We start from the raw sequence: 72089 nt of genomic DNA on the forward strand, positions 1-72089 counted from the left end.
CCGAACTAATACATCCACAATACAACTGCTACAACTAAACCTCAGGGAATAGCATGGAAGAGGCAGCAGAGAAATTTCAAGAGCCAGAGGACCCAGATGTCTGCTGAGAGATTGAGTTTTAAAAAGGTCTGGGACACTAAGGCCATAAAAACTTGGAATGGTAGCCTAGACAAGAATTTAACAAGACATCACTATTATGTTATGCCAATGCAGACAGGGGAAAACTCATTAATCTCTAGGTGAAGAACTACAGGCAATCAATGACTACCAAGAGAAGGACATTCAGCATTCCTGGGGAAGAAGCCTTTGAATGCCTATCCAAGTGCCTTTCCCCCCTAAAATCATAAACATATGAGCAACACTAACGGGTGTCAGCAGGTTCCATGCATATATATATGTAACATGCATGCACATATACACGTAACAATAATACTTAAATAAAAATAAAACAATAGAGATAATGCATGGGAGTAGGAGGAGGGATTGAAGGCAGAAGAAATAGAACAGTGGAAGGATGGTGAAGGATATGCTAATTAGGGATTTAAGATAATCAAAGTATATAAGAAACATGTTTGGAATGTCAGAGTAAATTCTATTAGTTTGTACAATTAATAATTGCTACTAAAATGAAAATAAGTGAGGTTTACTTCTGAGTTGAATACACACACACACTACATCTATGTAAAACTCTCACATATACACACACATGTAAAGACTGTCTATAAATGTATTTGATAAAGAATACGTAGAATAGGAACACCGGGATTCAACCATGGAACAAGAAAGCCATAAAACTTGAACAATGAGTACAATGTCATTGTGTTGCTAAATGGAATTAAATGGAGGTCCTAGGAACTGCTACACTGACTTTTCCATCCTCTGTCAGGTAGGATTATACATTCCTGGAAGACTTCTTCAGAAGCTACTTCACAGACCCTTGCTGATTACTGCTGGAAAAACAGTGAATTTGAACTCAAAATTCTTAATGAGTAGGAAAGGAATTGAGAGAAAGAATTCCCTTGCAGTGTTATATGAGTAGGTATTGAAATTGTTCAAATATGCAACCCACAGAACTACAAAAATCCAAGACAACACGTACGAAAGCAAAACAGGAAAGTGAACCCTAAAAAATACCATAAAATCTAAATCTACCTCAGCCATGCTAAAAGGAAAACACAAACAGGAGATAACTTACAAAGGCATCCATTCCACAAAAGTTCCCATAAACAAAGGTGGGGCGACACTTACAAAATTACATGAAAACTCCTGGTGATAAAATATTCAGACAATAAAATACTGAGCAAGGCTGTATTTTTAAGAATGTAAATGAGACAATAATACAAGGAAATAAAAAGTTATTTATCACCTGCAATAAAACATACTCAAATTAAAATAAAATGATTGTTTTGTCCTTTACGTTGAAGAAAATTATGGACTGTCGCAATACCAAATGCTGGTCAGGTTGCATGTTAGCCCAATTCTAACATAGATATTGGGGGGGGGGGGAGGACAGCGGAAATCAGGATTACCACTTTGAAATATAATCAGATATTATTTTGAAAAATTAGACATATGTTTACTCTAAGACTCAGAAACTCCATCTTTGAATCATACCGAAGCAGTCTTCTCTTCAGCTAATAAGTAACTCTTTTTCCTAGCGTTATTTCTTCTTTCCTTAAAAGAAAAAAAATTCTCTCACAATTATCTCTTCTCTGCCTCTGCTTTTCTTAGTCCCTTAATCTTTTCTTCGCTCTTACTCGTCCATTGTTTTCTTTGATTTTTCTCCGTGCACTGAGCGTGTCTATTCAAGCAGCTTAGTCATACCAGAAGCATGCATTCATCATTCAACAAATGCTTATTAAGTAGTCAAATTTTAAGAGCACAGCGGTGAACCAGATAAGTCTGTCTCCTACCATGAGCTTTTGTTTTTTTGTTTTTTTGTTTTTTAAAGAGAAACTAACCCATTGTTGTTCAGACTGACAACAGAAAAGCAGGTGCTGATTTTTCTGAAGAAGGGAATTGGACTGGCAAACCACTCATCTGAGGAAAATGAGAAATGGTGGAAGTGAGTGCAGCTATTAAATACTTGAAACAGTATAATTGAACATTTCCTCCTCTAGGATATGGGATTTATATAACATTATATTATATATTATGTAATATATAAATATAATAAAAGTATTTTTATGTATTTATATGTATATAGCCACTATTTATGTCCTCAGCTTCAATACAAAACAATCCATCATATTCATCATTTTGGGGATGATGGCATCGAACCCATGATCTTACACATACTGGGCAAGTGATTTACCATTGAGCTATATTCCATGCCCTTTATTCATTATTTCATCATCCAATTTGTTACCAAGTTCTCACTTCACTCCTCATAGGTCCTCACTATATACTAACTGAAGACATGCATGCAGTATCCTTTTGTATTGCTAAAGCTATATTGCTTCAACAGGGCTTGAGCTGGATGTCCACAGCCTCATTCCCCATTCTCTTCTTGTACACAATTCTGCCTGTCTCATTGTCTTTCCCTGTATTGACTGAATGAAGCACGTGGACATTTTTCTAACAGAATCTCTGTGACACTTACACAGACCTTGAGAATTGAAGGCAGGTGATAAATCAAGGTTTGAGGCCTGAAAATCTACTTGATGTAAATACAAGAGATTGCTCTTCACACTTGGACTTTTTTCTATTAATAAGAATTGTGAAAATGCCTAAAGTAAACATCATTAAAGTGTTATTTTATAGTGGTTTTGTTCTTGTAAATAAATTCCTGAAAGCCTGATCAGTTATAGGGAAAGGGATTAGTATTATTTTTTGAACCAATAGTTGATTTTCTGTATAATTTTTAGGAAGTTGATATTCATGTGTACACATGTTTATGGATAAGAATGGGCCTTTTTTCTCTGCACAGGATATATTTTTACCTTTAAATATTGGCTGTGTTGGAAAACAAAACAGAGCTAAATAAAAACTACCAACACCAAGAAAGGAGGTCTGTTTTGTATTTTAATTAACCTTTGAGATTTCATACATTGTATTTTGATAATAACCATCAATCTCCCTTTTTTCCTCCCAGATCTGCCCCTTGATCTGAACCCACCCATCCGTGTGTCCTCTTTTTAAAAAGCAAGAATAAAACTCAGCAACAAACTGGTAACTCCCCTTAGTGCTGCTTATAGACTGTCAGGCCTGTAGACGTTCCCTGACACCTGTTAGACCTACCTAGCAGGGACTAGACCCTTTAAGAAAGCTAACTGCGAGGCTTCTAGAAGCTATCAACTATCAATTGTTCCTCACCTAGGGGTGGGTCTTCCATACTGCCTGTCTTCTTCCATGCTTGGATTTTATCTGGCTTGAACTTACACAGGTTTTGGGCATGATGTCACAATTACTATGAGTTCATATGGGCAAATGCCTTATTGTGGCCAGAAAATAGCATTTCCTTGAAGTTAGCCACCACCTCTGACTCTTACAGTCTTTCTACTTCATTTTCCATGATAACCTTTGGTCCTTGGAAGAGGGTGTGTATTTATGTCTGATTTCTTCATGTTCTTTTGCAATGGAGATTCAGTATTTTCATAGGCTATTACTTCTTTCTACATTTTTATACTTTGACATCTATCATTGCCCACCATTTTAAGAGAAATGCACCATGGACTTCTATGGTTTTTGGAAAAGTTATTCCTGTGTTATCATTTGAATTAACTAACAATAATTTTTGATGCAAACATGTTTTCAAAATTTTAGTTCAGGTATATTCATCTTTCCTTTAATAATTGACACTATTGCTTAGAGTCTTCAAAAGCTAAAGGGGGTGCTTATGCTTAGAAGTATGGCAATATCTCAAAGAGTTATTAACTTGTCATTTTATTATTAAAATATTTTAGCTTTATATTTAGCCTGCAATGACTTTGATTCATCTACAATTTTAGATTCTGTTCTCATTTCAGTATTATTTTGCCATACTATGTGAATAAGAAATAAATTATTGTCCTTGCCTAAAAACAACCAATATTTAGCCTTATTTATTGCTTATAATAGTTCTGTGTTTTACAAGAATTCTTTTCTAGCAACTTCTTCATTCCAAATACATTGAAATATTAGATTTTCACACACAATAGGTTTTTGCTTTTATCTATCCTGTTTAGACATTATTTTAGAGCATAATAGTTAATGTAGTATGCATTTAGAGTGTTTCAATGTATTTTCACCATACTTTAAATCTATTCTAAAATATGTTTTAAAACATGTTTGTAGCCAACTAAACTATAAGTCTCTTTTATACAACATCAGTCTATTTTCAGAGGGTAGTTCGAGAAGTTAGCATTTTTGATTATTTGGCCCTTTTTAATTTGGTCTCAATTAGATTATCTATTAACTTAATATGACTAAGGGCTATAAGCAAATAAAACCCTTTATTTTAATGCTTACTAAAATAATTACTATACCATAAAATAATATATGGCCATAATAATAAACCTTTTTCAACAAAGAATTGCTAAATTGGACGTTAGTTGTCTTCAACATAGAGGAGTTCTTTAACATTTCTCTTAACAGATACAGTCACTTCAAAGGCATGTGGCTGGAAGACTGTGTTAAGTGTAGTAATGGTCTGGTACTTAATCTCAGAATGCTTTTAAAGCTACAAATCTCTAATATTTCCTAAATATAATGACTATCTGAAGGTACATAGGGGAGATGAAGAAAATTAAACGCTCATTAAATAAAATGAGACAATCATTATGTTGTAGCAGTCATTGTTTCATAGCTGTTCATAGAAATATTGGAAAGCCAAGTATGTGTAGGGCTGCTAGGGAAAGACAGTCTAGAAAGAGGAGAAAAAGAATACTGACAGGCAGGTACGTTCTGAATCACAGATCACAGGGTCTATGTTCAGTCCTTTCTGTGTCTCTCAGCTATCTGTACCCAAAAGAGAGGGAAGGCATAAGAATTACAAAATCCTGATCGGTAGATAGATGCCTTATTCTACCAAAGAGTGCTGCATTTAAATACAATGGTGTTTATTTTGTGTGAAACTGAAACACTTGTAAAGGTTTCTTTGTGCTGTTTCTAATCTATAATTTAACAGATTTGTTCCACCAGAACAAACATTTGCTGAATGTCATGGAAATGGTTTTGAAAAGTAGAAGTGTCAGCAAGATCGCCTCTGAAAACAGCCCCTTAAAAAAGGGAGCACCTGTATGCTAAGTATAGAGACCCACCCCCATACTGGCAGTGTGTCCACAGAGCCAGAATCTCAGCCATTGCTGTATCTTGGTATTCACTTTCCTTTTGTCTGAGCTTGAGACATGTCCTCAGGCACTTCCTCATATTTTGCATAAGCAAGGGACATTAATCACACCAATCTCCATGCCTATTTCTTCAGAGTTGTTGCTTATGATCTATCCTGTGAATAGCTTCTCCTCCCAACATTTCTCATCAATAAGACTGAAGGCAAAGAAGAAAAAAAGCATGTGGTTTACATCTTCATAGAAACAGCTACCTCCTCGGAGTAGTTAAAATAAGTAATTTTTAGTAATATCCATTGCCTCTCACTAGCGATAGTGGACAAGTGTGGGAGTGAGCTTTTTGATGTTTAGTCTTGTTTGGGGGCTGCTCTTTTGATAAGCTTTCAAAAGCCCCCTACTACGAGTGTCAAATTAAGTATCCTTATGAATATGTATGAACAAAACCCTCCTATGTTCATTTTGGTGGCTACTCACTGTTCTGGGTTGCCCTGGAAGCCATTCCAAATGGTTTTGATTTTGCGTTTGAGATTCTTAATGGTAGTAATTATCTGTTGCAGCCATGCAGTACCAAATATGATGCGTGTTAGAGATACTTTAAAAATAATGATAAAAACGACTAAAGATGCTAATTCCCACATTTTAGTTCCTACAGGGCAATTAGCCCCTAGTAATGATGTTTATATTTATATGCAAATGTTTCAGAAAAAAAGAATCTTAACAGAAACTTCATATCAATACTATTGGGAGATGAGAGTGTTCCATCTGTCTGTAGAAAATGCCTGCCATTAGCTGTACATGTAGCCTATTTCTGAAATAGAAACTATTTAATCTTAAGTAATTCATTCTTCATCTTGTGCTATTTTCCTTTCCTTCTGTTCTTTTATTAAGACTCTTAACTAACATACAGTATGCACAGCTCTCCAGGGCCGATGCTTAGGTGCCTTGCCACATTTTCTTCTGAGTATCATCTGCTCTTTGAATTATTAGCTAATGTCATTACCATGTCTCATTTTCAAATAATAATTGAGCAACCAAAGCAGGCTTCTTGGGAGGCACTTACTGGTTAATATCTTCTGTTTAAGGATTACAACATGCGAAATTATGGAACCATAATGAAAAAGCAAAGTTCTGCATTTTAGTTGTAGTTTGTGATTAGCTTTTTGCTAATAAAGAAAGAAAGGGAGGAAAAGAAATCAAAGCAAAGAAAAAGTTTCTGTACACAGGAGGAGAAATAAGCTTCAAGATAGTTCATGATCTCCTTGCACAGTGTCAGTTGGAGAAATGGAAAAAGTTTGAGTCAGAATAAACTTCATTTTTGCAGCACATTATATATCAAGACAGTCTTACATGGAAGATCTTCTTTTCACTACTCATTCCCTTTTATATTCCCTTTGTTTCTGCAAGGCATTTAAAACTATTTGTAGGCAATTCAGTTCCTTAGTATCTCACTGGAGATACATCTTGTAGAAGAATAGAAAGAACTTTCTTTATTTAATTTAAGAACTAGTACTGGTTATTCACTTCAGAACACAGCAAAGAATCATTTATTTTTAGGTATCAGAAATAGAGAGTTGCAAAATACATAATTAAATACAACGAAATTATTAGCTGACCTAACAGGATAGAGGTCTACCCAACACTATGAAAGCATTTGAGGATTCCAGTGATTATAAGAACATGGCGGAGGACAGTATTCTAAGAACTCGGTGTCATATTTGTCACAGTTCCGTAGTAAATAGTCTCATAAGAATAGCAACACCCAAGGCAAGAGGCTTGCTGAAAGTACTTCATTTAACCACATCCAGGTAGAGGGTAATTATCCACAACTTGCAGGGTGAAAAGACTTACCATGACATCTGTGTAGACACATTTTCCACTTAACCTAGAACAAACAAGGGAGAGAGCTGCCCCAAAATTTCCAAATAAGAACCAAATACCTCTAATAGAACCATATTTCAAAAGGCAGATGCTTGCTGTCACTCACTGTCAAGAGCCTGGGATAAAGGAATCTGGAAAGGAGATTTTCAGCACCCTGACAGTGGGAAATCTCATTAGAAACTCTTGAGATTTATCTGTCACTCTGACAGGATAATTTGATTTTAAATTCCATCACTGCTAGCCCTAATTTTTAAAATTAAATAGAAAAAAAGTGTGACTTCTCTTCCCCTTACAATGAGTAATAGAATCATATAAATCAAAATCAAGGGTTCCATTAATCAGAAATCATAGGAATTTTTTTTTGAAAATTTTAGGGTTTGAGGGAAATTGAAAAGTTCTCTCATCCTTCAATTTGCATCCAACCCTTATGGAACTGGGCTGTCGATGCGTTGAGATTCCTGCAAGGCTCAAGTTAGAAAGTCTGAAGTTTTCATATCAACAGAGAATTGTAATATTTCTCACAATGACTAATCTCCTTTGAGATACAGCACAGTCAAACCCCACAGGTAGTTGGTTTATTACATAATTATCACTACCATGTCTGTATCTGAATTTTGCAGAGAGTATGCAAAATATCCTAAAATGTCTTACATATATTCTCATTCCAAGGGTGTATATATAAGAAGACTTACAAATCCAGCCAACATTCCCTTTTCTCAACAAAGGCTCAAATAAACAATTTAATGTGAATGATAACTATGCTTTCAGAAGCTAGTAGATTTCTGAAAAAGCAAGATCACTGCTTGCTTTTCTGTCATTTGTCTGTGGAGTACCTTGAGTATTCTTAGTTCCACGGTGAAAATCAAACAACTCATTAAAAAGAAAAGAATCATATCCTGGACCAAGATGGAACAGGGCACAGCCACGAGCAGAGAACAGCTCCCTACATCTCCATGTGAGACACTTCACACACTTCTCTAGTATTAAATTTTCTAAAGAATAAGGACTTAATGTCAACTTGCTTGTTAGGGAACCAGGATCAAGAAAGGTCAAGAGAAGAATGTTTTAATATGAAGTTTAGGAGTCAAGGGTGTCCAGACTTTTAGCCTCTTCATTTAGCTGAATCAACTCTGATTGGCTCACCTTCTAACAGGTGCCTCCAGAAATGACCACTTTCTCTTTATAAAAAAATAAAAAATTTTCACCCATCACCTGACAATCTAACTCTTCCTTCTGAGTTTGTCTGTACCACATTTCTCCTCAGTACATTGAAAAGGAGATAAAGTATGTTCCCACTACTTAACTAAAATGTCACTATAGTTCCTGGAAAGATGATCTAATACACAATAGCCTTTTCCTTACATGTAAATCAGAACTGACATAATTCACCCAATGTCTGTTGATGCTATAAGATCCAGGTTGTGCTATGTCAGTTATCAAGATAGTAAAAGTATTTAGTGTATTCATATTTTAAAAGCCACTTTTGCTACTTGGTGTTCTATGCAGATAGGGCCTTTTGACACAGTGTTTCTGTGTCTAACTGCAATCATGTGGCTCCCTTCATATAAGTACATGTATAAATGTTTTTTACCTGTGTGTTGTACAGAATGGCAGCAGTCCTACCACCAAAGATTAAGGAAATTTGGCTGAGCAATGTGAATTAACTTTATTCATGCTTATCTGAAAATTCCGACAATAATTATTTTAAATGATAGTTTTGCGTAATGTTCAGATTTTTAGGACAAAGCAATAAACTTCATTGCATTAATAATTTAAACATCATTATGGCTTCCTGGGAAATAGGCCAAGCAGAAAATAAGGATGCCCTTACCTTATGAATTTGTGTATTTTTTCCTGGTCAGGTGGTTATTGAGGACATCCTCCTGCGTTCTCAAACAGGATGACTTCCACGGGCAATCTTCAAAATGCTACAAAATTTTAAAACGGAATTTTGTAAAAGGCAGAATAATATTTTTGAAAATTTCAAATTGAATGTTCATTATCAATGAACTATCAGAATTATAAATATGTGTATGGAATCTTTCCTATAACTTTATCCTATTCTTTTTGCTGGTTATTTGTCAAATTAACAAAATAAAAATCATAGAAAAGTAGTATGAACATAAAATGCCTTCATCATAGACATTCAGTTCTAACTTTCATGATAAAGCATCTCAAAATTTTCTCTTTCACCTCCAACATAGCTGTGACAAGACAGTCAAGGTCCACCGAATCCAATTAGAGCAGTTTCTGGGAAAGGAGCTATGCTTCTTGACAACATTAAGGCGAAACACTGTGCAAGCTATTTTAACTTTAAGGAGGGCAATGGTGGCTACAATCATCTTTAGACTATGGCTAAAATGCTGTCGTAAATCAATGACAGGGCGAAGGTACCTGTCAAGCTCTGCTGGAAGTAGCCATTGGTTTCTTTGCCCTATACATCTATGGATTCTCCATGCTCTGTTGCATAGAATCAGAAGAATATGAAGGGGTTAGAAATTGTCAGAACAGAGGACAGAAAACTCACCACCATCTTCCATAATTTTAGGAGTGTGACAGTGGTCAATTTTATGAAAGGGGAAGTAACACATAGTTACAACTCCAAAGATCTGTTACCCCATTTTTCTCATTCCAGTGAGCCTTGACAAGTAGGCTTACTGGATATTTTATTCTCCCATTTCACAATTCCTATCCTTTCCTTCATTATCTGGGTTTATATTGCTTTATTCTTGTAGCTGGTTGCTCTTCCTCAGGCCTCTCTTTTTCATACTGCCCTGTATCAGCAGCATCTTCAAAAATGCAGATACACACACGCCAACCTTTGGCATCTTTTATTTCATGATTACTCTGTTTCGGAATGTTAAGAAACAGATACATTACGCTCTTTTGTCTGTTTTTCAAACTTGTCTTCTGAATGTTCAACTCTTTACCAGAACAAGTTCCAAATACCAAGCTGTATACAGTTACAAACATGTTTCACACGCGTTATTCTGTGTGCCTTTTAATCCACTTAGTAAAGCTCTGATTGCTTTGTTGGCTGTTCTCTGAGATGCTGAGTTCTCAGTTTTCCTGTTTCCTTCTTGACAGTCATCTTCCTCTATGGTTCCTCTATGCTCTGTCAAGGTACTCATCTCTTTAGGTGAGTTAATACTAAGGCTAATATTTTCCCAGATAGTATTTGGTAAATGAATCCAATGGAACATAGATGGAGGGTTCTGTTTGTCCATGATAACGGAGTCCAAATGGAGTGGAGCCATGTAATTATATATACTCCTTTGTTTGTTCTCACATGCTGGACATCCTTACTTGAATGAAACTATTTTTTTTTATCTAAGTTCTATATCACTTACCTGTTGTTCTGAGTTGCCTAACATAATGTCTGATCTATAGGCCAAACATAGGTTGATTGAGTGTTCAGGAGTAGGTTTTTTTCACAAACTCATGGGGGTTAAATTTCTTTCAGGTCAATACTTAGTTGGATTCCCACTGTTTGAAGATGCTTTTAAATGGGGTCATACATATCTGACAAGACCCTAGTATTTTTATTCTGTAATTATACAGTTTGTCTTTAAGTGAAGGATTAAATCACATCACACAAAAAGTACTCTGGCCCTTCAAAGTACTCAAAATTATCTCAATATGAAATTCTTAGTTCTCCCAATGTTACCTAAGAAGAGTCAAAATATGAGGGTGTAGACCCTATTTTCCAACAATTTATTTGTAACTGATGTTTGCCTGCAAAAGATGATGCTTTTAAAAAATTCATGGGCAGAAAGAAAAAGAAAGAGGAGAGAGAGAGGAAGAGAGAGAGAGAGAGAGAGAGAGAGAGAGAGAGAGAGAGAGAGAGAGAGAGAGACTACTGATTCCATTCCTGAGTCCAGTGGTTACTCAGTAACACAAAGCAAGTATAACATATAAAGTTCTTCATCTCTGTGTGTGATTTCCATAGGTATGACAGGATAAGTATTTGCTCCCATTAGGTTAATATTTTCCCAGCTAATATTTGGTAAATGAAATCAACGGAACATCAATAGAGGGCTTTGTTTGTCTATGTTAAAGGAGGCCAAATGGAGTGGAGCCATGTAATTATACCCACTACTTCATTTGCTCTTACATGCTAGACACGGACCGGTAGTATCAATACAAACCACATTTGATCAACATGCAGGAGGATTGCGAAGGTACTCTATTCTGCAATGCCTTTTTTTTTTACCTTTCAAAATTGAGTGGCTTGAAATAATCCCCTTGAAACTTCCCACCTCACAGCCCTTCAAAGCCCAATGTTCACACATGGTAGCATTAGAGGAAGGATTATTAAAGACCCCATTGGAACTGGGGCCTATTCATTTTCTGTGTAAACCATGGGGTTCCTGTGCAGACAGTGATGTGCCAACACGAAGCCAGACAGCTGCTATACCAAAGCTGCTCAGAGTGCAGGTGGGGGAACAGCTTGTGATATTAACAAGGCTAGATCCTTCTTGTGGCTTTCTATAGCCTTTATTTAAAATAAAGAAAAATGCTTTCAAAGACTTATTTATAACTGTATCAAGCACAGATTGCACCAACATTTTGCTGCAATGAGCACATGTGTTATTCATACTGATATTAAGTATTTTTCTCTTTTGAAATAGCCAAAAAGGAGAAAAGGAGTCAGGGGCTGTTTCCTGAGGATGATTTCTGATAGGAACTTCTAAAATCATATCAATGACACTAATGGGTGAAAATAGCTTTTGGGGAATTAAAAAACCCAACAAAACAAACAAACAAAAAGATCCAAAATAAATAGAGAAATTAAGACGTGAGAAATGAAATTTTGGAAAAAAAAAAGTTTTTAAAGGCTATCACATCCGTTACGTTTATTTTTTTTACTCAAAGATCATAATTAAATTAGTTCAATTGTTCTGCATCGCTATGGGTTCAGTTAAAATTTCTTTCTAATGCCTCAATAAATCACTGTCTCATTCTTCATACTAGAAAATGTCCTTGTTTTTCACTCGGAACCTTTACTAAGCTCCAGTGACAAACCCTGCTCTATTAAGCATTACAAGCCAAGATACTCAAGCCACACTGTTGGATTGAATAAATCTGTACCCCTTTGGGAAAACACAAACACCATCGAGTATATATGAGAACTAATTTGGGTAGCAAGACATTGGAACACCAAATTGGTTCAGTTAATGAAGTCTTTGCTTCCTTCTTGGTGTGCAATTTTTGAAGTCTCCTTTGAGTCTCTGGCCATAAGATGAAGTCCAAATGCTATCTGTGGTGTGGCATGATTTCAGAGAGTTGAAAGTGTGGTGATATATTATATACCCAGCCGAGCACACGTTGGGCTGCAAAAGCCAAAGATGGCCCTGAGAGGAAGTGAGCTGGGCGGGGACCTAACTTGTTTACCAAAAATTGTGATTGGCTCTTGGGATCAGGAGAGATGATGTAGGTGCATGGCCTCCACATGATCGTCATGCTGAGCTATGCCAGGAGAGGCTCATGGATATGTGACCTTTGTTGTGATTGGTAAAAAGGAAAGCTGGCCTGTGGTTTGGCACTTTATAAAGGGTGTGCTGAAGCTTAATAAAGGAGTTCCTGCTTGGCATGGCTCCCCACTGTGTCTAATTGTCTCCAGGTACCAGGAGGCTAGGTGAAAGGCCAGAGGTGCACTACTCCTCAGTCAAGGTCTGCTGCAGGCAGTGGGCCTAAATCTTCAGTGGGGTCAGGGGAATCCCACAGTACCCTAACAAACTTGCTTGAGGATCAGAGGACAAAGCTAGCCACTGGATTAGACATAGAGGTCAGGCAGTGATGGCACACACCCTTAATCTTATCACTCGGGAGGTAGAGATCTATCTGGATCTCTGTAAATTCAAGGCCACACTGGAAATGGCCAGGCACTGGTGGCACATATCTTGAATCCCAGTACTGGGAAGCATACATGCCTTTCATCCCAGGAAGTGATATCTGTGTAGAAAAAGGTATATAAGGCATAAAAAAAAAAAAAAAAAAAACAAAAAAAAAAAAAAAAAAAAAAAAAAAAAAAAAAAACCAAGAACAAACAAACAACAAAAAAAAAAAACAAAGAAGAACAGGAACTCACTCTCTTTAGGCTGAGGATTTTGTAAAGGTAAGAACTAGTGGCTGGCTGCTCTGCTTCTCTGATCTTTCAGCTTTCGCCCCAATATCTGGCTCCAGGTTTTTTATTATAAGATCATCTAAGATTCGAACAACATGAAAGAGTCACGTTACTCAATATCTTGGGAAAAAAAAAATCCCAGTGTACAATAAGCATTTAAGTATCCATATGCTATCATTGTTTTATGGTAATTTAGAAAAGCTAGGGTTATTTGTGAGAATATTTCCCAAAGGAAGGGCTATATAGGATTAAAAAAAAATATTTCATTCAGAGTACTGGAAAGATTAGCTTTATTTACTCTTTAAAGGGAAGATGGCTTTGCGGATTAACAGCAATTACTGTACCAAGTTAATAAAAATAGAGATGGGAAAGAGGTACGTTATAGAAAGTGATTGTCACAGGAGATGTAGTTCAAAGTGGGGAGTGCTTTTGTGAAAAACCTCAATGATACATGGGTAAAAGGCTTTTATTATTTTTCTCTTAAGGAAACCAGTTTTAATTTGTGCTGGTTCAAATATCCCCAACTTCAGCCATCCTGAACTTGTTATTAATGGTCTCTCAGTCTTAATTCCTTTAGACACCCAGGGCTACGTCCTGAAACCTACTGATCTCAGAGCCTTGGCTGGCCACTCATTCTCTTTGTATACTAGTTTCCTTAATTTTTGAAGAATTGAAATAATGCATTCTTTGTCTTAATGTCATTATTAAAGTACATAATAAAAGATCATACTCAATATCAGCACCAAATATGAAAATGAGTTGAAATAGAGGACAACTCCAAGCAAAATGATGCTCCCAGAGAATGCCCATCTGAACTACTGGGGGAAATTACATGTTCTATCCTTCTTACAAATAAATAAAAACACTATTGCAAAATTTACAGAGAGTATTTCCAATCTGAAAATTTAACTTTATAATTAGTATATTATACAGAATCCATCAAAATGATTAATATCTGTTTACAGAAATCACCTCTTTTCCCTAAAAGCCTTAAGAAGGAAACATGGAGCAAGCAAATGTTTTGATACTCTGCTTGTGGACTTAAGCCTAATTATTTTTAACAAAATTCAGAGGGAAAGTAATGAAAATTTGTGTAAGAAAATGTTACAGTAAAGATCTTGGGGGCAGGGAGTGGTTAGAGAGGAGAATGGGAAAGAGAAGCATCCAGTGGCATATATATATATATATAAATACCATAACAAAACCTATCACTTTGTATGCTGACTTAAAAGATTAATTAAAAATGTAATTAATAATAAAAGAGAGAACAGATTGTTAATGACAGAATGAATATCAACGGCCCTTCTCTCAGGCATCAGAATGGCTTTTCCCTTTTCAGAATACAAGTAACCTAATATAAAATGTATGGATTGTATCACATATCAAATTAATTCTGAACATGACAGGAAGGGCAGACAAGTGGCTGTTTTAGAAATGAATAGAGTTCATGAAGTATTTAATAAGTATTGATCCTGATTTCACCAGGGGGTGAGCTCTTCTCTCCGACTAAGTTAAGCACTTTTGAAAACTGCATCAACTCTAAGGTCAGCAGTTCACCTAATAGCCAGTCCGGAACTATTGGGCTCGATAATCTTTATGAAATCAGGACAGGCCCCTTTTCATCTTTCCTCCACTGTCTCCAGACCACATTTGGAAATGGAAAAAAATCATGTGTATGAAAATAGGGCATGGGGTTGAAGTCATCACTCCCATCATCTAAGTGATAGTGTAGAAATATGCCTAGATATAGCCTTTATGAACTCACAGAAGCTATGGAAACCTGAACAAAATGTAGACAAGATAAAGCCATGATTCTAGTACAGGTAAGGAGGTACACTCTAAGCCTCAGCCATTACTGAGGAGTTATTGGTAGCTGATAGCTGCTAAGGGAAAGGAAATTATATTTTTTATTGAAAATAAATTTCTTTCTATAAAATATATTCCCGATCATGGTGTCCTCTCTCAATCTCTTCCCCACCCACCCAACTTTATGCTTCCTTCCCCTCTCTCTTTAGAAAACAAACAGGCAAACCAGGTAGCACATGCCTTTAATCTGAGCATACAGAAGGTAGAGGCAGGCGTATCTCTTTGAGCTTGAGGATAACCCGTTCTACTCAGTGAGTTCTAGGCCAGTCAGGGTTACAAAGAAACCCTATCTCAAAGCGGGGGGGGGGGAATGAGAAAATAAACAAGAACCATATGGTTATGATAAAATAAAAAGGGAGATTATGGAATCTACTTTTAAAAAGGAAATACTTGTTTTAAATAAGATAAGTAATGAAAAAATTTTGGTCTGAGTTTATCAGATGTTACTGGACTAGACATTGTTAATATATATAATGGAGTTTTTATCTGACTCTGTCAAATGTTAATGGACTAGACATCATTAATGTAATTTTTGGCTGTATATATTGTATATACTTATTGGATAGTTTTTCTTGTATTAGTTTAAGCCTTTTTAAATTTTAGACAAAAAGAGAGGAAATGTGGTGGTATTGTGTTCCCCAAAATATTGTGTACCTTAATAAACTTATCTGGGGTCAGAGAACAGAAAAGCCACAAGATACTTAGGCTAGAAAATGTTAGCACACGCCTTTAATCCTAGCATTCCAGAGACAGAAATCCCTCTGGATCTCTGTGAGTTCAAGGCTGCATTGGAAACAGCCAGGCATGGTAACTCACGCCTTTAATCCCAGAAAGCAGCCTTTAATCCCAGGGAGTGGTAGTAGAAAACAGAAAGGTTTATAAGGCGTGAGGACCAGAAACTAGAAGCATTTGGCTGGTTAAGCATTTGGCCTGGTTAAGCATTCAGGCTTCTAGCAGCAATTCAGCTGAGACCCATTCTGGATGAGGACTTAGAGGCCTCCAGTCTGAGGAGACAAGACCAGCTGAGGATCCGGCAAGGTGAGATTGCTGTGGCTTGTTCTCTCTGATCATCCAGTATTTACCCCAATAACTGGCCTCAGGTTTGATTTTATTAATAAGAACTTTTAAGATTCATGCTACACATATCTACATCATAGATTTCCCAGGCTCCCATATAGCCTGGGACATGGGGAAAGCCCCACATCTATAAACATACAGGCAGTATTACTGGACTTAGTGGGTTATAAAAAAAAAAAAGTAAAAGACATGAAGCTGAAAGGTGTTATGTTGTAAGGACAGGAAAGGAAATGGATGAGGGAAAAGGAGGTGGGTATGATCATATTTCATGATATACCTCTATGACCTGTCCAAAAAAAAATAAAAGAAAATTATTTTAAAGTGCCTAGAATTACTCCTTGCCATTAATAGACAAAAACAAGACCATATTCTACAGTTATTTAAAAAGCCTTCTATTATGGTTTAAATAAGAAACATCCCCTACCATAATAAGTATTTGAACTATTGGTCTCAGCTGATAGTGCCATTTGGGAATATTGTGGAAACTTAGGAGGTCAAGCCTCATTGAAAGAATGGGACACTGGAGCTGGTCCCCAGGCTTTGTAGTCTGTGTCCATTTCCTGTTCCTTCTTTCATTCTGGACTGTGGACCCAATGAGAACAGAAATCTTCTTGCTGCTGTCATGGCTAACCTGCATGCCATCCTGTCTTCTATGCCTTTATGGACTGGACCCCTTGGGAAATGAAAGCCAAAACAAGCCCTTTTTCCGTGCTGTGGTATTTTAATCAAAGCAACGGGGGACGTATTTAAGATACTCTTAAACGGCCACTGAGAGAACTTTATCAAATTTGATTCCATCTAGTTTTCTTTCTCCTTTTCTAATTTTTAGTTTTTAGTACAATATCGCACCTACCAGCTAGAGTATACAAAATAAGCAAAGGGAGGGCTGTGGAGATAGATCAATAAGAAGAGTGCTTGTCTTGCAAGCATGATGCATGAGTTCAATTCCCATAAATCATGGAAAAACAGCCAAGCATTGAGGTGTATGCTTGCAAACCTACTGGAAAGACAGAGGCAGGAATATCCCTGGGGTTTTCTAGCCAAGCAGAATAGCATAATTGGTAGTGAGCTCCAGGCCTGTAAATGATGATCCTGTTCCAAAAATCAAAAACCAAACAAAAAGTTGTATAGCACCTGAAGAATGATGTCCAAGGTAGCCCTCTGAACTCTATATGCAAGTGTACAGAAGTGCATGTGTATCCACACAGACAAATGCAACTTCATATGAACAGGAACACACACACACACACACACACACACACACACACACATACAAGAAAGACTTAAAGGGCAACACAATTTTTTTTTTGCTGTTGTTGTATTTTAAAGCTCAGTTTATATGGCACTCTCCTTTGATTTCAATTTCCATCTGAGCTTAATACTTCTCTGGACCCAAAACTAACCAAACAGAAAAGACAGTTTAATGGCCTATGCTTCAAATGCTCCATAAAAGGAAGTAGCTAATGTGTTACCAATTTCAGACTTTAACTCTCCTCTCATTTGCTCCTTCGTTCTAGACTTCCATATTGGTAAAATGAGCAGACAACTTGAAAGCCAACTTTAAACTGTACAGAATGAAGATGTCCTGAGAAGATTCTTTTCATATTTTTATTTTATTAAACTGGGCCTTTTGTTATGAACAATGTGACTTACGTCTGGCACAAGTCCTCTGAGTTGCTGAAAGGGCCTTTCATGGTCTTATCAACCTGTTTCCCAGAAGAGTAGGATAATTATCCTCATATTCAGGCTCCATGCTGTTTGTAGCTTTATGGACTATTTTGCTAAGACCTGATTTGGCTGCCTCAATCTCACAGTAGATTTTCTTTTTAAATTAGATCTGTGTTAGGATGAGAGGGTATAAATACAATGATAGGATGACCAATTTAACCACCATTACTTTGATGAATAGAGTTCGTATTCGGGTTCATTTGTCTAATGCCTCAAATGCAAATGGGTCAGAATTGTAATAGTATCTCTATTTTTTACATGGTCAAGAGGAAGAACAGAAATAATATGGCATTTTAAAGATGATCCAGGTAAAGTAGCCTTTCATCTGAATCTCCAACCAGAACTGTCTTCATCTAATGTAAATACTGTACACAACTATTTTGTGTAACCTTAAATTTTATGTGAACCTACTCATACAAATGTTCAAGACAAAATTAGATTCTGAAATGTTCTCAGCCACAAAACACTAAGAGTATGGCTCTATTTCTTTTGGTATGATGAAAATCCCTTTGAAAGCTACCCCTTAAGTAAGGTCAAAGTAGTAAAATTTGGATTTACAAGCACTCATTCCTCTTGTGCATGCTATCTATGTGTCTATTAAGAATGACTTCCTTGTTTACCAGCAGGAAAATGGTTTAGTGATAGGTTGAAAAATGTCCCTGTTTGGTGGACCTTCTTGTTTGGATGGATTGAATTCTTACCTAGACATGATATTTCTTTTTAGCATATCAGATGAATATATTTTAAATTTTTTATTTTATGTTGCTGAAAAATTTGGTGGGAACATCATAGAAGCTTACTTTAGCTACCACAGGTAGACAATGGACAGCAGAAAAATAGAGCACATTCTTCTAATTTATTAATATAGTTCAAGTATTCCCAATAACAGTCCTAAAAGGCACCTCCAAGCAATGTAACAGATTGTACTTAAATATGTTCACTGGAAATAATTATTCAAGATTATCAAGTACTATTCCTATGGTTAAGAGTTTTTAAAAGGCAATAACTTTACCATCTAATCATCTTGGCTTTGAAGGGCTAGCATAAATATTGACACTTATATTTAGAGAAAAAGATAAAACCATATAATACTATCAATAGAAAAGATCTGGCCGGGCGGTGGTGGCGCACGCCTTTAATCCCAGCACTCGGGAGGCAGAGCCAGGTGGATCTCTGTGAGTTCGAGGCCAGCCTGAGCTACCAAGTGAGTTCCAGGAAAAGGCGCAAAGCTGCACAGAGAAACCCTGTCTCGAAAAACCAAAAAAAAAAAAAAAAAAAAAAGATCTGAAATGAATTGTAGACATAATGGAAAAGTATACAACTGGTAAGGTAGAAATTGTCAAAGAAAATTCAACTATGTTCACAAACACAAAGGCTAAATGTATTTAGATTTTCATATCAATCATCAAACAATGACAATGGAACAGATGTTAGGAAGAGATGATAAGGAAAGAGTATAGGAACTCAATCAACAAAGGTGGCAATGAATAATAAATGGGTAAAGGGCTGAAGCCCTACTTAACTTTGTATTGTGGAAAGCGAGTGATTGAGTACAGTCAACCTGTCATTGAAACAAGAGGTTCAGCTATGTATTCCCAAGCTTCTGGTGACTGGGCATGGTAAGCAGATTTGATGATGCTTTTGAGAAAAGTTACACAGAACTGTGTCATGGAAGAAAGTTAAATTGCCATGACCATAAGATACTTTAATATATTTACAGCACTTTTCCCTATTTGGGCAGGATCTGAGTGTATACTTTGTGGGATCACTTGTAAATAGTCAGAAGCAAAGCACAAAGGAATAGACCAATATGCCAAGCCAGAAGATCAAAGTGTTTTCCCACAAACTATTCCCTGTGTACTACTGAAGTCATCACCTGGTCTTTTTTTTTTTTTTTTCTCAAAATACATATAATATGAATCAGAGTTACTATAGTCGAAGTTACAGAGTTTTAATGTACATCCTACCATTTTTCTTCTATTGAAGTGATTTTACAATTTCAAGACCAGATGCTGTTATCTGCCCTTTACAAATATGTGTGTGTATAAAACATCTACTTGTTATATTAGCCAATTAAAATCATGAAAATAAGATTCCAAGATTAAAACAACAAGAAAAGAAATAGCCCTGTAGCAACTGTCCACATATTTTGCAAGTGGATATGTATGCCTCATTATAAACAGCAGAATGTGTGGATTAAGAATTTCTCTCTAAAGAAACCTGGGCAGCAGCAGAGCTACTGTGATACTCAGGAAAAGACATCATTGCGGAAAATTTGTCTTACTGACACCGAAGGCAGTGGCAGCCATGAGCGAATAAAGGAAAACTTATTTTCCAACTGTTATATTTGATATTCTCATTTTAATAGACTTAAAAGTGTATCCATTCAATATATTAGTATTTTAAGTAGAAATTTTACTAGATTTAGTTACATGAGCAATGATTTGTGAACTTTAGTTGCCTAGTTCTGAAAAATCCAAGCATAGAAACAGTAAAACAGTCAGTTTGAAAGTGTATCTAATATTTGGAGGATTGCTCTTCAAAATTTGTGGTGATGACACAAAACTCAAAGATAAGAAATACAAAAACAATTATGAGAATGAAATTAGTATACAATTAACACACAACTTGATATTAAACAAGAGAAATGGAAGTTGCATATTTGGGTAATGTATTCTCCTATGGATACAGATTTGCACTAGTGTCTACATCAAGCTGTATTGTTTTTGTGGTGTATGTGTGTCTCTGTTTTACTCAATACTGAGTGATAAAGTAGATGAAATTTCTGAAAACTATAGTAATTATACTAATATTTCTATACTAACAATAGTAAAATATTTATAAAGGAAGGTCAATGACAAAGAATATGTTATTAATAACTATACTTGTTTCCTCATTTAACTCAGATCACTTGATAATTATATTAAGAAATTTCCCTCCTTTTTTGCTGGAGAGATAGGTCAGCATAGGGGCACTTTCTGGCCCAGTAGAGGATACACAGTTTCCAATACCCTCACTGAAGGGCTTACAGCCTCCTGTTACTCCATTTCCAGACTGTCCAACTCCTCCGACCTTTGTGGTGTCTGCATACATATGGACATACCCCACAATTCTGAAATACATGTGTACATATAATCATAAATAATAAAAATAAAAATTTTTTCATCTCAAGCATAAAACCATACAGCCAAGATATTGCCCTCCTTGAATAATAAAAACGTATTGATGTTATAACATCAAGAAGTCAATATATATTTGGGAAAATCTCAGTATTGCAAATGTTTTTACTTCTGCAAGTGAAAATAATGCAGCTTGAAAAAGTAAGAAAAACAATTTGTAATGTCTAAGTCAGAAAAAAATGTTCATCATCAATGCACCCAGACTATTCTGAAGGTAGTAGTTGATGAGGTCATGTGTTATTTCTAGATGCAAGAGTAACCGAATTCTCATTTGACACCCACACAGCTAATCATTTATAGCTTTGACCACTATTCTTAGTCATTCAAATTTATTGTGGAAAAAAACCACTAAATATTACATTCACTGTATTTACATATTTATTGTAGTTTATCAAAATTTATTAACAGTAGAATTAAAAATATTAAATATAGAAAAAGTCAACATCCATCAGATCTTTGGGTACTTAGTAAACTTGGGAATGCCGCATGTAAAGCTGTATTTGCATAAATCCATGTTGTGTAAAAAGAGATGAGGATGAAAAAAATTAGCTACTTTGTTAAAAATATGGTAGTTTCTAAAAAAAAGAAATCCTTGTTTGATTTTGAAAACTGTTACTATAATATTGATTTCACAACTCTAATTTTAAAACAACTTAAGAACTTACACACTTACAAGGAGAAATGTGTATTTTAATATGTTTTGCATTTAGGTATTATTTATATATGTGTGTGTACAATATTTTGGTCTATGTATTTTCTCAAGAACTTAGTCTCATTACTAAACCATATGTCTTGAAACATTCCCTTTTCTTCACATGTATCTTATGTGTGAACAGCTTTGTATTAACTGGACGATAAGCATCCCATAATATTCATTTATTCAGTAAAATGCAATAGACATTAGGATGTTTTCATGAAGTGTCTACTACAAAACTCTTCTGTTTCTGTATGTACATAACTAAATATGTTCTTCCCTATATACAAAGAATGATGTGGCTGGGTTGCCACTTTTAATGTGAAAATATGGCCATTGGGAAGGCAGTCAATGTTCCTTAAACAGGAGAGTTGCATGAAAATTCAAAGATATTTACATCCAACCCTCTGTGTTGTTTTTTAAGAATTTAATGGATGAATAAAAGTCTCACTATTATTTCTATTTACATTTTTCTGTCTACAATGTTACCGATAGCATCTGCATGCATGAATTCTGAGCTATCTTCTACAGATTTGCAAGCAATTTATAGTGGTAAAATAGCCTTACTAGAATTTTTCCACTTTAAGTATATTTAAATATGCAGTTGGGTGTTATAAATTCTACTCACATCATCAGTAGCAATCACCACCATCTCTCTCTAGAACTCTCTTATTTTTCCAACTTGAAACATGTTAGTCTTTAAGAATGAACTATCTACTGTTCCTCCTTCCTGGCCCTGCATCCCAATCATTGTGTTGCTCTTTTTTTCTGTGAATTTAAATATACTTGGTAGCTTTAACAAATGAATTCACGTAATATCTGTCTTTCTACTTCTATCTTATTGCTCTAAGATGTTTCCAAACTTTATACAGTTTGTAATATGCACTAGAATTTCTGCTTAATTTATTGAATCTGATCATTTCATTTTACCCTACTGTTGTAGAATATTATTTTAAGATGTGTTACATTTGTTTATGCTGTGAAACATTTGTTTAATGATGCAAAAATGTGTTGCATTCTTTTATGCTGCATTTGTTTAACTCTATGAATCTGTATTACTTTGCCTGTCTAAAATACCTGATGGTCTAATAAAGCACTGAATGGCCAATGGCAAGGCAGTAGAAAAGATAGGTGGTCTGGCAGACAGAGAGAATAATTAGAAGGAGAAATCTGGGAGGAGAAGAAAAAAGATCAAGGAATGAGAGAAGAAGGAAGAGGACTTCATGGGCCAGCCACCCAGCCACCCAGCTACACAGCCAGACACAAAGTAAGAAGGAAAGAAAAGGTATACAAAAATAGAGAAAGATAAAAGCCCAGAGGCAAAAGGAAGATGGGGATAATTTAAAGTTAAGAAAAACTGGCAAGAAATAACCCAAGCTAAGACTGGACATTCATAAATAATAATAAGCCTCCCTGTGTATTTATTGAGTATTTGGGTGGCAGCCCCTCCCCAAAAGAATAAAGAGCTAAAAGAGTAAGAAAACAACAAGCAACACCCTACCTTTCATGGGGTAATGTTAACAGGTACAAACTAATTGAAAGCTAAACTAATAAAAAAAAATGTTTTTCACCAGGCAACACAACTATCAGCATTGGAAATCCTGTCTGCTCTGAGTTTCTGTGAAGTCTTAAGGTTTCATATCACTCCAACAATTTTAATTAAATAGTTAACTGATAAATATTTACAATGTTATGTTACATAATAGTATGAATTGCATTCAACATATTTTCCAATTAATATTCTGAAATAATTATTCATTTCCAACTCAAATTTTGAATCTGTTGACCAATGCCCAAACCCCACTTCCTCACACGTTCTCCGAGAGAACCACTACTTTGCTCTATGATTCTGTCAATTTGACTACCACAGATTTTATATTACAGGGAGTTTTGGCAGTGGTAGACATGAAATAGATGACTTATTTTACTTTGTGTAATGTCCCCAGGCTCAACTATATTGTTAGCTTTTAAAACACTTCTTTTGCTTTATTAAAACTATATATATATTCTATTTTCTTTTCTACTCATTCATGGATATACACATAGGTTGATTACGTGTCTTTGATACTATAATTAATGTTACAGTGCACATAGAGAAAAGTTTTCCTAACTTGTGTTTGTGTCCAGAAGGGGGTTTGCTATGTGACAAAGAAAGTTGAATATCAATTATTTTCAGAAGCAATATGCTATTATCCATAACACTATACCAATTCACATTACCCCATACAGCATCTCAGGACTCCCCTTTTTTACAGCTGTAGCAACAGTCTGTTGTCATTTTGATAACAGCCACCGTAACATGTGAGGTGACCATTTATTGCTATTGGAATTTGAGTTCTTTGGTCAGCAGAGCTGAGAATTTGTGGGAATCTATGCATGTCTTTCTATATGCTGTGAATATATGTTGTTCTCATTTGGTTAATAAATAAGCTGCTTTGGCCTATGGCAAGGCAGCTGAGAGGCAGGCAGGATATTGAAGGAGGGAGAAAGGAAGGAGAAAGGCAGAGTCTAGAGAGATACCAGCACCACCAGGAGAAGCAAGATGTGAAAGTACTAGTAAGCCATGGCCACATGGCAACTTATAGATAAATAGAAATGGGTTAGGTTATAAGAGCTATATATAGCAAGAAGCCTGCCATAGACCATATAGTTTGTAGATAATATTCAGCCTCTGAGTGTTTATTTTAGAAGCAGCTACAGGACCGTGGGGCCAGGCAGGACCAGAGAAATCTTCTGACTACATTTGACATCTAACATGGGCTTGAGTTTCCACCTAAAACCTGAGAGAACTTAATAAGATGTTCTAAAGTGGAGCTAAAAACAGCTTCCTACTTCATGTCTCATGTGGACTGAGATATAGAGATGTCAAGATACAAAGACTTTGCAGCATTTGGGCTTGAAAGTCGCATGACAGATTCCTACCTTGGTACATGGAGGTGTCTCCTAGCTGTGCAGCATGCTGCATGGTGGATTTAGCCTTTACTCATACAGACAAAAAGGATTTATGGGCTAGCTGCACACTACCTGATGGCAGCATGGACACCAGAAATGGTGGGGTAAGCGTTACTATCCTGGATACCTCTGCCATGTTGAAAAGCTGACATGGGTGGAGTCAGCAGGCCAGACTGATGCTTTTTGTTCTCCCCATAGAGTGTAGCAGTTTAAAATCTCTCCTTATCAAAGAAGGATTATAGGCTCACAATGAGACAAATTCAGATGGAATAAAACTCTAAATGGTTTACAGTGTGTGTAAAAATGTATGTAGGCTTTGAAGAGGAAAAGGAGTATATAAAATTATATAAAGAAATAGTTTTAAAAAATAAAGTCTTTAAAAAGAGTAAAAATAATATAAAAAATAAGCCACATAAAGATGAAAATCACAGAGAGTTTGGATTAAATAGTCTTTGGGATTTTTAACTGCAGAAAGACTTTTGATTGTAAAGGTTGCTGAGTTAAACCAATATGTATATTTTAAATGTATCTTGAATTCAAAATTTGTCTTTGGAAAGAGGTTCTGCTTTTGTTTCCCCAGAAGATAAGAACTTGTGGATTGCTTCCAGACTAATATGACTTGATCAACTAAGACCCCCTAAAAAGTCAATACAGCCTCACAGACTACTACAGCTAAGATTTAACTATAATTTCTCAGGATCCCCATAAGATTACCAGTGCCCCCAATCAGCAGGAAGTAGAAGAAACTATGCCCCAAGTCCCAAAATATTGTTTATAAATGTTTATTTTTATTTAAAGGAGGTGATTATAAATGCAATCTATTTCTAAAAAAGAAAAGGGGATAGTATAGACATGATAGGATAAAAGGGTAGATTATTATTGATTCTACTTTTAAAGAACAACAACTTATTTAAAATGTTTTACATTGCTATAGATTTTAGTTATTAATACAATTATAAAGTTAATTTTGTTATACTATATGTATATTTCTATTCTTGTTTAAGGTATTATGTTTATGTAACTCATTTAAAATTGTAATATATAATTAAGAAATGCAGATTAATAGTCATCTAGGATAATCAAACTTATAGTCAGGTTAGTTAAGTGTTTTAGATATAAAAAGGTATATTTCAATTAGGTAGGTAATCTTCAAACACTTCAAAGACCTACAGAGTATGGCATTTAAAATGTTTTAAGAATTTTGACTTTTCTGGACATTGGGACATATCTTCTCCTGGCAGCACCAGTTATTTCAGAGAAGATGATGGGCATCAAAGAAGCTCCATATGGAGTTTTCTTTCCTTATGGTAAAAGTTGGCCATTTGGGCAAGAAACTGTTCTTGCCTGGGCTGCTTGACAAAATGTTGTATTCACTTGACATGCAGAACCCATGGAAAAATGAGCACTAAGTTTGGCCAAAACAAGGTGAGATAGTCCTTCAGGCTCCTGCTTTGCAGAGTAGACTACCAGATATTCTACAGGATTCAAGGAGAAGTGACTAAAAAATTCTAGGCCCATAGGCTGAAGATGGATGTCCCAACATTGCAGAGGAACTCTGGTGAGTGTCCAGGCAGCCAGATGTCTCTGTCATTCTATAATTTTGGAAGTTGCTTACAATGTACTTCCTGTTTATTTAGGTAATAGTATATCCTTCTTGAGTCTTTGATGTAGTTGAAGACTAGATAGTTATAGTTTTTCTTTAGTTATGAATAACGATAAATTAGGTATGAAACTCTAGACTCACAAATATAGGATAGATGATAGAATATTTTCTTTAATTTTGTCAAAAAAATAGACTGTATTTTGTAACTGTAATTATTGCTTGCTAACAGTCCTATTATATGTAATTTTACTACTACATTAAAGGTAAAACTTCCCTTTTTGATTAGATAGAAAAGGGAAAATGCTGGGTGATGTCTTTCTGTATGCTGTGAATATATGTTGTTCCCATTGGTTAATAAATAACCTTGGCCTATGGCAATGCAGCTTAGAGGCAATGGGAAATCAAAGAAGGGAGAAAGGAAGAAGAAAGGTAGAGTCTAGAGTGATGCCAGCACCACCGGGAGAAGCAAAATGTGAAAGTACTGGTAAGCCACAGCCACATGGCAACTTATTGATAAATAGAAATGGGTTAGGTTATAAGAACTAGTTAGCAAGAAGCTTGCCATAGAACATACCATTTGCAAATAACATTAAGCCTCTGAGTGATTATTTTATAAGCAGCTGCAGGACTGCGGGGCTGGGTAGGACCAGAGAAACCGTCTGACTATACTATTTGTCTATCATCTCTGGAGAAATGTCTGAAATTTAAGTCAATCTTTATTTTGTTATCTGACCTTATGTTTCTACATGTATAAATTCATTTCCAAACCCAATGTTTTGAAGAATTTCTACTCTTTTAAGGTTTTTGTAGGTTTGGATCACATTTTGGAGCCTTTAGTCCATTTCTTTTAACGAATGTTGTATGAAAGTACACTTTTGAAGATTTTATTTTTTATCATGTGAATATGTGTGCTTGTCTTCCTCAGCTACAATACCAGTCCTACATGAGGGTATATTTATTTGAAGACATGAAATCCTGTATCAAATGGAAAAAAAGGAAGCCAAGGTTTTGCGTGTGTGTGTGTGTGTGTGTGTGTGTGTGTGTGTGTGTGTGTATTTCTAATGTGTCTATAATACCTGACTTACCTGTATGGTGTGTTTGATATGCAGAATCAGGATTATACATTCCCAGATTAACTATAAAGTATCAAAGCTGGCTGTAATCCAAGTTTCCTTTTTGTCATAAACAATGCTCTCAGCTACTTCCTTCTATTTCCTCCTTGAACCACTGCTGGCTGCAGAACATGTGATACCTTAGTGTCTTCTAACTTTTTTTTTTGATTTTATTTTCTGTTTGCAAACATAATTGGATCAGATATGTCTTCAAATCCCAAGCATCTATGCAAAGAACATACTAAAACACTTAGGAGTTTGTTCCTATTCTTTTGAAGTTCTTGGGGGTATTTCTTCATATCTTCTTTAAGCTCCCATACAATGATGATAAGATTGTAAACTTGTGTAGCTGCTATTAAATCAGTGTGGAGATTTCTCAAAAAGCTAAAAGTAGATCTACTGTATGATCTAGCTATAACACTCTTTGGTTCAAAGGACTGGACATCCTGATCAATAGATACTTGCTCCATCAAGTTCATTGTTGCTCTATTCACAATAGTTAGGGAATGGGAACAAATTAAATGTCCTTCAACTGATGAATGGATAAAGAAAATGTACTATATATACACAATGGAATTCTATTTAGCTTTTTTTCATATATAAAGAGATTTTCTATTCATTTTACTTACCAACCACAGATTCCCCTGTCCTCCCTCCTCCTGGCCCTGAGCCTTTACCCCTATTCCCCCCCCCCATTTTTGCCTCTTCCAAGACAAGGTTTCTATTTAGCTTTTAAGAAAAAATAAATCATAAAATTTTCAGTTAAATGCATGGAAACAACAAGAAAACAATATAAGAAATGATATAACTGCGATCCAGAAAGACAAGGCGTAGTTCTCTTTTATTTGTGGGTCTTAGCTTTGACTACTCTGATGTGAATGTGTACTCTGAAGTAATTACAGAAGCCAGGAAAGTAGAAAGGGACTATGATGCTAGATGGGGAGAAAACCATCTAAAGAGGGAGACAGTAGGAGATAGGTGCTAGGAGGGGAGTAATAGAAAAACGCAGGGTAAGGGGGATATTTAGGGATGGAGAAGGGAATATAACAGAGGGAGAAAAGGGGAAGGAGAGAGGAATAACACTAATGATATTTGAAAAGCCACAGGGAAACATTATTTTATGAGTTTTTGGTCACAGAAGGTCCAAGAGACACTCATCAACTATTGACGTTGCTCTTAGTTACCTCTCAGAACTGAAGGTAAAACCCTGTTGCTGATGACATTATATACATCAGATGCAGGACTTGGTGGAATTGAGCTGGAACTGACCTGTAATAGTCTTCCATCCTGAACACTTCCTCTTAAAGCATCAGAAAGTCATATACAAGTTGACAAGATAGAAAAGCTATCAATGGTCTCACCTGATTTTAAATACTATAAGCCACAGCAATGATCAAGGTGAAAAATGTCCAAAATGGTGCAATAATGGCACTTTTACTTTAGAGAAAGCCAACAGATTTCTAATTGCATTTAAGGCTCGCTAATATGAGAGAATTCATGTCTGATAGTCAACTACCCATAGCTAGAGAGATCATAGAACTTAGAGGAGAACTACTCTTGCCACTTTCCTAAACTAATAAAATTGCTAACTGTAACATAAATATAGGTCTCTGTTCCCACAGGTTAGTGTAGCTTTCACCTCTTATCAAAGAAGTGTATTTTGTAGCAGATAGAGATTCACAACTGGGCAAAATAAAGAGAATAATTGGTCATGGGAATCCAAGGCCCACCTGATGCAACTATAACACAGTCCCTGAGCCTAATGTCAGCAATCTGTAACAGATTTCCAATAAACGTGCAGTTTTTTCATATTAAATTCTGTCATTTATATGTCTATACATTTCTTCCTTAAATCATAATTTTGAAAAGTTTTAATTTCTGACTTTCTTATTTTATGCCAGATTTTGACTATCCATACAGGGCAATCAGAGAAGAAGTATGGTACATTATAGCATATATTTTAAAATAGTGTGTGCACATGAGTGCATGCATACAAACACACACACACACACACAAACACACTCCTAAATACAAAAGTACAACATGCTCAGCTTGGTCTGTGTAATGATACGTTATGTTTTCAGAGGCTTAGCATTTGGTATTGGATAGTTGTGTGCTATTCTCTGGGGAAGAATATTGTTGAACAAGATTTTTGTTTTTGAAAGCTTTTGTTAAATACTAATAAGAAAAAGAGAGCATATTCTAGACACAAAAGTAAAGGTACCTAGAGGAAATATAAGGGAATAATTAGCTGTAAACTATAGGCTAATGTAAAATTCTCCCAAGAAGATTCCTGATTCATGCTTCCATGCTACTCTCTGTTAGTGCCATGTCTTAATACTTTGGTGGACTAAACATAGTTTGCAACATCATGACCTCTTATCACTAAATAGCTGTTCTTTACCTAGTGCATCATGATTGTTTTACAGTAACATTCAAAAATAAATTATTTAATCACACAGTTGAGGAACCGTGATATTTTGGGGTTTTTCAAGCTCTCTAATCTACAAATATCAATTCCTACTTCCCAAGATCTTCCCAAGAATTCCCAAGTTTCAACAAATGGTAGTTCTTCCTTTGATGGCAAACACTTTGAACTTAACACACATCCATTCTCACATCACCCGTTTCTTAACTTTGTTCCTTAACAATCTTAAATTCATGGCACAGCATGTTTTTAATGTAGTTTGAAGTTCAATGCCTTACTTCCTTTCACTTGTAATTGCTCAAATCCTAGTTTAATCATTTGATTTGTCTACTCCGATTACTGTATACATGTTGAGGTTAAACCAAGCAATCATTTGACTGTGTGTTCCTATTCAATGACTAAATGCTATTATTCGGTTCCAGGCAATATAATATGGGATGAATCAAAGTTTATCTCCCTAACTCAAGGTCATAAACTCAATGTATATTTCTATATCATTTAATTTGCCTTCTTTGTTACACAATGCTAATTAAGATACAATATTCAATTATACCTGTGATCAAAAACTCAAACAGAAACAGAAGTTCTCAAACTCACTATATCCCCAATTTTCCTTTTACCTCATTATTCCACAAAAATGAATCTGATAAAAACTCATGTATTTTTTAAACTGTCTAAATTAACTGCCCCTTTCTCCCTTTTACTCAGCCTAAAAGGTGCAGTCTGGAATTATTGGTGGGAATATTTTTTCAACTGAAACCCCAGTTCTCTGAATTATTGGTTCCTCACAGAGCACTATAGTGAGCTAGAGTGGATTCATGATGGAACCAGTCTGTTTCCACATTTATACTTCTCCTTCAGTTGTGTAACTACCCTGACCACCCTCACCCTCAATAAGAGTGACTGGCCATAGACTTGCCCCATGGATGTCAGCATTAAGTAGCCTGATTTGTTTCACTTAACTCATTTCTCCAGGACTCGATTCCCTCCCTCTGCTCTGTTCACATGCAAGCCTGGTGTACCTCACTCAGTCTCATAGTTTTGAGCATCACCACTATGCTGATAGTTCCAAAATCTATCTCCACAGCCTACAGGTCTCCCAACGCTTGACTATCCAACTACCTACTCACCATTGACCCATTTCCTTTGGAGATCTTGTCCTAAACCTGCATCTATTTTGGAATTGGTTAAAGTCAAGTCTATATTTCAGTTGATAATGTCAGAAACATTGGTTTAATCATGGAGTTTTTATTCTTGCTAAAAACTAAAAATCTAATGACTACCTTTGTAATCTAGTTCAGTTAAAACACAACTTATACTGTGGTCATTCTTATTTTAAGCCCCTGCTCTTTTCCCTGTGGATTGCTGCAGCAATTTACCAACTTCCTGAAATCATAACTCTTTGCTTATATCTTTTACCAACACAGAAACCAAGGCAACCAGAATTGTCTGTTTAAAGTTAAAGCATTGATATTTTATTTACTACTACTGATGATGATGATGACTCTGTGTGTGTGTGTGTGTGTGTGTGTGTGTGTGTGTGTGTGCTTGTGCATGTATGTGCCTCAGTGTATACTCATGGAGATCTCAGGGATACTTTGTGGTCAGTTCTGTCCTCCCATCTTTACATGGGTTCCAAGGTTAAACTCAGATGACTAGGCTTATACAACAAGCACCTATACCTAAAATAGGTATAGAATGGGGACCAAACATAAGCTAGGTAGAACAGGGACCTAAAATCAAAGTCTGTAGTTAAGAGCCTGTATTGCTCATCTAGAGATATTGATTCAGTTCATAGCACCCACATTAGACATTAGATGGCTTATGATGTCCTATAATGTCTAGCTCCAGAGGGTCCAACACACTCTTTAACCTCCACAGGAACCTGCATGCACAAATACACACACACACACACACACACACACACACACACACACACACACTGAAATATTTTAAAACCTAAATGTTTAAAAAAACAGTTATGATGAAGTTAGAAGTAAATTAATACAGAGAGACAAGTTGAAAAAATTCTTGGGAGACATAGAAGACACTCAACCCTAGGCTTTCCTAATGCATTATATCTGCTGAAGTTGAAAAAGAAAAATAACCAACAATTACCCAGTTTTAAATAAAAGCAAAAGAGATAAATTATATTTAACAGGAAATAAATGAAAGGCAAATAACCCATAAAGACAAGAAATGATTTTTCAGTGTTCTTCCTTAAGTATAAGTTCAAATAACATCCTCTGTGGCCTAGTCAGTATACAGACGCCATAGTCACTTAAAGTAAATCTAACAACATATTTAAACTTTTCTATATTTAACCTGTTAAAGCCACTATACTTTGGAGAATATATTTGCTTGTTGAATTATAAATACAGTATTACATGAGTAATCAAATAAGCTTTTTTTGGTCTTAAAACTGTTTATAATTTTTGTAAGTACAACCTAGTGAAACATCTAGATATAAGAAAAATAAAACAGTATAATTTGTGGAGTATTATTCAGCTATGTATAAAGATGAAGTATCACCTGTTTACTAATATAGAGTTCACTGATTTTATATATATACATATATATGTATGTATATATATATATACATATATATATAGTGTGTGTGTGTGTGTGTGTAAATCATACACATCTACACACACATGAAAATAAGCAAGAATAAAGCAAATAAATAAAACTGGAAATATTGACATACAATAATAGACCATGTAGTTAGCAGTACATAGAACTTTCATCTTCTCAATTTAATCTAATAGAAGAACTAATAAAAAGGTTACTTATAAATGCAGGCAAACATGGTGTTGCAGAGACTGTGATAGGAGCATGAAATTTCACTTTACAATGACTTTGTTATTTCCTATGATTTATTTAAAATGCATGGGCAGCATATATCATTTTCTACTAAAATTTTTCCATTAATATTGGATCTCAGTGAAAACACAAAGTTTAGATATTACTCCACAAGATGTACATTCTCACCTCTACTGTCTTTCTCATCTTTTCAACTATCTTTGTACTTGAATGTGCTCAAATCAAAATAGTGATTGCCCTACTAATCTCTTCATTCATAAACACATTCCCTTTCTCAAATCAAAATAGTGATTGCCCTACTAATCTCTTCATTCATAAACGCATTCCCTTTCCTCAGCTATGATGCTCTTACTGATGCTCTCTGTGAATATTCTCACCCTAGATGCCCCCAGGCTTTTTGTCTCTATGTTTATTCGAATGTCTTTCATCAAGGATGCCAGGTTGACCACTCTCTGCAAACTCTCTTCACTTCCCCTATTTCTGAGATATTTTATCATTAATACTAATGGAGCAGGTATCACCATTTGATATAACATCTTTTTGCTTATTTTATTCCTGTTCTCTCTCCCTCTGCACCTCAGAGGACAAGCTCTATTGAGCATTTGTTTTGCTTATTGGTGTGATCTCAGTGCCTTCCACAGCATCTAGCATATGGGAGATGAAAAATATTTATGTTGATGAATTTCAGATCCTTCTCAACCAAAATAAGCCACGTGCTTCTAGTGAAGCATTTGCACTACTCCAGAAGGATGTAAATCCTACCCAGGTTGTTTGGTCATGATGGACCTTTGAAAAAACTTGGGTCTTTGAAAAAACTGGGTGGACATCCTAAATAACATGATAGAAAGAAGCTTTGATTTTTTTTCTCTTCCAAGTTTGAATCACATTGGTGCTTAATGCAAGTCCAGATTTTAGGAGAGAGATGGGTCAATAATGTATGAACAGAGACATCTGGCTTAGACCTCGTGCTTAATTTTGAAACTCCTAGGAGCCTATCTGTCCAGCTCTCAAATATTACACAACTCCTGAGGATGAAATCTGAATGTTTTCAGACAAATTGACATTTCCCCTGACAATTCATAACATTTCAACAGCACTATCAAATGAAGTCACTGAAATTAAACTCAGTCATCATTAACATCTAGCTGGTAGGTAAATGTGAAATTTTTGTGTTTTTGTATAAACTGGTATTATAAAACTTGTATTAAAACATATATGTTTAGTGTATATAGCTTAATCACACATTTACCGAATCTAATTTTCATTCTGAACCTCTTGAGCTTCATGCTGAATAAGAGTTCAGGCATTTTCATTGAGGTTAGTGCTATTAGATGATATCTTGGTTTCTGAAATTTTCTTTTTTGTCTTTTTATCCTTAGTCTGAGTAGGAGACAGACAATCTTTTTTAAAAATTCTTTTTTTCCCACTTATCAATCCAGGAGTAATAGTGAGATTGTCCCTTAAACCATTTATCTTCAAGTCTCCCTGCCTAACAGAGTCTAGGATATGCTGCTGCCCTTGTGGAAGATCTCTGTCTGCTTGAATATGGACTCAGAGGTGTCTTCAGGAATCCTGTGTTCTCAGAAATGTCTGGACTCCTTTTTATGGTGCTATTAAGCATGGTTTCCTGCTGAACCTGGCTCCCCAGGAGCTCCCCTGGACCCAGAGTTCTCACTCTTTTTTTTTTTCCTTGCTTTCATTTTCCATCTTTCAACCATTGCTCTTCAGTCAAGTTGACCTCATTTTGTCAGAATTCAGGTTCTTCCTTCCTCTTCTCTCCCACCCCACACTCACCTTCCACCTCCTTTATTACAACTGCATTTTCAAGCATAATGTGATATCAGAGGGCTAAGACACACAGCTAGGTCTGTCATACAGAAGCTACATTACATGATCAAAGGAAAGTCCAATAGACAGTCCCTTTCACATGTGGAACACACAAACATACATACATACATACATACATACATACATACATACATACATACATACATACATTCTCTCCCCCCCCCCGCAATTCTGCCAGTTCCCTTCTCTGCACACTCTAGTGTTACCACACTGATTCCATATCTTCATGAAAGCATTCTCTCACCACTTTCTCAAGCTGCTGCTTTATTTTTGGATCCTCTTTACTGATTTGCTGTGTAACAGTTACCAAAGTACTTAAGCACATTCCTTTCCATTTGACTATTTATTTTTTCCCTGCGTTTCCTGCTGAGGTACAATTCCTGTGAAAACTGAGAATTTGTTTATCTTTGTCGCCATTTCTTACACCCTTCAAGTCTAGCTTAGACAAATGGCAAGCATTTGATAAAAACTGAAAGGCTGCTGAATTTAATTTTCCTGGATCTTTTCTCACCACCTCAGCCCTGCTTTTGGGAAGATTTTCCATGAACACCATCCCTCAACTTCACAGCACTTAAACAATAGACATTCTCTACTGTTAAAAACCCGTCATGTACTAAAGGTAATTCTTCCTTTTAGTCTACAAATAGTTTCTAACTCTTACTGGCTCCTATGGGATGAAAGGGGAAATTCCTATTTACATTAGTTGATGACATAGCATACCCAGGAATAGCTTCATTATGGCACTTTCATACTTTGCTATGGATGATCGCCCTTTTCCATTCTACTTCTCTTTCTCATCCCCCTTTCCCTCCCACCTTGTGATTTCTTCCTCCACTGTCCCCCACTCGGCTTTCATGCCTCATGCATTTTCTTATCATCTCCATCACTTTCATTAAAACCTTTCCCTCTCTTATCCCCTTTCTAGTTCCATGACTTAACCCCATACCATATATAAAGGCAAAGATACATAAATCAGAAATAGGATCCATGCACTACAGAGAACATGTGATAACTTTGTTTCTGAGTGACTTCATGTAATAATTTTAGAGAATAGTTTCAAAATTCATTGATATTCTGAAAATTTATAATTACATTTCCTCTTTATGGCTGGAGAAGATGGCACTGTGTGTATGCACTACATTTTCATTACCCATTCCCTCCATCAAAGGGCATATAAGCTGATGACATTTCTTCACTGTTGTGAATAGAGCAACATTAAACATAGATGTGCAGGTATGTCTATGTTAGGCTATAGAGTCATTTGGATACAAGCCCATTCGTGGTACAGCTGGGTCATGAGGTAGTGCAATTTTAATTATTCTGAGAAAAATCCATACTGATTTCTCCATTGGTTGTACCTAGAGCCTTTCTTTTCCCACATCCTTGCCAGAGTTTCTTGTCCTTTGCTTTCTTCCTTCTGTAACATGGAATCTTGGGTAGTTTTAATTTCCACTTTCTTGGTGGCTACACACGGTGTAAACACATTTTTTTAATATTTTTTTAACAACATGTATTTCTTCTTTAAAGAATGGTCTGCTTTATTTCTTAGTTTACTTATTGATTTCTACTTTACTTTTTTTAGTGCTCAGTATTTGATGTTCTTTATATATTCTTAAAATCAACCTTATGAACAACTGGCAAGTATTTTAATCATGCTATAAGCTGTCTGTCCACTTTGCTGATGGCATTCTTTGTTGTGAAGAAGCTTTTTAAGGTTGTAGAATTCCATTTGACAATTATTGGAGGACATCTGTTTTATTTTACTTAGAGAGTCCTTGCCTTTGCTTAGGTCTTTAAGTGTGTCCCCTACGTTTCATTCTAGCAATTTTACATTACACATTTTAAATTAAAGTATTTAACCCATTTTGAACTCATTTATGTTCAGAGTGAGAAATCTGGATCTAAATTCCTTCTTCTATAGGTAGTAGGTTTGCCAACTCTATTTCACTTACAACTGTATTTTACGAAGTTTATTGTTGTAGATAAGCACTAAGATTCATTATTATCCTGAGTATTTTAATATGGCATCCATCTAATTTTGACCAAATACTATAAAACTATAATATGGGATATATATTTAAATACAGATATCAATTAAAGAATGTATTTAATGCTTCCAATCTTAGGTGTTTCTTATGTTAACTCACAAAATCTTTAACATATTTTAAATTTGGAACTTAAATTTACTAGAGAGATTCAGCAATTCACCTGTTAAATGCAGAGCTCTATGGTCTGTCTCACTTTTTAGAATTTATAGTAACTTAAAGGATACTTTAAAGATAGATTATAATATCCTTAATGATTTTTTGTGAGTAGATTGGCCTTATCATTATATATCTTATAAATTATTCATATAGTGACTCTATTATTTCCTTTATTGAGAGTTCTTATAAAATGAGTACTTGCAATTATAGAATAATTCTGGGTTTTGAAGTGTTTATTATTAAATAATTAGTGTTTATTATTAAATAATTTGAAATGAGCTTGAACTTTAATTTCTTTTTTTGTTTTTGTTTGTTTGTTTTTGTTTTTGTTTTTTCGAGACAGGGTTTCTCTGTGTAGCTTTGCGACTTTCCCGGATCTCGCTCTGTAGACCAGGCTGGCCTCGAACTAACAAAGATCCGCCTGGCTCTGCCTCCCGAATGCTGGGATTAAAGGCATGCGCCACCACCGCCCGCCCGGCTGAACTTTAATTTCTGTATTTAACTAAATGGATATTTTTTCCATTTAGGTTCTTACTGCTAAGCCTTAAAAAAAAAAAAAAAACTAAGGTGTTGATTTACTGTGTGATGGTGGGAATTTCATATGGTATCTCTGTACTAAGATTCCCTTGATGCTCAACATTATAGTTCACAGAGTTTCCCCACAAATTAGATGAAGTGATATATGAACATTTGTAGCCCCAGAGCATGACAGGTTCCCAAAAACTTCAGCTAATGTTCACTAGAAGAATATGGTTACTGTTACTATTGAATCTCAGTCATTCTTCTTTTCTGAGCAAGTAACCTTAGTCTCGGGAAAAATGTCTTCTTTATTCATAATTTGGGTCATGTGCCAATGGGACAATTCTCTCTGTATAAGAAGTTTGCCGGGTGGTAGTGGTGCACGCCTTTAATCCCAGCACTCGGGAGGCAGAGGCAGGCAGATCTCTGTGAGTTCAAGGCCAGCCTGGGCTACCAAGGGAATTCCAGGAAAGGTGCAAAGCGACACAGAGAAACCCTGTCTTGAAAAAAAAACAAAAAAAAAAAAAAAAAAAAAAGAAGTTCAATAGGTCTAACATCCTATATGATGCTCCTTATATGTAAGTTTAATATAGCCTAATATGATTTTGGACATGCAGAAGTAAGGTATTAAAGGAATAAAAAAAGGAACTAAGTATGATTATTTTTTGAAGAAGTCTCAAATCTAGTAGGAGTTAAAATATCATCCAGTCACTACATTGACAAATAGAATACACTACTTCATATTAGCAAAGAATCCAAGTAAAAATGAGAAAAAGCTATACACTGAAGACAAATACTCAACAGATATTTTTTTTAATTGCAGAATATGGCTTCTCAAAAGGATAGGCTAAAATAATAGCACCCAAATGCCTCAGACCATGAGCTCTTTACAAATAGTCTTCCCCAACAGCCATAGCTCCCTAAAAGTAATCAAATTAAAATCAGGACATTCACTTACATCCTAATGAAAGGAGAGATACTGACACCAAGACAACATACCTACAGAGAAGAGATGATCATGTTACTGAAGTGAAACCTCTTTTCTCCAGTTGATACCAAAGAGGGTTGAGAAATAGCGAGGCTAGGAGTTATGGCAGGATTCTTTTCTGAATCCCCATAGACTGCTGACAGCCTCGATTTCAGGCTTCTTGCTCCAGAATCATAAGACGAAACCTTTCTATTTTAAAATACCCAGTGTTCAGAGTCTCTCAAGGTAGCTGTAGAAAGCAAATCTAGTCCTAAATGTTGCCTCATACTGGAGGTATAGAAATACAGCTGAGTTCCAGTTTTGAACTGAAACAGAAAAACATTCATGGCCCCATAAAACAATTTTTACAAATAAGCAACCATGTATACTAATATTTCTATGAGAAAGCCAAGTATCTACTGGTTCTTACTTTAGTAGGATCTTTAACACTAAACAATGCAAAGTTCACTAATTAGTTTTGTCAATTAACCTTTAAGATATTATAAAATATTTATTACCTCTAAGATACAAAGTATTTATTTTAATTTTAATGTGATTTCCTGATATAGGATCTCAGTGTCAACACATCCTAGACTGTCCCTGTATCATGATACTCCTGCCTGAGTCTTCCAAAAGCTGAGATTATAAGCAAGTCTCACCACATCCGGCTAATGATTTCTTCATTGGATAAATACTACAACTGAATTGCTAAAACCAAGCAAGATAATAAAAACTAAAGTCACAGGAAACATAAACAAGTACAAGGAAAATACATAAGGCACTTTGAGATATACAACAGGGGGAATAAAAATATTATGAAATATTTTGGATAGTATTTATCTTAAACATTGACAGCATTTTTAAATGGTATTTTACCTGTGAAGAAGTATTCATAAATAAGACTTGTTTGCATGACTTTATCCTTGAGGCTTATCAGTTTTTCACTAATGAAACTTGTTATTACTTGGAGATAGGATTTGTTCTGACACGGAGAAAACAAAAGGTGATAAAAATCTGAAAGCTCAATAATCTTAGCAACAAATAAGCAAATTTCACTCTAAGCCCAACCTGATTCACAGGAAAGCTTTTTGTATGAATGAGCTGTGTTTTGCACTAATTCTAGGAGAACAAAGAAACAAACAACTCAGGAAAATTAAAGTAAAAAACCTAGAAAGTATAAAAACAAGAGAATTTTGATGTTGTTTTTCCACAGACTATGAGCTAGAAGTCACCTACTTTTTATACAGTTTATTCCAGTTTGAGTGAATAAACAAAGTATAATTCTTTATTATTCTCAAGGAATTTTAATACAACTTGACATTCATCGTTAACAGTGCCAGCTGAAAAGACCACAGAAATGAGAAACTGATGCAAAGCTGAGGTTGTGGATGGCAAGTCTTACCCAGGATCTCACACCCAGACATCAGTACAGTATTAGTCTCACATTGTCCACCTCAGCATCATTTCTCTAGGTAGCTTGTCACTGTGGAATTTCCTTAAAGTACCTAAACATGGGTCAGTGTACGTAAGGACAATACTAACACTGATTTGAAATAATCAGGAAGTAGCAAAGCTGATCTTAATGAGAGTGTGCCTTGTGAGTTACATAAATGAACAACAAATCAAAGAAAATAAGGTATTCCACTTTTAGACAATTTAAATGTCTGTTATAATCTATTCTGATTATGGTTTCTATGAAAACATATATTTTCAATAAAAATGGAGATAATGAAAACAAACTTTGGGACAACAAAGTCACAACTTATATCTTTAATATATAGTTAAAGTTCCATTAAGAATAATAAACAAGTTAAGGATTAAAAAATACTAAAATGAAATCTTACAGTGCTGGGCAGTAGCTCAGTAATTTGATTAGCATGTATAAGTCCGTAGTTTTAATCCTTAGTACTACTAAGAAGAATAACATTTAAAAAAAAATCTCATAATATTTTAAGTTCACAATGTTGTGTTGGACACATCACAGCCATGATAAGTCTGACCATAGGTAAGACAAACCTGCTAAAGATTAAAAAGGACAAAAACCAGATTTTTCTTTAGAGCTCCCCCACCCAAGTGAATGCATACTTGCTTTTAGGTCCCCAAGACCCTTCCTGGATTCTAACACCCAGAATCATAGACAATAAACTTACAAAACAACAACAACAAAAGGTCTGTTAGAAGGAGAAGAGGCTGAAGTGATTGCTCAGTGGTTCAGAGTGTGCACTTCTCTTTTAGAGGATGCACTCTCCACTGGGCAGCTCACAACTGTCTATAACTCCAGCTCCAGAAGAGCTGATGCCCTGTTCTGAACTCATTCAGCACCTGTGATACCACAAGCATATACTCACAGACACACACACACACACACACACACACACACACACACACACACGTATGTACATATAATTTAAAAAATTACATTTAATTTTAAAAATCGGTTAGGACAGCTTCTACAGAGAACATTTCATTTGTGACCTCCAAAAGTCTCCTCGGAAACATGTGGGCTCTGATGCGACAGTGACTACAGATACTAAAAATATTAGCAGAGGGATGAAAAGTGGAGAAAAAGAAAGGAAATCATTTGAAATGGTGATAACAGATGAATTTAAGCCATTATTGTACATGGAAGTACCACCTTTCAACATATCATTCTTATAAGGCTTCTAAGAGAAAGGGAGTTTTAAAATGTTTCATATTAATTAAATTCTATATTGTATCAACCCATCATCCAGTGTGTTATGATCATATTACATGAAACAATTTGTCGTTCAGTATCTTCCAATCAATCTCAGTACTGATGTGCTCTTAGAAACAGCTCCCAGCAATGTGAATACCAACAGGTATGTGTTGCTTGGGAACCAAAGAATTTTCATTATTCTCCACTAGGCTGAATAGCCAGTTGATTTATTTTGTAACAAAAGCACAACATTCAATACCATATGAAAGATACCTACATAAAACCTTTTGAAAGTTAATGATTTCTTGGTATAATTCGAAAGATGTGTTCAAGCACTAAGCTCAGCACAAAACAGGCCCCTTTATCAATTCATAATGGTGGTTAGCTATGAGGACCTAATGGAATGGGATTAGGGAGAAAGAAAGTAAAATTTTCCTTAGGGAAGAAAACATCTTTAGGGGAAAAGGCAATGTGTAAATCCTCAATGACAGAATTAAGGGCTAAGCTATAAAGAGCCTGGCAAAGGAAACATGTGGCTTGTAAGCCACATAAACTCAGGAGCACAACAGTTGTTAGTTGGCATTTTGCTCATAAGATATGACCAAAACAGGACTATGAGCACATGTGACTGTAAATCCTCTCTCTCTCTCTCTCTCCCTCTCTCTCTCTCTCTCCCCCCCCCCCCCCCTCTCTCTCTCTCTCTCTCTCTCTCTCTCTCTCTCTCTCTCTCTCTCTCTCTCTCTCTGTGTGTGTGTGTGTAATGCTCTCTATAATGACTTATTTGTTGTTGGTTGTTTTTGTCTCTTTTGTTGGGGGGCCTGCCACCCAGATCCCAAATAAATCACACACGAAGGCTTATTCTTAATTGTGAATGACTGACCTTAGTTTGGTTTAGTTTCCAGTCAGCTTTTCTTAACTAATTATTGCATCTACCTTTTGTCTCTGGTTTTTCCAGTTCTCTTACTTCTGTAAATCTTACTCTCACTCTTACTCCGTGGCTTGCTGTATGGCTGGGTAGCCAGGTGTCTGACCCCTGGAGTCTTCCTCTCCCAGATGTCTCCTTCTATATACTCTCTCTGCCTGCTAGCCCTGCCTATCCTTTCTCCTGCCACCATCGGCAGTTCAGCTCTTTATTAGACCATCGGGTGTTTTAGACAGGCACAGTAACACAGTTTCACAGAGTTAAACAAAAGCAACATAAACAAAGGTAACACACCTTAAAGTAATATTCTATAACAACTGATGTTGGCTAAAGGAGACATTTTTAACACAGGCTAAGCCATCATCACCATCACCTTAAACTGCAGGTTTGCCATCTCATTTAAAAGAAATTTAAAACCTGTGGAGATGACGTAAAGGGTACAAAGGCTCACCATGCAAGCTTAAGGGACTGTGGGAATCCCTGGACCTCAAGCAAAGCCAGGTGTGGCAACTTGCATGTGTAATCCCAGTGTTCCGATAAAGAGTAGGGAGTCAAAGATAGAGAATCTCCTAGAGAATTACAGTTGATAATAATGAAAGCCCATCTGAAATAAAGTGGAAGGTAAGGACTGGCATGCAAATTGTCTTCTGACCTCTATATACATGGATTCATATGGGCTTACACACAAGTATGCACACACACACACACACACACACACACACACACACACACACACATACACACACACATAAACCACAGGTACACAATGTAGGACTTTTGTGAGCCCTGAGCACTGCATCCAGTTAAATAGAGAAGCCATCCCAGACTATGTCTCTACCCCAATTGACCTTTGGAAACTTACTCAATTCTCTATGATTGGTCAGCTATAAAATTAGAGGGCAACAATAATACCTACTACATGTTGAGAGGGTCAAAGGGGGCAAATGAATGTATACATCTGTTAAACATAAATTACATACTCTCCCTTCACAAATGAAGGATGCACAGGCAGCTGAGGATGAGGACTGATAAGGATGGAGAGGTATGCAAAGGGATTTTGTCACACGAGGCTTAGGGAAGATGAATGGACCAATCTCAGGGGGACTAAAACATCTTCACATAGCAAGCCTCCTTTGACTCAGTGCCTGTGTCTCCTGTGTTCATATGTTTTCATTATTTTTCAAATATAGCTGTTATTTAGTTAAATAAAATACATATTCATTTAAACAAGACACTGACATTTTGTCATAGCAGATTTTCTCAAACAGTCCTCAAAAGGCACAGCAATTCTTAATGTGGTGATAGTTGTAATTGACAGTAAAAGAAGGTAATCATTGGTGTCAATGAGATAATTTGGAGGATTACAGAGTCAAAAGTTTGAAAATTTAGAAATGAAAGAGACCATAATTATTTAGTGAAAGCCACAAAATTTGCAGCTGATTTAAATGAATCTCAAAGAAGTTTGCATGATGCCACAAATTAGGGTTATCACTTGCATCCACTGATTCCTACTCTCAGGACCCACTTCACTAACACCATAGTGGGGAGGGAGACTAAAATAATGATTGACAATAGGTCATTCATTGCCGAGTTTGGAGTTTTGTGTATCATGGAGTGTTTCATTAATTCAAATGTGCTTACTGAGCTTATAATACGCTTGTTAATTTTTATGCGGTATAGGAAAAACACAATAAAACCTTCAAGGGGCTTCTATTTTAGTCAGCAGGACACACACACACACACACACACACACACACACACACACACACAGCAAATGGTTAAGCCAACGTCTGCATCATTTTAAGCATGAGTCCTATTGAAAACAAGTACAAGTGCTAGGAAAAGAAGCAAAGCAAGCATGTAAAATGCTGTTAAAGGTTCAGGAATTCCTTCCCCGAGAAGGAAATGATCAAAATGAGACTTGACAGGTGAGCTCGGGCTAAGGTGGTAGCAGAGTGCATTCTAGATATACAGAAGAGGGTAGGCTAAAAAGCCCTTCCAAGGCAGAGGGAAGATCAGTGCCACTGTGGCCTGTAAGGGGCAGGACAAGGCCAGTGCCTTGTTTGGTGACGAGCAGTTTGTTTAAGCCACTTAGAAATGTGGTAACAAATGTCCATTTTGGTGAAACAACTTGCTTGTGAATATATTAATATACTCCAGATGAGAAATGGTAGTTTATGCTTAGGGTGGGATGTTACAGGGAAAAATAAGGAAAGGGAACTGATTAAAATGTCTCTTATAAGGAAAATACACAGAATTTATTTTTTTGTTGGAAAGGATATGGACGTCAAATAGTGGGTAACCCTCATTGTCTGATAAAATTAACTACAGGGCAATCTACCTTTCAAAGATATCTTACCCTCTGGTAGAAAGGGGGATTAAATGTCACTTCTTCCATATGCTTTCTTCTGTTTAATTCATCCTATAAAATCAGCTTAATAGGATTAGACAACTCAAGTAAATCTAAGATGGTATTTGGGAATAAAAAGGGATGCAAGCTTGTAGTTTAAGAATAAATAGTAGAAACCAGATTTACATTTACTGGCTCTCTACCATTGGCCTGTCTTTTTCCTAAGATAGCTATGTGAGTATTATATGTACATGTACTCATTTGCATCTTCAAGTCAACATGATACAAATACAATTTTTTATTCTTTTTTTTATTTTATATACCTGAGAAACCAAAGCACAGTGGGGTCCAGTAAGCGAGCAGGATGGAAGTGACAAGAACAGATCTTAAGTGCCCATTCCTTGTGGTCACAGTGGCCCTCCTCTCTGGCAGGACACATCTAGTTTAATTTTACACAGAATCGTAAAGGAGCCTTGGTAACCCTCCAATTATCCAAACTTGCTAAGCTAAGGAGCTGATGAAGAATTTGGGGTCCAAACCCTGAATCACATTAAATAGTGTCAGAAATACCACACTCCCTTCGAGAAGCAGGAAGCAGCAGTGAGTCCCTGGGTGAGAATAGAGATTGAGAGGTTTTTGTAACTGGCTCCAGTTCTAATAATGAATATAGCTACGGTGAGGACTTGGAAATTATTTTTCAGTCCCTTTACAACTGCTTTGTCATTTAAGAGCCGTCAGATGATACCATTTTTACAACACAGAAATTCAACTCAGGCACCAGAGTGAACTTGCCTTTTATGAAGGAAAAAGGAGCTGGGTAGATATTTTTAGTCATAATCTCGTGAAATCATTTATCTTGCTAAAGTTGACAAGCAGAGGCCTATGGTGCCTGTTATCTGCTGAACATCCATGAAGCATTCGTTTTCTTAGAATGGTGCTATCTTAAGGTACTGAATCGTTCAGGTTTATTACCACATGAATTTCTTGTGATCAGTTTTTAGCATAGCATTTTGCCATAACACATTTCATGGTTCATTGATAAAATACAATCCCTCAACCCAGATAAATAACAGTGGGTGACATATTTGTGGTGTCTGATTCCGAGTCAAGCTCTGGGCACATTATATAGATAATACTTCAGTGGGGAATATAATTCATATATTAGATTGTTTTAAATGCCAAATAAGATATCTGCCCGCAATACCTGATGTCATTCTTACAGTCTTGGTTGCATTTAACATGTACACGGTGTTGAGATCAACATGTGCCTGTGCACAGTGATGCCTTTTTTGTTAACTGCTTTCAATATAGCAATGCATCCCACCCACCATCATCAGATACTAACTGCTCTGCAAGTGAACCCCACTTTCATTTAAATTTCTATGTTCAGCTTGGAGATCATGGATAAATTTATCTGACACAGAGCACCATATTTTTAGTTAATGCTGATACAATACTCTGGCAAGCCCTTGTTTTTCAGAGAAAGTTGACTCTGAAGGACATAACCTTTTCTGTCATGATTGCAGCCTTCATTGTAAAAATGGGAAAATCAAATCACTTGGGAATGCTAGAAAAGACAGAAAACTTTAAACTAAATGCCACTCATAACACTAGAAAGCAGAGTAAATGATGTGTTCGCTTTGGTACAAGAAAACATCCATGACATTATCTATCATTTAGTTGAAAATCTGTCAGGTGTGTTTTCCTTACAATGACTTTTTTTTTTTTTTCAAAATAAGCCTGGGATTGAGCTGTTTAAATAATAATTGACATAGGTATCAGTTTAAACAAACTTCTCAGTCCAGCTTTAAAGCACAGGCCAAAAAGAGCATCAGCGTTCTGCTTCTGTCTGCTACCTTCAGAGAGACTAAACAATGCTGCCCTTGCTTGTTCCAACATGCAAACTTTTCCTGTCTCAGTTTACCCTGCATTAATTGCCTATACTGACTATCCTATACTATCCTATACTTACTGCCCAAAAGTTTCATTTGGTGACTATTCTGGATACCGGATACTCACACAATAATCAACAGCTGTGTGTGTTATCTGAGCCGGTCTCTAATATCATTCACTTCACGCAGCCTGTGACTTTTGGGAAGATTTGCCAACTATGGTTTTATACTTGGGAACATGTCTTGATTTCCAAACTAAAAAACCGTAAGAGGTAGACACATTTGGGTAATATTAATATTCAATGAGAAGCTATGATTGAATAGAGACTGATTTTACATAATATTAGGAATTTAGTAAACCTGTTCATACTTTGATGGACTTTGAACCTGTAATTTCAGGTTTAGCAATTTATTCGTTCAAGGGCTCAGTAACGAACACCTTCGGTATCTGTCCTATTAATTTGCTTTGTTAGTGTAGCATGAAAGCAGCCACAGACAACACATGGCAGAATAAGTGTGTCTGGATTCGAAGAAAACTTTATTCACCAAAATAAATATCCGAGTTGATTTGGACTGAGGATGCTAGCTTTCTGGTACCTCTCTTCTTTAACTATCACTCAGATAATCATGATCCCTTTGCAAGGAAACACTTCATTCAGAAAATGAGAAATAGGAAAAGACTCCAACTATAATGACTATCAGGTCTACATATATTAACATGAAATGTCACTTGCATGTGTCTTCATTCAAATCAATCTCTCCGGATTATCATTAACAAATATTTACTCCCCTTCTTTATTCCTATTACTGTGTTACTTTAAAGTAAATGACAGTTTTCTTAAACAAATATGAGAAAACAGAGGTTGCAGGTATATAAATTTTTGACACTTCATTTTCATCATTACAGATTAGAGATGTTGATAATCCAATCATAATCTTTTTTTTTTTTTTATTTGCAGGCCGTGGTGGCTCCAGATCAGGGAGTTTTATTGCTGACACGCAGGAAGAGTCCTCATGTAGTACAAAAATTCATCTTTTTTCCATTTTGTTTTGTTTGTTTTTTGTTTTTGTTTTTTTTTTTTTTCGTTACAATAGAACTTCTCAGTGTGTGACACCAGTGAGGACAGGCCAAATCTCTCCTCTGCTTTGCCAGAATACCATCAGACCGAGGGTTGATCTCTGAAGGAACCAGGCTGTCTGATGGACTCTGAAGACCTGAAGGTATTGCTTTTAAAAGGAGGGCTGCGGATGTAGACTTGAGACACTAGGCAGGGGCTCTGCCCAGGAGGGCTCTAGCCAGGCCTCAGAGCCTCACTGGAGGGCAGTCATGGGCTAGGAGCCCAGGCTGACTGTGTTTCTGCTCCCTTACGAGACTTTTCCTTATCAAATAAAAATAGAAGAGAGCCCTTCCCCCAACCCAGCACCATGCCCTGACTCTCAGCGTCTGGATGGCTGAACTCGAGGCAGAGCTGGGTGCTAGGGGACTAAGTTCTGGGCTCAGGTGGGTTCCTGCAGACCTAGCAAAGCTGAGGCCCAGGGGCCCAGGGTGGAATAGGGGGTATGGGGAGGGAGGGACATGGGCGACCCTGCTACTGCTGGCAAGGGGTGGCATCCACTGAGGCACAAGGAGGTTTGGGAACTTGCCAAGGTCACTCACAATGAGTCAGCTTTTTAGGGGGTGAGGGGAAGCTCACAATCTAGGAAACATGGAGAGCAAGAGGCAGGAAGGGTCTAGGACTGCCAGAATGGGGACATAGCCCTCTCTGAAGGTACACAGCATGTAGGTCTCCAGAGTTGGGTCTTTGCTTGGTACTGGGGTACTGGGTGCACCAAGTCGAGTGCAGGGAGGGGCAGTCTGGAAAGAACAGCATTTCTGGCAAGACGGGCATCCACTTCAAAATTCTGGCTCAAAAATGATAGCAGGGCTGTTCTCAAGCCAGGTAGGTAGGCCCCTGATCCATACAGGTTTCCCTCCAAATCTTCTACCCCCAGGTAGGCATTTGCCAGGTGTCTGTTGGAAGAGATATACTTCTGAGGCATGGTGGGAGGGTCTCTGAGGACAAGTGGCCTGTTCTCAGCAGGCCCGGAGCATCCTCAAAATTTGGCCACATGGTCTCTTCACACTCTGTCTGTGTTACCTGGGTACCATGTGAAGGATGGAGGAGGCAGGGTTAATGCCCATGTGCAGCACCTCAGAGAAGCTACTGAGACAGAGACACAGTCAAGTCTAAAAACAGAGAGCCTGGTGGGTTGAGAGCAGAGAAAAACCGGCAAGAGAATCCCTAGGTGCCTGGGGGTGAGAAGGGAGCCTACATACAGATGTAGGTCCCATTATCAAGTCAGGCTGGGGGGCAGAGAGTGGCCATGGGCTGAACCTAGAGATAGGAGAGAAGTTGGGTTCAGTAATATATATGTGTGTGTGTGTGTGTGTGTGTGTGTGTGTGTGTGTGTGTGTGTGTTGGAGACATGGATGGTGGGAAGGGGTGCTTACTAGGGGTCAGTAGCGAGCTGCATGGTTAGTTTATATGGACTGTGCGGAGCAGTGGCCTGGACAGGCTGTAGCTGTTCCAGGGCCTGGGCTAATCATAGCCTTATGAATAAGAAAATAATGATGGTGACATGACAAAGAATATGAATCAAATTTTAAAGTAAACATGCAATTTGGCTCATTTGAATCCATTGCTTTTTAATGATTTTTTAAAATTATTTTTATATTCTTTAAATTGTGTTTGTTGGGGGGTGTTTTTCTTTGCGGGCAGGGGTTGTGCACAGGAGTGCTGTGTCCAAGGATGCCAGAAGCTGGCATCAGCTCTCCTGGAGCAGGAGTTATACGATGTTGTATGATACTCCAAGTAGGTAATGGGAGACCATTGATATCTACTAATCTATGTATACATGTACACATTGATTTGCACAAACATATATGTGTGTGTGCTTGTAAACTAATCTTTACATTATTGTTATAAAACATGTTTGTTAAGACAGTATATTATTTTACATTTTATTTATTTATTTAATCCATGTGTAAAGGACGGATAAACAACTCATGGGGCATGTAGAAATCTGAGGACAACAAGAGAGAATAGGTTGCCTCCTTCCACGGTGTGGATCCCGGGAACAGAATTCAGTTGGTTAGATCTGGCAGCCAACATTGTACTCCGTGAGATACCTTGCCGGAGGCCTATCTAATAACTGCCTATTTCTGTGAAATCGGAGGCACTCTACAGTCACTCACTTTGAGCAGCAACTGCTAATTGACAGGTTACAAATAGAAGCTAGTTGTCCAGCTTCAGAATCCATGTTATTCCCAACTTTTTCACAATTTAAATAAGCATCCTTTTCTGTCTTCAGACCATTTCTATGAATGATGTGATATTTAAAGCTAACAATGAAATTGTGCCTTAGTTACAATCCATAGTATTTTAAATTGACAGTTTTATCTATCTATCCATCTATCTATCTATCTATCTATCTATCTATCTATCTATCTATCTATCTATCTTTCTATCTATCTATCATCTGTATCTATCATCTAGCTCAAGAAATTTTGATTAACCAAATACCTTTCCAGGGCAGGAAACATTGTTTCCATGTCTACCTGGGATACATGAACATAAGATTCATTCCAATTTTTCTTATCCGTCTCCTAGCAAATCTCCTTTTAAGACCTCCTAAAAATTAAAATGGATCAAATAAGTAAATGCTAATTCATTATTTCCACACACTTGGACTTATTCGAGAGATAAGAATAATAAGAACAAAACTATAGATAATGTCTTTTAGGAATAAAAGGCAATGAATATTCTAAAGTCAATATATACTCCACATTCATCATCTCTTGGCTCCGTTCTGTTAAACCAGTAAATAACACATAAGAAAAACAACCTTCACATCTATGTTTCCCAATTAATACAGTTTTAATGTGTTTAGAAAATATCTGGTTGAATTTAGTAAAACAGCCAATTATAAAGCAGGTGCTTCTATTGTATAAATAGCCTAAGATGTGGAATGCATTAATTACTGGCAAAGTCTTTATCTCAGTTCCAAACCAACCAACTAAAAATGCTTTGAGGAGTGTTGCACATTCCCCAACTTACATCTACACTGTGTTTTAAGATCTCATTACATTTTTAAAGGATGGAATCAAGATCTCTAAGGCACACAGGGCTCCTTGGTAATTATATATACAAGATGGTATTAATAATAAACTTTTATTTCCATTCATTTCTCTCATTAATTCATTCTATTAAATTTTGTACATTGCAATGGGATTTTTTTTCCTCCCACTGTTACAGATGTTTGGATTTTCTAATCCCCTCAGGTATCAGGAGCCTGCACATCCCATCTGCAGTGATAAACATATCTGGTGATTAGAATTTCATACAAAGCAAAATACTAATACATCATTAAGCCAACAAAATATTTAGTTCTCCATATGTTGTTTGTGCTTTAGATTTCTCAAACACTTCACGATAAAATACAATTCAGAATAAATAATAGATAAAAGTCAAGTGAAAAGAAAGAGTATATGGATTTTAAAAACGTCATTTTGTATTTTATTTGTGGAAAATATACTGCTCAATTCTCAGTATTCTTACTCCCTTAATAGAAATTCTGAATATTCACAGTATGAGGTTTACAAAATATATTGGTTTTAATAATACATTTGGTATTAAAATGAGCATAATAAGACGGGTGGGGAATGTCTTCAATGGGCATTAATTGCCAGTCATCTCACCAAAAATAAAAAATTCTGTATCATCTCTGTGATGAAGTGAAGTTCTTGTTTTCTCTAGAGAGTTTAAATGCAACTTTATTTTAGGATGCATCATTTAACAAATAAATCAAATGTCCAGAGAAACCTACATATATTTTATTGTTCATAAACCAGAGAAACCCAAAAATGAAGTGAACCTAAACCAAATTTCAAAGAGAACAGTGTGCTATTTTTGTGTGTTTCCCGTCAGTAGATCCACATTCACTGTGTACTTTGATCAGTGTGTGAAACAAACCATGAGAACAAGCTCCATCTTAGTGTGAAACAAGACAGGAAAAAAAAAATCAACTCTCAGATTTGTACTAAGTGATAATCAACAACGTTTCTGTCTTGGCTATTAGCCTTTTGGTTTTTTGTCCACTATCATTCTTAGCCACTGTTTTGTCTATATTCTACTCCTTCCCACTTCATCCAGGATGACTTCAGTCTGTTTTTAGAGTTTTTTAAGGTTCTTTGTGGAGAATGCAACTGGTATAGCATTTCACCTGTTCAAGGATGTAAAAATTGCAGACTTGGAACGTGATTATGTCAGTTTCAAATGTAAACATAACTATGACCAGGGAAATTAAATACTTTAATATTTTTCTTATTTAATGAAGTCTTAGGGCCTCCAGAGTACAGACATCTTCAAATTTTATTCTTTTTAAAACCAAATTTAAAAAAAAAATAGAAAGGCCTTTCGGGTTGGTGGGTCTGTCCCCTGGAGACCACAGAGGGGAATGGCCTGGCATAAATGCATCTGTGTTTGTTCCCCTCAAGTGTGAGAGTTCCCCAGTGTTAGGCAGCTTTTGACCTTTTATTTACAGTGTTATTTATTATTCATATTTTATTAAATATTTAAAATGTCACCTATTGTATTTGATGACTATTATGAGAAGAAAAAGGTTCCTGTTATTCAGGTCCAGCTAGTTAATATACCAGACTTGGCATTAATTATCTGCCACTCACTCTTAAAAGTTCCTGAAGCTGTGTGCTGGTAATAAAGACACATGAGTTGCCAAGCCATTGGTAAAAGCCACAGGCAGCAAAGAAGATGGCAACCCTTGAGAGCTACTACTCTTCATTCATAAAGACCCATTACTTCTTTCACATTGACAGGGAGTATCACTCATAAATGATAGTAACACAAATAAGAAGGAAATTTAAATATAATATATACTCATTACATTTGTGTGTGTGTTTCTGTGTCTCTATGTCTGAATTCAGAGGAAATTTTTTTTTTCTAATTTTCTTTAAAGCATCTTGATTGCCATCACTTGTATGGAATTTATTGAACCTAACCACCCCCTCTTTACCTCTAGTCCTCTCTTTCATGTAATACACACTGTATATGTATATAGCAAAAAAAAAAAAAAAAAAGCTAGTGAATTTCAAAGAGACCAAGTAGTTATTTATTGAGAGTTTGAAGAGAGGAAAAGGAAGGTGGGAATTATGCAACTATATTATAATCTCAAAAAATAAAATAATTAAAATATAGAAGGCACAACGAACAGAAATATTATTTAACTGTTGATATGGTTTTGATTGTAAATGTTTCCTAAAGACCACATGGGAAGGTTTGACTCCCCAAATTTAGGTGGTCTCTAGAGATGGTGGAAACTTAAGAAGGTAGAAGAGTTTAGGCAAGTCTAGTTCTGTCATTAGAAGTCTCTTCTGTAGCAGATATAGGTGGCCAATCTCTCCTCCATCCCCTCTGCCTGTCTCTCTCTCTCTCCTGACTGCTTTGAAATGAACAGACTTCCTTTTCATGCTTGTACCATGATGCTCTTGCCACAGGAATGTGACAGAGAGCAGTCATTGTGAACTGAGTCTCATTGGGCCATAAACCAAATAACCTTTTTCTCCTTAAATTTTATATGTCTGTGGTGTTTTGTGACAGAGATGAAAAGGTCATAATAATACGAGTGCTTTCCTTCTAAGTTTAGGACATAGTTCTGTCTGGAGAGTGCATATTCTCTCATTAAGTGAAAGGGGAAAAATCTTTAGGTCCCACATTTAGGTTAATCTAAGAAGTGTGCATGAGAATTCTCAAAGAAAAGACAAGGAACACTTGGATAAGAAGAAAATTACAACAAAGTGCAAATAACAAGTCAAGATGGAAACAGGACTTTGAAGGTGTTGATAATCAATGCATTAAAGTTATAGGTGAATCATGATGCCTGGAAGATGCTCTTGATAGATATGTATTGCCTCTGGATATGCCAAAGCAATCTACAAGCAAGTGATATAATTAGACAATGGAACTTGCTATAGGCTAATCCTTTGTATAGCCTGAATGTTATGATATGCATAACACGTATTGATGCATGTCTTTGCATCCCAAAATGTAGCCTTTAAATATTCCTATAAAGTTTTATTTAGAGTGATAATTTGGCCTCCTTTGCATTGTAGGTAGCAAAGGAAAAGGCGTTTATGGAGAAATACATTGCTCACTAGAGCACCCCCACTGTAGCAAGTTGGAAGAGAAGTTCATGGACATCAAGAGCAGGACTTTCCAGGTGTAGGGCTGAAAAAAGCAACATATAAAGCAGTCATGTAGCACTTATCACATTATAGAAAATATGGAAAGTGAATAATTTATATCTCTACATTATCCTCTATGCAATACACACATGTGTGTGTGACACATGCATGCATACACACTCACACATAAACACACATGCACACATGTGAGCACACCCAAAATTCATTCAGGTCAAGGTCACCATGATTTGGATTTTACTGAGTTTCTGCTGCAAGTACTATTTATTCCTTAATGTCTTTTCTACATGAGCCCTGTGTATACAATCTCATTTTCTTCTACATTTCTTCTTTGCTCAACATCTCTTAACAGCTTCAAAGGACCTAGGTATGAGTTTGATTTCTTAGCATCTATTTCCTACTGAGTCAGTAATGATGATGGATCCTTTTTTTTTTTTTTTGCAAGAGTTAAATCTTAGATCTGTCAATTATTTGTATGACCTTGGAAAATAAACATATCAGAGGCTCATATTCTCCACACATAATTGGAAATAAAAACTAGGACACACATAGATGTTTTTGATGAGTAAATGAGGTTATTTGTGTAAAGCACTTGGCAGTGTGCCTGGCATACAGTTTATCGATATTAGCTGCAATTATTATTAATTATAATTAGTCAGATGACTCTAAATACGTGCTTTCAACCATGGTATTTATATTTAACCCCAGTCTTTATCACCAGCCCTTTTCTGATTATAATATACTTTTGCTGCATATTCAACATTTGTTAAAGTAAACATACCCTGTTTTTAACTTTCCAAACTGAGATACTCAGTTTTGCCTCCCATTTTCCCTACATGTCTGTTTAGTTATTAGATTCTGTAGCTACCCCTCATGTATCTTGGCCATTCCTTCCTTCTCACACAAAAAGGGTCCCCAGGAAACATTCTAACTTGCTGTCAACTCCTTCAATTGTCTCTTTGTTTTATTTCCTTGGAAAACTCCCTATTATAGTCATTATGAACAGCAGTGTGGTGATTCATTGTCACTGTCAACTTGGCTGGATGTTGAATAACCTAAGAGGTTGGCAAGATATATCTGTGGACATGCCGTGACAGCCTTCAGTTGTAGTTTAACTGAGTAGAGAGACCTACCATGAAGGTTTCTGCTCCATTGCATCATCTCCAGGGCTAGGTGACTATGGCAAAACAAGAATATAAAGAGAAAGAAAGTCTAGCATTCTCCTTTCCATGTGCTTTCCATTAACCCAGGAAGTAAACAGCTCCCTTCTTCCATACAAACCCACCACCATGCTATTCTGGCCAAGTTGGTGGGGGATAACTGACTGTGGCACGAACCTTCTGAATCCATGAATAAAAATATTAATCTCCTTTGTTTCAGTATTTGGTCACAGTTATGAGAAAATAGAATAACACAAATGGAGACCAACCAATATTCAAAAAAATATCTAGCCTCCTTATCTACACATTTTTCCAAGTGGTCCTATTTAAGTTTTATCCAAGTTTCTGCTTAGTCTTCATTTTCAGTTTCTACTATTCTCATATAACACATTAAATTCTAATGAAATATATTTCCCATACCATCTCTGAGCATATCACATATTTCTTTACCTATCAGTCAATGTTTGCACTCTCTTTCTGAAATGTATTCATCAGCACATTTCTGTGTAAAGTAATACATGCCCTTTAAAGGTTATCTCTAATGAAATAACACATATATCAATCTTTCTTTGATTCTGATATTGCCTTAGTTAAGATTTTCTAGCATTTCTCTTACATATTTCTGCTGCTGCTTCACTATAACATGGGGGATGGTATATGCTCCGACTTTTTCTCGCTTCCTTTGTCTTCACTAAGTTTAAAGACGTTTGGTGAAGATTTACCTTTGGCTGAGTTCTATATGGACTTTTGTTTACATGTGCCTGATTGATATTCAGACATGTGATTCATGCAGTGGCTGTGGTTGCCTTAAACAAGCATTACAAAAATTATTTCTCACATATCCACTCAAAGCTATTACCAAGTGACAAAGAAGCATGTTAATTTCACTATATGCTTCAGTTTCGGGTAATGATATAGTCAAGAGTTTATTAACCTTATTACTTAGGCAAAGTGTGATTTGGGCTGGGTGCAGTGGTATATGCTTTAAATACTATAGTTGACTCTATGAAATGAGTCTTCTAGAACAAGTTCTGTTATCCATTAACTGTAGAGGGGAAGTTACATACCATCCTGTGCAGAATAACAGGAACATTCACAGAAAACACATACACTTTATGGATTCAAGATTCAGAAGCAATGATTGTGTGTGGTAGCAATGAAGGCCCACCATGGAAAAGCTATTACCTTTTAGACAAAAGAATGTGATCCACCTCTGACTGGAGATGTGGCAGTATCTCCTTTCTTAAGTGTTAATCCAGTATGACAAGTCAGTCACCTGACCAGGGGGGCATCCTTCAGGAAATAGCTGATTTATCATAAGCTATGATAAAGCAATGGTACAAATAACTACCCCCTAAATGAGATAATGCACTTTCCTTTCCACAGTTCCTTCTCTCTGCACTTGCTATAGAGTCTTCATGAGATTCCGACAGTTCCTCTTTTCTTCTCTTCGTTCAGTTTCTGTTAGATGCCAGCCAGGCCCTAAGTATACTTTTGCTGATGCTTGGGCTTCCATATTCTTTCTCTGAAGCCCTCCCTGTGGTTGCCTGTCCACTCTACTGCTGTCCTTAAGTAAGTAACTTAACTCAAATAGTAAGTCTTCCTCTTTTTTGTCTCCATCTTTCTGCTATAAGCAGCTGCCAAGATGTACAGCTTTCCTGGCCTTGGGTTTTTCTTAAAAGCGCTAGTAAAATATTTCTTGAGCTTCCTTTCAAGTCTATTACTAAATTATTTTACTAACAAGATTAAGAACCCTGAGAGGCACCTCAATTCCATGGTGAAAAATGAAAACTCCACTAGAAGTCTTCCAAATTTCCACAGAAGATAAAAAGGAATCCCTCAGATGGAAAGTCACAGAACACAACTCAACAAATCTCTGACATTCTACTGAAGAGTATGTTAGCTGGCTTAGTAAAGACTCAGAATAGGCCACCTATAGACAAACTATCTTGCCACAAACTTCATCAGTTCTCTGACAGATTTGTTATTTATGCTCAACCAAGTCAACTGCATTGCAAAACCCACCAAAAATGAAACCAACATTTTTTATAGAAAGTTCTCTGAATCTAAAACTCCTTACATGACACAATCAATAAGCCAAAAGCATAATCCAAAATTAAATACTGTAAGAAATAATGTGAAAATATTAAATTAACATGAAAAATAGTGAGAATAACGTTACAACCCTAGATTCATTAATTATACCCAACAGGATAAAGAGTAATAGTAATGCAATAAATGAAATGCTGGACTATCGTGAGGGAGAAACTAAGAGTGTAATCAAAGAACCAGCAGAAGAGTCTGAAAGTAATGCAAAAAACCTAGAACACTTGGTGTGTTTTACATCATGCTGGGGGGATAACAACAATAATAATAAATCCAATGGCTGTAGGTTTATAGAAATGATCCAATTTGCACACTGTTAATAAATAATTTAAACTCTTCTATTGCTGTTTAACAATTATAATGAAGTCATGAAACACCGCTTAAGAAAATGTCTGCCGTATAGCAAAGGATAACCAGGTGACAAGCCACAACCTCAGAGAAGCTAGGTAACAAGGAGTCCACTAAGAGGGACATGCATGGATTGCTGTAGGAAGGAGAAATAGTTAAGATCTCCTCGGTAAACTGGGAGGGGATGGGGGATGAGAATATGAGGAAACTGGTGATGGTGGAGTTGGGGGAGGGAGAGAGACACAGAGCAAGGGAAGAGATATCTTGAGAGAGGGAGCCATTATGGTGTCAGAGAGAAACCTGGTGCTAAGGAAATTCCCAGAAACTCACAAGGATGACTCCAGCTAAGACTCCGAGCAATAGTAGAGAGGGTCCCTGAACTGTCCTTCACCTGTAATCAAACTGATGACTACCCTAATTGTCATCATAGAACCTTCATCAATTAAATGATGGAAACAGATACAGAGATCCACAGTAAGCACTGGGCAGAACTCCTAGAATTCAGTCAAAGCAAGGGGGGAGAGATTATAGGAGCAAGAGGGGTAAAGATCATGATGGGAAAATCCACAGAGACAGCTGACCTGAGCTAGTGTGAGCTAATGGACTCTGGACTGACAGCTGGGGAACCTGCATGGGACTGAACTAGGCCCTCTGAATGTGGATGACAGTTGTGTGGCTTGAGCAGTTGTTGGGGCCCCAGGCAGTGGGACCAGGATTTATCCCTTGTGCATGAACTGGCTTTTTGGAGCCCATTCCCTATGGAGGGATACCTTGCTCAGACTCGATGCAGGGGGAAAGGGCTTGGTCCTGCCTCAATTTGATGTGCCAGATTTTGTTGACTCTTCATGGGAAGCCTTACCCTCTCTGAGAAGAAGATAGGGAGTTGGGGGAAAGGTGAGGGGAAGTGGGGAGAGGGGGGAAGGGAGAGCTGTTGTTGGCATGTAAAATAAAAAAAAAAGTGAAAAAAATGAAGAAAAAAATGTCTGCAAGAGTTGGAAGCATGTAATATAAATGCCTACAAATGCCATTGAAGACATCATAGAATGAAATTGATCACTAACCAACATAACTTTAAAGAAGATGACAGAATGGACGTTGCCTACTTCTAGACATCAAGCTTTGTTTTAATAAAAAAGAAGCAGCAGTTAAAACTACATGATTTTCACTGGGAAGCAGTGATGCACACCTTTAATCTCAGCACTTGGGAGGCAGAGCCCTGGTCTCCAGAGCAAGATCCAGGACAGGCACCAAAAATACACAGAGAAACCCTGTCTTGAAAAACAAAAAACAAACAAAACAACTAACAAATAAAAAACATGATTTTCACAAAGGAATATTATAAATGTTAACTCCATTTTTAAAAAAATCTATGCAAGTCTGGTTACTAAATTTATTAAAAAGTACTGCTGAACTCAGTGGCAAGCAATGCACTTTTCAGTAAATGGTACTCGATCCACTGAAAAAGTCTTGTTTGTTGAAAATAAGCTTATTATAAATGTGATGCAAACATGAGAAATAGCTTTTAAACTGCCCTTTGAATTAAATCAATCATGTGTTCAAAAATACTGTAGATATTACTTTGATAACTATGGCGTGCACAAGTATTACTTTATCTGAATAAAAAAAATACAGCAAAGGAAATACTGATAGAATTCTCACTATTACTTTTCATTTTTTATTTCAAAAATCATGGTGTTAACATAATAGATGAGATATATATATATATATTATATTACATACTATATTTGAAATATATCACTGTCTTTAACAAATAAGGAAGAAAGATGAAGAAATTAAAAAGAGCCAAAGTTCTAAGTGGAAAACGATACAATATTGAACAGATAAAACACTGCCACCCTTAGCACCACCACCAAAGATTCTCAACTACAACAAAATAGACCACATACAATGTAATCGCACTAATGCAAGTCTGATGATATTAAATGATAAAAATATCATGTCATTAGAACTATCATGTTCTTTCAGTACAAGTATTAATCAACAAAATTCAGTTGCTTGAGTTGTTCCATACCTACCTGTTCTTCTTAGTTCTACACAAAAATATACATATTGGCAAACTAGAAATCCATGTACAAGTATGCCCATACCCATGTAATTTGCATAATGTTGGTAAAACCCTTTAAATACAAAATTTCTAAACTGGCACATTTTCCCAATTGAATTCTAAAATCAAATGGAAAAATGCATTCTCGTGTGGTGTAATTTGACTGAATCTCAAAATGGAATATTAGCTAAAAGAAACCAAACAAAGGGTACTCACTATATAATTATTTAATGTTCAAAATCATGTCAGTCCAATAAGTGTTTCAAGATGTCAGAACTGTAGCTATTGCCAGAATAGATGATCATAAAGATTGCTGAAGACTAGCACGTTTCTGGGCCTATTTTCCATTTCTTCACTGTGGTTGATTTCACAACAAGGTCCACTTTTCTACTTTTTTATGTTTATTTTTTTATTTGTTTTTTTTTTCTTTTTCTTCATGTCACATGCCTGTTACTCACAAGGCTTTAAAAGAGTATGTAAGACTTCCTAGAGCTGGAGTTGGAGACGGTTGTGAGCTACCATGTGGGTACTGGGAGTGAATCCAAGTCCTTTGGAAGAGCAACAAGTGTTCTTAACCACTGAGCAATCTCTCCACCTCCAGGATTCCACATTAGAAAAAAAAATTGATGGAATTTAATGGCTTGCACTACTTTAAAAAATGTATACCTCAATAAAGCATTCTCTTACAATAATACAAATTATGTAGATAAGAAATAACATTTAGAATAAGATTTACTATTTCCTATTCAGCATAAATTTGAATTTACTTTTAAGAAAGAAAGTCTTGCATGGCCAGACATCTGTAGGGACTCTTCTTTAATTCTACAGATTAACAGGAAATCAGAGCATTGGTGTAAGAACACTTCTACAAACCTTCATACTTTTTCTGCTGCCCATTTATAGACCACCTAAGTTCCTTTTGAGGACATGCAATTCAAAACTAAACCACAGTCCTGGCATTTGAAATTCTGAAATGTTCTAGGGATTATTTCTGAACCAATGATACAAAATATTTGACTCTAGAATGGATATCAGATCATTCTGTTCCCTCTCTCAAGGAAAGAAATTGTCTTTTTGGGGGAAACATGAGATATGTATCCACTGTTTGATACTAATGTGATACAGTTGGTAACTGCATTGTTCTATGACTTTTATTTTATTTTTCCCACTTTTTGTTTAAAGATATTCACAGTCACTTCTGAGTCACACAACAAATCAAGGTCAAAAGTAAGAATATATTTTATCCAAATATTTCTTTCTGTCCTGGGGATCTCTCTCTCTTTTAAAAAAAAATTAAATTTATGTATTTGTTTATTTTATTTCACATCCCACCAGTTTCCCTTTTCTCTTCTCCTCCCATTTCTTCCTGCTGCCAAGATCCTCTGTTCCCACTCTCTAATTCACTCCTACTCTGTTTCTGTTTAGAAAAGGGCAGGTCTAACATGACCATCAAAAAAAATGGCATGTAAAGTTGTAGTAAGAATAAGCACTTCCCCATGTATTAAGGCTGGGCAAGGTGACCCAATATTAGGAGTAGGGTCTCAAAAGCCAGTAAAATGGTTAAGTACAGCCCCTGCTCTCACCTTAAGAGTCCAACAAGAAGACCAAACTACACAACTAACATGTGCAGAGTGCGTAGTCAGTCCCATGCAGGCTCCCTGGTTGTTGGTAAGTCTCTATGTGCCCCTATGAGCCCAAGTTAGTTGATTTGGTAAGTTTTCTATGGTATCCTTTAACCCTCTGACTCCTACAATCTTTTCTCCTCCTCTTCTCCAGGATTTCCTGAACTCTGCCTAACGTTTGACTGCGGGTCTGCATCTGTTTCCCTCAGCTGCTGGAAGAAGCCTCTCTGATGACAAGTGGGCCAGGCCATCCCTGATTTCAAGCTCTATGACAAAGCTGTAGCAGTAAAAGCAGTATAGTATTGGCATAAAGACAGACAGGTGCGTCAATGGAATTGAATCAAAGGCCCAGACGTAAATCCACACACCTATGGACACCTCATTTTGAACTAAGAAGCGAAAATTATACAATAGAAGAAAGAATGCATCTTCAACTGGTGCTGGTTCAACTGGATGTCAGCATGTAGAAGACTGCAAATGGATCTGTATCTATCACCCTGCATAAAATTCAAGTCCAAGTGGATCAAAGACCTCAACATAAATCCAGTTATACTAAACCTGAATAGAAGAGAAAGTGGGAAATAATCTCAAATGCATTGGCAGAGGAGACAGCTTCCTGAACAGAACACCAATAGCACAGGTACTAAGATGTTCTATGACTTTTAAATTAGGGAAAGGAGACCCTATAAAGATTTTTTTCTGACTTACTACTTTTGATGCATGCAGTGTTAAAACTGAGCTCCAAATTGTCTTTTTCATAATTTCTCATGCATGCCTTAGGGTCTTAACCTCTCTATCCATCTCCCACATCTATAGAACCCCCTTTCTTCCTAGCCTCCCTCCTATGTTCATGTCTTTCTCTGTGCGTGTACATTTCATGCAGAAAAAACACAGTTGTTGCATACTCATGGTTACTGAAGCCATGTTGTATCCAGAAAACAGCTTTACCAGAGATCCTCTCCCATTTTTTGGCTCAGAAATCTTTCTGGTCCTTTTACACTATTTTCCTTCTCCCTAGAGGGACAGACTTGCATATTATGATGCAATATCCTTGGCTAAATAAGTGTTCTCAGCACAGTGGCTGAACTATAATGCACTTTAGGAGCATTGGAATATAATCTCAACTCAGAATCTATTCAATGTAAGATGGGTTTATCAAGACACAACTCCATCATAAGTAGATCAACATTTCTCTATGTACTATGTATATATGCATGTTTATAGATATTTATTTATATAAATGCATGAATTCTCAGTAGGCTTTCTTTCAAATAGATTACAGAATTTTATCAAAAGATTTTAAAACACAAATTAAAAAACAACTGAATACAATAAAATATGACCCATCACTAACCAAGTGAGGTGGCCTTGTTCAAACTGTGTACTTACTATTTCAATTCTATCCACAAAGAATCCTTAAGTCCTGACATTGGGATAGAAATCATTATGGCTTTAAATTTATTTTTGTTTCTTTCACTGATTTCCAAAACCAAGCTAATTAGGCTAACACGGAGACTACCTCAAGTTAGGAGTGACTGGTTAGGCTCCTGGAGTATATGATTACTACATTTGTGATACGTTTTATAATAAGAAAAATAAATAGCAAAATCATATGATTATTTCTGTAATTTAGCTTACATTTCCTAAAACCGGTAATAACTAGTGTAATTTAGATCTCATAAAAGAAACAGAGATGCTCCAGTGAATCTAAAATCAAAGCCCATGAAAACCTTTCATACACAATGTAAACAGACATGTTTAATATAAGCATCTGCCAATCTAATCTGATAATTTTGCTCATGTTGTATTTTTTGCCCATTTGGCATGTTTTATGCAGCAATTTATATACAACACTGTATCAGCATATATGGGGTATACAAGCAGCTGTGTCCTATTATAAAATTTACAGAAAAAAAAAGTTTGACAAAGAAAATTGCTTCCTAATGAAATATGTAGGGAAAATTCTGAGATGCGAAACCTGTTGACCTATTTCCCAGTGGAGCTCACAAGGGCACATCTTGGAGGTAGGCTGTTGGCTACAATGTTGATTCCTCTTACATAGATCTGTAGGTTTATTCCAAGGCAGACCTTTCCTGTTAGCTTCACAAATGAAGCAAGAGGAATTTGAAGTCAACTGTTTGAAATGTTAGGAAAGAGCAGCATGCACTTGGTTCCCCACTCCAAAATAAGTTTTTTTTGTTGTTGTTGTTGTTTTTCTTTTTTTTTTTTTCAATGTGAAAGTTGTGATTAGTGGTAAGCAGAGTAAACAGTGGTGGTGAGGAACAATGTACAATCAAAAGCATGCATGAGATGAGCAGCTGCCAGCAGTTAGCATAGTTTATGCACACTGTTTTCCAAACTATTGCTTATACTATTGAGGAAAAGAATCAGGGAGATTGGATAGTGGGCAAAGAATATGGGTCATGACCTTGCTATAAAAAGTGCTTCTACCCTCCACCCCTGAATACTATTTCCATAGGCTGGTGGGGGCAGAGTTTTTGTATGCTAGTATCCCGTGGCCCTGTGATAGACCACTGAGGCAGGTATATTCAGCAATAAGTACCCTCCCCGCCACCACACACACACACACACACACACACACACACACACACACACACACCTCTTAGGCTTTAGAAGTCCATTTTCTCAGAAATCTTCATACATATAAAAAAGTTGAGAAAGCTGGGATTCCCTCAGAGATTTCCGTAAGAGGATTTTTTCCTCTTCCTGCATTTAACTCTTGTCTTTATCTCTTTATTCTCATTCAAACGTCAATTTTCTCCTTTTAGTTGAAGGCCCCTGTCAGTATGCAGGAAGAGTCAGCCATTTCATTTTTCAGTAAGTGTTGTCTGTATCTAAACAGTCTGAGCTTTGTGACTGCATGTTGAAACCTCCCCAACATGGTTCTGATACCCAACTTGCAGCTTTCGTATCACAGATTTATAAGAATGTAACTGTCTAACATCTTTCTTTTAGGGTCCCTGTACAAGTGCTTTCTCCAAGAAGATTGATACTATCCAAGTAAAAAATACAGCTCTCATAAGGTAATAAGAGAGTTTGTTCTGGGATCATTTTGAGTGACAATGGCCCAGTAATACAGATTAAGGTTATCATAAATTCCATATGCCATCATGGAACAGTTTTGTCATGTTTTTCCAGCTGTGTAGAACAAAGAAAGTCATAACTCAAGACAGGTTTAGAAAACAGTGGAGAGTGTATCAGAGAGGCAGGGACAGTGAGATGGGGCAAACTTTTCTATTGGCCCAAGATGGTGATGCCATTCTTAGCTTTTGATTAGTGGAAGCTAACTGTCTGCTGAGTTAATAGATTCTAAGGGTGTTTATCTGTTAGTCACTAGATGTTAGTTATGGCACAGAGGAAGGTAAGGAATGACTGTTGCAGAGGGCTAGAGTTAACCTAAGGTCAGGTAACTAGCCTTTTGACTTGCAGCATCCCTATCTCCCCACAGTACTACCAGCCAGTTAGTCTCTGTAGACAGCTTCTTTTCAGGATGTTTTGTTCACACTACAGTGGATTTCTTTAGCTTGTTCACTGTGAGACTATAGTATGTATGTATCCACCTCCCAACTATCTATGTAAATCTAGCTCTTTTGCCTCCTTTTCTCTCTCTTTTGTTGTTGTGAAAGAAGGTTTTACGTAGTCCATGTTGGTCCTCCTGTTTCCCCTGTGTCCACCTCTTTATAACCTTAAGTCACCATTGCTGGCTGAGTACTGTCTATTGTGATTTTATTTTTGTTTGTTTGTTTTCCAAAATAGAGTAAGATCATTTATTCTAAACCAAATATGAGTGACCATGGCTTGGAACAAAGCTTCAGGTGCTCATGAATATAGAGCCCCGCTGTGGAAGCATTTTTAATATCTCCTTCCAATTTTCTCATATCCTCACAGCAATCCCTACCTCCTTGTCACACAAAATTGATAGGACAGAGTTGTTACAAATGTGAGTGGAACAAGCACGGACTATTTCTAATTATCAAACAGGGATGGAGCAGAACATCGCCAGTGTAACAGGGTAAGCATGTATCTTCCCACCACCGCCAATAATAGATACATTATAAACAAAAGCAAAGTGTAAATTGATATTTTTATATACTTGTTAATTTTCAAGAAGAATGTGTGGTTGGTGTTCCAAATAAATAAGTTCATAGATTGATGTGTGTCCATTAGCAGGAGCTGTGGAGACCACTCAGTGGCTTAACAGGACATTTGAACGTTTAATGTCACCGCCAGGAAGGCCAGACCACTGGTGTGTTTAAGATAAATACGATGACTGACATTCACACTAACCTGCATTTGTAGCTGTCTAACTTTCTCAAAGCGTATGAGATCAACCACAAGTTATGATTTTGGTATAATTAATGAAGATCTCATTTCGACAACCCCCGCCCATAGAACAATAACACCCTCAAAAAAACAAACAAACAAAAAAAGCAACAAGATCACTGCCGGGCGGTGGTGGCGCACACCTTTAATCCCAGCACTTGGGAGGCAGAGCCAGGTGGATCTCTGTGAGTTCGAGGCCAGCCTGGGCTACCAAGTGAGTTCCAGGAAAGCCGCAAAGCTACCCTGTCTCGAAAAACCAAAAAAAAAAAAAAAAAAAAAAAAAAAGAAAAATACCACCTCCTGTGAGAACATTGTCAAGCAGATCTGGCTCTGTGCCAGGGATTTTCATAAACATTTTGTCATCATACAAAAAAAATAAAAAGATATGTGAATACAAACAGGGGAATACGGTACAAGATAATCTTTTGAGAAGTGAACTCAGAAAAATTTTAAGGCAAACAAAATCAATGTCAATAATTTAAAATTATGTAACCCCCCTTCACACACACACACACACACACACACACACACACACGCACACACACACTCATTAGTAGTTGTGATTGGATCTAAGACTGAATGCACAAGAACAAACCCAAACCAACCTGGAACCATTATCTGACAAAGAGCCTGTTGCTAGACAGGTCAAAGACCCTAGAATAGAACTTATAGTGTGTTATTCTCCTAAATGGACATAGTATTATGCAACTCTAAATGATTTATTATTATAATCACAGATCGGTGCATCTCTAATCACTCTTTAGAGACATATCTGTTTTCAGTAGATGATAACCAACACAGAGGCTTAGACCTGGTACAAAGTACAAAGAAAAAGAGAGTGCAGATTATTCAGCTATTCAGCCCTAAAGGGAGTGTGCATGTTGAACCTCCACCCCAAAGGCTCAGGAATCACTGTGGAAGAGGGGGTAAACTGATTGTAAAAGTCAGAGGCAGTGGATGACTACATCCGCTGATGTAGTCTTCCTGATAGTTCAAGGAAACTGCACGTCTGAACTCACACTAGCTGTGACACCATACATAAGTCCTGTGAAAGATAAAGCCAGATAAAATCCAAGCATGGGGATGCTAGTTTTTCTAGGAGGCCCCACCTCAGCCCCATTGGTAACTGTGAGCTGCTGTAAGAGGGGTCATCAGATTTCTCTGAGTGTATAGCCCCTGATTCTGTTGATCATGCTCCCATAGAAGGTCATATATCCAAGAATACCTGTGCAGTACAAATTGGCCTTAATTGGAAAAAAAAAATTTAAAGGACACAAATTTGGGTGGAAGAAATAGGGGGTTGGATGTGAGAAGTTTTTGGGGAGCAGTTTGAATATGATCAATATAACTCTACAAACTTCTCAAAGAACTAATACGCATATTTCAAGAAACAGAATGGAGCCAGGTGTAATGGCGCACACCTTTAATGTCAGCACTCAGGAGGTAGAGGCAGGTAGATCTCTGAGTCTGAGGCTAGTGTGGTCTACAGATTGAATTCCAGGACAGTCAGGGCTCAGTAGAGAAATCGTATTTCAAAAAAACAAAAACCAAACCAAAGCAAAACAAAACAAAAGACTAGGAATGGAAAAGCCAAAGAATATGCATAATTTCTAAATAATCATTTGGGACAGTATTGTTAGCATAATTGAGTGAACACAAACTGGCTCTCTTTTCTTCTCTTCTGAGGAGGGTTATGATCTGGCCCAGGGGAAACAATGACAGCCATGAAATCTTGGTATATCTTACTTCAGTATTTCCTGGGGGAGAAGGCGGCCTCAGACAAGCCCCGGTGAATGACTACACCCAGCTGACACAGATTCCTGTTATGGAAATCATTTAGCAACTTCTCAAAGACAAAGACAGTAACACTGAGACATACATGACATCTCTTTTTCTTATGCTGTAATTTACTCGGCCGAAGCAACAAGAGTGAATTGCTTTGTATTGTAGTTTTCTTTTGCGGCAGCTGGTATTTCAGAAAGCTTTTTATTGACTGTGTTAATATACACTGGTGTGTTCATGTGTCTACAGGGTTGTAACTCTCATAGTGCATTGACTTTTTTCCAGTAGCAAGAGTCAACTCAAAGGCAACCAGTAATTCAAAGAAACCCAGTTTCTACGTCTGAACAGAAAAGCCAACAAAGTCTGTTACTAGGAACCTATCTTTTGGTCAAGAATATTGGTTTGCCTTTGTTGTGGCTTAAATGAGAATGGCCCCTATAGTTTAATTTATTTTAATACTTGGTCTCTAGTTATCAGAACTGCTTGAGAAGGAGTAGAAGTATGTCACTGGGGGTGGGATTAGAGGTTTCAAAAGCCCATACCGCAATTTAGTTAGTTCTCTGCCCTCTGGTTATGGATCAAATGTAAGCTCTCAGATTCTGGCCACATGCCTCTCTGCCTGCTGGCATGTTCCCTGTGGTGATGATAGTGGACACACCCTTTGGAACTGTGAGTCCCAAACTCAGTGCCTATTTTTTTATATTGCCTTGGTCATGGGTCTTAGCTCAGCAATGGAATAGTAACTAAGAAAGTTATCATCTATGTGAGACTCCGGGTATCACCAAACATGCCCTGTAACTGTTTAACCTTCTAGTTTCTGTGTAAGGCAATGTTGAGTGAGGGGTTCACTTGCTTCGTTTTTATACATGAAAAGAACAGGCCCAGAGACTATGTCACTTTCTTGTAAGTACAAGAGGAAATACTAAACATTAAACTGTTTGGCTTAAAAATCCACATTTTTCCCCCTCAACTATCCAGATTGAAATTCCTAACATCTGCATTATTATTGAGAAGAGACAGCGAGCCTTGAAAGGAACAGTTTCATTATGAAAACACTAGAAATTATATCAGAGAATGTAACTAATAGGTATGTTTTCACAAGCTTTTGCTTCTTATTTTCTCAGTTTTTAGAATTAAAAGAAAAAGAAAAATCCCAAAGCTGTGCCCATGACAAGCACCCCTCAGAATGACTATGTTGGTCACTAATCACACAGCATGCATCCTGTAAGGCTGATTCCTGGATAGAGGTAGTACAAGCCAATGGTTTCTTTTTTCTATCCAATGCTTCTAGTTCCAGTGAATGCATGAAGCACACATTGGAAGAAGGCTCATAAAGAAAAAACGCATTTGGAAACGGAAGTTATTCATTATGTTAAATTGTGTTTGGCTTTTGTGGAGAAAGAGATTATATTACTCCATACGAATCCAAACAGTTCCTTTTCTCATAGGACGATTTTTCAGATTTTTTAAGCCAAACTGTAATGTCAGAGAAACACTCCAAATTTCATAACCATTATTATGACTCAGGAGCATTAGGAACTACTTAAAGTAGAGCTTGCCCAAGGCACAGTTACGAAAGTAAGTGGAATTTTTCATCTCTGTCCTTAATGTTCTTCCTCTATATTCACCCACCCATTCAGACACGTGGTGATGTTGCTCCTATGTTGCATTTTATTAGATATCATCAGCCATTCACACATTAGTGTGAATGTGTGGTAATTAGCATAACTTATACTCAAGCTTATTTTAAGACTTATGTCTAGGTGTGAAATAAACATCTTAATAAAACTAAGATGCCTCGAAGGGGAGAGCAGGGCTCTGGATGACATCATGAAATGGATGGTTTTGGTGTTCCCTGAAATGGCACCATGCAATCACTAAGGGAGATCATGATATCGAACACTTCAAATGCAGCTTCCTTTAAAGAAGCAGTGCCTTTAATAATGTGGAATGGCAATGAGGAGAAGTAGCATGCCTGTTATCCAGGAACTCACACAAACACCCAATGGTCAGAATATCACACCAGCTGCCCTCCCTGTCTTCCATGTTGATCCTTGATACTCTGCAACCATGTGGCTCTTCCTTCCCTGAGACTAGATTCCACCTCAAAGGCATCATCTTGTGACTTGTGCTTGCTTCTTACTCCTTATAAACTGTCCCCACAAAGGTTTCCATTTCTGTACGGCATTTTTTTTTCAATTAATGATTTGGCTTGGCAATAATGTAAGTATTAAGGGTACTGGCACACAGGCACACACACACAAGTAGTATTTAAATACTTAGATTCCTTTTATTTTTTGAATTAAATAGAATAAAGCTTAACTTAACTAAATGCTTCAAACCACAGACACACGGCAGATACTACACAGGTACAGGGTACGTGATATTTCTAGCTTCATACCAGCAACAAATACATCAACAATAATACATGTAGTGGGTCAACACATGGACACTAACAGCTGGGAGAGTAGTAGTGGGCCAATACTGTCCAAGGGGGGGTCAGTGTTAAACAGCATTAAAGTGCCTGTCCTCACCTCAAACCACCAAGTCTACTGCTTCCGAATTGTGTCTATCTGAAGTCTTATTGGTTTTCATTTGTTTATTTTGATTTTCATTTGTGTATTTTGTAGGGAAGGACGGACATAAAGTTGTGTGGGTAAGAAAGTGGGAAGACCTGAAAGAGGTAATCAAAATATATCATATAAAAATTTTAATAAAAAAATCAAACAACAGAAATGAAATAGAATTATCCCAATCACATGCTAAACCACATTGGTTCTGAAACTACTGAAATGAGCCCTAGCATTCTGTCTCTTGCAGCAAATCTGTTATCTCCTCTTCCATAACCTCAAAATATTTGGGGGTTTTGATCTATGCCTGAAAGGAAGTTCCGGATTAAAATCCTTAAGCAGTTACAGAAAATAAAGTGAATCTTTCTTCTCATAGAAACAGGACAAAAAGCAGCTGTGTGCATGCAGATGCGCTTCTCTTTCTTGCCCTAACTGTTCAGATCCACCACCATTTCCCTTTGATCTTCCTTGCAGTCTTACTATCACTTTGAACCAGCATGCCACACACTCTGGGTACCAGCTTATTAAATACAGGTTATTGTTGAAAGAAAGTTCCAACTGAGACCAGGCTGATTCATGTATGGTCCCTGTTGTTTACTAAGAATACTTTTTACTGGAAAATATTGAAAGGCAGTTTTCTTTCTTTCTTTCTTTCTTTTTTTTTAAAGAAGTTTTAACTCCTTTTGATTTTGGAGAAAAAGATATCTTTGAAGTGAAATTTATACACTCTATTCCCCAATTGGTTTAATAGTAACCGTCCTTGTATTTGAAGGCATCTGTATATCAGTGAGTTGGTTAAATACATATCCAATATGGCATTAACTAATATTGTCATTGTTTTCCTTGAAAACAGAGATTGCATTACATATGGACTATTGAAAGGAAATGGCATCAGCAAATCCAGTTATTGCTTGTCACCGCCCATCCAAACTTAATTACCATATTTCTCTCTTCCCTTTCCTCTGTCCAAACTCTCCCAATGTACATCCTCCCACTTTCAAATTCATGGTCATTTTCCTTTTGCTAATTGCTATTGTCTCCCTATATAGATATGGATATAAACATATATGCCCTAAATATAGCCTGGTCAGTCTGTATAATGCTACCTGGATGTATGTTTTCAGGGATGACCCTGGAAACTGGACAACCAATTGGTGTGATTGCAATAATAATAAAAAAATTACAAATAAAAGGAAAAAATCTTCTATGATATTTTGTAAAAGCAAAATACATAGGCGTTACACACAATTAAATAGGGAAGGACACGCAGGTGTATTTACACATACTAACATAATTATGGTGTGTTGGATTGTCAAGTCAAACATATATACTTTTATTTATGACTTTTTATTCACTTTATTCTCTCTGGCCCTGCATTTCCTTTCATTTATTTATTTATTTATTTATTTAGTTAGTTAGTTAGTTAGTTTGTTTATACCTTTCTCTTTAACATCATGTATCTTGATTGCATTCATCCCTCCTATCCCTTTGTATCTGCCGTCTTGGCCCCCTACCCTCTGCCCTTGTAAACCAACCTCCCAAACAAATTAAAGAGAAAAGAAAAAAAAAGAAGAAAAAAGATAGAAGTCTCTTTGTGGAAGCTGTAGTGTGGCTCAGAGTGTCACACAGTATACCCTTTGGTCTATTCATCTTTACTTACAAGTGGTCATTACAAAGAGTCGTTGGTCTGCTTCGAGGTCTCTGGTTTCTGCTTCACCCTCCATACTGGGCTCTCAATGGGACTCTTCTTGGATTTCCTGTTATTGTCCTGTGTCTTAGAGATCCTGCAGCTTAGGATCTGCAGGACCAGCCCCTTCACACGCTCCAGCAGGTCACAGATAGTGTGGATGTTGGGGCGGGCCAACTCATAGCCCTTGGTTCTGAACCTAGGTAGTTGTAGAGTTGGTCAGCCTGCCAGCTCTCCTCTATCCTCACCACCAGGGTAAGATTTCCAGCATTGCACTGGCTGGTTCACCCTGTGCAGCAAGGAGCAAGCAACAGGGCCACTTCTGCTTTCATGGCCTCAGGGTTGGCTCTATAGGGCTCATTCTCTTCAGCACTGCAGCTGGTGACGGGTAGAGGGGTCTGGTCTGCTCTCTCACTTGCCACAGGTGAAGATGGCCTTTTTTTTCTTTTTTTAAAATATTGCTTTCCGTACATTATATTCTGACCATGGTTTATCCTCTCCCATGTCCTCCCAGAACCTCCCCACCCATCCAACCCTACCTCATTCTCTCTCTCTTAGAAAATAAATAGGCGAAAGAAAAACAAACAAATAAATAATAAAATAAACAAGAATAAAAACAAGGAAAAAGAACAAGAAACACAGTTTTAAAAAAATCATAAAACACCATAAAAGCACAAAATTGGAAATCATAATATATAGGCAAAAGACAATTCATATAGAAAAAGAATGTTGAAACAAAGCAGTATGAGACAAAAAGTCCACAGAATACCGAGTTCATTTTTGTTGGTCATCTACTGCTAGGCACGGAACCTGCCTTTAAGTGTCCTTTATATACCCAGTGAACTTCAAGTGGGGAAAATTAATTTTTCTTTTGCACTCAGTTATTAATTGGAGATAGCTTCTTAGATAGGGATGGGAGCTTGCAATTCATAATCTGTAATATTATGTTGATAATATTCATTTTGAAAAACAGTTGGTAGATTCTAAAGAGTAACTACTAGGGAAGCTGACACTGAGAAGGGTGAGCAGGCCTA

This window comes from Peromyscus eremicus, chromosome 8a, assembly GCF_949786415.1.
Source record: "Peromyscus eremicus chromosome 8a, PerEre_H2_v1, whole genome shotgun sequence".
Lineage (NCBI taxonomy): Eukaryota > Metazoa > Chordata > Mammalia > Rodentia > Cricetidae > Peromyscus > Peromyscus eremicus.